Source organism: Phacochoerus africanus, chromosome 6 (genome assembly GCF_016906955.1).
Source record: "Phacochoerus africanus isolate WHEZ1 chromosome 6, ROS_Pafr_v1, whole genome shotgun sequence".
NCBI classification, from domain to species: Eukaryota; Metazoa; Chordata; class Mammalia; order Artiodactyla; family Suidae; genus Phacochoerus; species Phacochoerus africanus.
This window is the reverse complement of record NC_062549.1, coordinates 63,748,331-63,820,419: the sequence shown is the minus strand read 5'-3', so window position 1 is coordinate 63,820,419 and position 72,089 is coordinate 63,748,331. Positions and strand designations below refer to the sequence as shown.

General features: G+C 41.0%; 1 protein-coding gene across 2 annotated transcripts; it reads right to left on the bottom strand.

The window, feature by feature from the left end:
- Nucleotides 1-18,427: 18,427 nt before the first annotated feature.
- On the bottom strand, nt 18,428-69,655 carry TRPA1 (transient receptor potential cation channel subfamily A member 1). Of its 2 annotated transcripts, none has more exons than XM_047783762.1 (27): nt 69,198-69,655; nt 65,114-65,273; nt 64,447-64,622; nt 59,736-59,843; nt 55,645-55,753; nt 55,318-55,463; nt 53,665-53,801; nt 50,494-50,542; nt 48,217-48,316; nt 46,764-46,864; nt 45,627-45,796; nt 45,376-45,540; nt 43,503-43,617; nt 42,420-42,586; nt 39,094-39,187; nt 35,163-35,222; nt 34,288-34,386; nt 32,249-32,319; nt 31,280-31,442; nt 30,371-30,460; nt 28,101-28,270; nt 25,657-25,786; nt 25,058-25,300; nt 23,931-23,999; nt 22,040-22,153; nt 20,168-20,268; nt 18,428-19,264 (listed from the first exon to the last, which is right to left on the bottom strand). In XM_047783762.1, the coding sequence occupies exons 1-27, from the start codon at nt 69,306-69,308 to the stop codon at nt 19,060-19,062; spliced, it is 3,423 nt and encodes a 1,140-aa protein (XP_047639718.1). In that variant the 5' UTR covers nt 69,309-69,655; the 3' UTR covers nt 18,428-19,059. The 2 variants fall into 2 exon arrangements, with proteins under 2 accessions (XP_047639718.1, XP_047639719.1); XM_047783763.1 differs by having other exon boundaries at nt 25,058-25,240; nt 69,198-69,654.
- Nucleotides 69,656-72,089: the final 2,434 nt, after the last annotated feature.

The window sequence follows — 72,089 nt, the reverse complement described above, 5'->3', positions numbered from 1 at the left end:
GATGTCCCCGTCACCTCCCGTTGGCTCAGCCCTGAGCCCGTGTCAGCCTCTCCTTGGGATCACTTCTACCCAAGTGTCAGGGGCCCATGAAGGACAGAGCCATGGCCATTGTCTAATGAGGAGGAGGTCCACAGTTTCCAGGACAAAGGCTTGGAACAGAGGTGCTGGGCAAGGGCATGATAAACCCATTTCTGAATCAAGGCATATTCTTCATGAGGGAAAGAAATGTGAATCTCTGATCAAATCCAGGCACCGAAAGCGCCTCTTTCCTTCAGTTCAGATTGGCCTGCTTGATACGTTAGCAAGCCGGAGCTGGTGGGGAAGGACAGGGCGCGCTTAATTTTTCATCCGTGGAAAGAACATTTTGTTCCATGTGCTATTTTAAAAGTTTGAAATGTAGTTCCCCACATTTTCTAAGGAAAGGAATTTTATATTCTAAACATTGCACTCGGGGCCTTTACTGTAACAGTAGGCTTTTTTTCCCCTTAATTTTCTCTTAATTCCCAAGTACACAATGCACAGATAAACAGATCTAGCCTTTCACCATTTAAAGCTCTGAAGTGTTTATCTCTAAATCCAGGAGCACTGCAATCCAGTGTGCGCAGTGATACAGATCGCGTTACTCCGACCCTGCGTTCTTTGGTTGTAATTTCCTGTTTATTCAAGGTAAAGAAGGAGCTTGCTGCCACAGTCTGGAATCAGACATAGCCCTGTGCACCCAGGAGAGCTGAAGTTAGAGGACCATCTCTTGTTTTCTAAACAAGCTGTGTTTACTCTGACCTCTGCAGTGTTTAGACCTGCCTATTTCCTCATTATGTTTATGCTCCACTGCTCTATTTACATACTTCTCCCAAGAAATATATAAAAAAGGCTCACACATTTGTGATTTTTTTCAAGTACATTGTGACATCTTTTGCTCATATATCACATCCAGCAACTGGTACCTCATGGCGCTGCCAAATCTAGTCTCTTCTGAGGTTCACGCTGCTGGGTATCTGAAATAAACATGAAATTGACAGTGATTCAATGTCTAAAATAAAGAGAACGAGTCTCTGCAGCCCCAACTTTGTGAAATCTCTAAATCCTACCTAAGCTTAGTTAAATTGAAAGAAATGTCGGCCATCTGTCCAATGAGGCTGCACTTTGCCCGTCCTTAGGGTCTTACTCCTTATTAGCCAATCAGGGGCTCCTGCATGCTGACCACCTAGGAGTGCCTCTGTGCCCTTCTTCTTGCTGTAATGCCTGTCAGAATGCAACTGTGACTGGTGATTAAGCCCTTTGCCTTCAAAGCAAGTACCTAAGAAATGCTCGTTTTTGGTTTCTGACTAATTTTCCTATTTTCAGAGGCAATGCTGACTAATCTTCCTATTTTCAGATGTGGTGCTGAGTGGACTTACAGAAATGCAAAGCAAGGGGGTGGTTTAAGAATTAGCAAAAGTCTCTTAATGAGAAATTGACCTAGAAGCAAAGGACATCCATGTGGGTTACTAGAACACGTTTTGAGAACATCTTATAATCTTACAACTAGACCTACGCATGAGTCCATGCACAGTGACAGGAGATAAATAGGCCAGAGCGTCTGGAAATTCTAGAGAACAGTTAGGTGATGACCCTTCTTTGTTTCTGTTTCTGTTCTGATTCGGTTTTAACTCTCGTAGGGTGTTATAGACTTTCACAGTGTCCTGAATATTGCTCCTCTAATCCAGTGTTTGTCAACCTTGGGCTACTGAATTTGGGGTCCAATCTTGTTCGTGGGTGCTGTCCTCTACACTGCAGGACACTCAGCCACGCACTCATTAGAGGCAAGTAGCATTCCTCCACCACAGTTGTGGCAACCAAAATGTCCCTGTTCCCTGTTCTCTGCCCCCCATGGAGTACCACTGCTGTAATCCTCTACTTCTGAAATCACAGAGGGCAGAGCAGAGAGCAGGTTCCATCTCCATCAAGTAGGTAAAGGGATGTGGCCCACTTCCTATGGCCCACATGCAGGCCTTGCAGGTGGTAGCCAGCTATTCCCCATCTTGTAAAGGATCTTTCCCTAGAGGGTTCCAGCCAGCATGAAGCACCTAAGCCAAAAACAGCTGCATGTATGACTTTGTGTAAAAGGTAAGGGGTGGGAAGGCAAAAATAATTAGCAGTGGAGATAGAACCCATCCCAGGGAGCTGCAGTTCGAGGTCCCCAGCAGAAGACTGTCAAGAATTCATAGCAGAGTTCACTGTGGATATCTGTCACACCCAAAGGTACCAATGTTAGGACAGGAGCTGCACTGACCAGTTAAGACTTCTCCTTCTTTTCCGCTTCCTGTAGGAGATAGAGGCTGCCTACTGGATGTGGAAGGAGGGATCAATGAGGAAAGAGAAGAGAAAGAATGGAATGATCGAATCTACACTATTCATCTTTCAATTTATAAAATTAAAAAGGAAAAACTGTGTGCCAACCCAGAAGGCTTGCTAGGGCAGGGGGTAGAGGAAGCAAGTCGAAAGTGAAAATATGGACTATCTGTGACTTTGCCTGTGCTGGTGATTGATGCTCTCAGGAAAATACTTGAAAAGATCTTGAATTGGGCAAAAGAACAATTTTTTAAGAAGTGGATGAAATCATCATTTTTACAGAACATTCGTTTTGTGGGTCCCAGGGGACACTGGGTCTGGTTTGGGGCTGCCCTGGTGTCTCTGTTTATTACCATCCTCACTGCCAACTTCTCCATTCCAGCTCCGAGAAAGGCTAGGCCTGCATTGTCCTCAGACCAGCCCCCTGGACTTTAGCCTTGGCCTGCAGGAGAAACCAGGGCAGGGCCTCTGACTGTAGAGGAGGAATAAACTCTGCCTGCCCAGTGAGTCACTAGCAGATTTGGCCTTTCCTCTCTGCTCTTAGATATTGGACAAGAGGAAAATGGGCTTCTTTTCTTTTTCCTAGCTTTTCTGAGATACACTTGACATATAACATTGTGTGAGTTTAAGGCATATAGCACATGGATTTGACACATTTATAAAATGCAAAAAGATTACCACCTTAGTATTAGCTGTTACCTCCATCCTGTCACATAGTTAGCAGGGCTTCTTTGTCATGAGAACATTTAGCATCTACTCTCAGACATGAGGGAAAGAGGTGGAGAGAGAGATTTTCACTAGGCATATTTGTATGTCTTTTGGTTTTTGAAACATGTAAATGCTCTAGCTATTCGAAAAATAAAATGAAGTGAAATTGAAAATAAAACTGTCCAAGGATGCACATGTGCGCACACACACAAGCACACACACACAAACACACACACACACTGTCTAGTCTTTAGCAACATTCAAATATAAGATACAGTATTATGAACCATAATCACCACACTGTACTTTGTTTTATGTATCTTTCCCTTTTGGAAGTCCAGTCTCTCAATCATGAACTTCACCTTCTGGCCCTCCTGCTCTTAAGCAGACTCCTTTAGATAACAGATGATATTATTTATTGTGTCCACATTCTAGGAGGGACAATGACCTCAGGGCTTTCTTGGCAGCCAGAAAAGCACATCCTCTCTGTCCATGTGCTGCTCCATGTAATGGGTGTCCAACACTTACCTGTTGAATGAATGCATCAGTCAGCCAAGAAAGCATAATTTTTTTTATTTTCATTTGTAGGGAAATAAAATTTTTGTTGTATTTATAGCAGTAATAGCATGAAGATCTGTTTTAAAATCATGTTTATCAGTTCACTAGAAAGACTAATTTTGTGATCATTAGAAGATAATCAGCACAGTAATACACTGTATTTGCCTTCAGGCTCTGTAGAAGTAAAATCATTTGAAACATAATGAGTAGAAAAAGACCAAAGTAGAGTGGCAAAAAAAACTGGCAGAATATGGACAAAGGCAAGCTCTATTAACATACAATGGGTGGGGGGATGGGATAGGGAGTGGGATGGACTGGAAGTTTGGGGTTCATGGATGCAATCTATTACATTTAGAATGGATAAGCAATGAGGTACTGCTGAATAGCACAGGGAACTATATCCAATCACTTGTGACAGAACGTGATAGAAGATAATATGAGAAAAAGGAAATATATATACATATATATATATATAAATAACTGGGTCACTTTGCTATATAGCAGAAATTGACAAAACACTGCAAATCAACCATAATAAAAATTTTTAAGAAAGAAAGAAAAAAATTAAATATTCAATTGCTAGAGAAGACCTGTAGATACTTAGAATGGTGCCTGGTACATGTGAAGTGTCAGTAAATGTCAGCACGATGATGATGGTATCATGATGTCAAGATAATTTAAGTGGTATTCAGAAAGACATTTAAATAGTGTCAAATCACATATTGAGGAAGTTATTTCCTTTTCAATTTGATTTCACTTTTTCTAATGATCTCCAGGAATGTTGCCAAGTGGTACGAGTGCATCTTGTATACCTAGAGATCTTTGAGCAGATCTCAAGCTTAGAGCTTCAATTTAATAGCATTGTTTTGTTTTCATTACATTTATTTTTATTATCACTTTCTATTTATTAAAACTCTATCGATATTTATCAATGATAGTGTTTAAAGTTTCCTTTAACATAATATTTTTTATGTGGATAAAGCAAGCCAATTGAAAATGTGAAGTTTTGGATAGAACAGGAGGTATGTTGACCAGACAAAATCCTGATAGTGGAAGGCTTATGTATATCTAAAGTTTGGAAGTGCATTTTGGGATAGCGACTTGACACCATCAAACCTCCACAATTCAAATGTTTCTGCTCAGAAAATATGCTGTACCACGAGTGGGTGCCCCCACCACCACTACCTGGCCATCTCTTTGGTACAGGTGGCCTAGGAAATAGTCCTTCCTGCATCGGGTTACTAATAGAGAGAAGGAAACAAACACCAGCCATTGGTGGTTACACTACCCTTGTCTAATGCCTTGGCGTGCTTCTCGGCTCTCCTCTCATAGAAACCCGCTTAGCGGCAGGTGGACAGGTGGCACTCTGTCCCAAGAGATAGAACACTTATCTCCAAAAGTGTGCGGGTAAATGGTTAATAAATGTGGTTCTGGGGGAAGGGCTGGTTCATGACTTTTGCCAATTTCAGTGACCTAAGTACTTCACCTTAGCTGCTTTCAAGCAGGGCTGTATTTCACATACAGCTGACAAAATTCCTGAAGATTTGACAGTTGACTGTGGGGAGCCAGTACCAGCAGTCTCCCACCCTCCACTCCAAGTCATCTCCAATGGAAGCATGTCATCGTGGAACTACACCTTTTCTCCCCAGATCTGTCTTTTTTTCTAAACTTTTAGCTCCATGACTGAAGAAACCACATCTGTCTTACTCACCAAGGTCACCTCCCTGCTTAGGGCCATCCTGACACCTACAGATGCCCACAAATACTTCCTGCTTACTAATGATTACTTGTGGACGGTGTGCGATTAAAAGAAATTCCCACAAAGGTCTTAGTTCCTTCAATCTTGCAGATTTCTTAGGCTTAGGAAGCCTTTAACTTAAAAAACAAAAACAAATAAACAAACAAACAAAAAAAACGCTTTTGCTTTGAGCAACAGACCAGCCGTGGCTCCAAAGTTTCTGAGAGCGAGTATATTTATGTAAGACCGAGATGAGCTGGGGCTGGAAGGAAGCAGAGGAGAGCCCATCCACGCAGTTCCTGGTTCCAGGGCTCCAGCCTTCCGCAGCCCTGCCGGCTCGCCAGTAAGAGTGACCCTCAAACCGCCACCGCCACCCTCTCTTAGTGTCCTGCGAACTCTCCGCTCTTACATGTTGTCTCCGAGAGTCAAGGGAGTCCAGGCTGGCAGCCCTGCTCCCTGACAACTGGGGAGCCTGCCTGCCTCTTCCCCCGCAGGGCGGCGGGGACCCGGGAAGGGGAGGGACAAGGAGCCACGGGGCATCCGGCTCCGGAAGGGGCGCTGGGCCGGCGTCACCCGGGACCGGAACGAAGGTGGCTCGCGCGGCTCGCATGCAGCGGAGGCGGGCAGAGAGCGTGGGCACCGCTGGACGCTCGTCCCCCAGCGCTGTCTCCCGGGCCATCTGCGAAGCCACCTGAGCGGCCACGGGTCGCCCCCGGATGTGGGTGGTGACAGGCTTCCGTGGGCGCCGTTTCACAGATGGAGTCCCAGACTTCTTTCCCCCTCTACGTTTAGGATTAGGGACATCCCTTTCCTCCAGAAGGCAGCGACCTTCAGGGACCTGCACTCATTCTTCGCAGTTGGAGGGGAATTGCTTCAGTGGCTTGAAAGGAAACTGTCCTTTGTACCCCACCTGTCTGCCCATCCAGACCCTACCTGCGGTGGGCAGAGCCTGCGCGGGACTTCCGTGCCATCCCCCTGGGCTGGCTTCAAAGCCTTGGAAGGCGACTGAGAGAAGTGACCCTACCTTAGGCAGGAGGTTTCTGCCAGCCCAGGACCACAGCCTGGAGAAAACTTCTTCTTCTTCTTTTTTTTTTTTAACTCTTTTGTGTTTTTAGGACTGCACCCATGGCCTATGGAGGTTCCCAGGCTAGGGGTCTAATCGGAGCTACAGCTGTCGGCCTACACCACAGCAATGCCAGCTCTGGGGCCCCTTCTGCCACCTACACCACAGCTCACCACCACAGCTCACCACCTCAGCTCAAGGTGACACTGGATCCTTAATCCACTGAGCAAGGCGGGGGATCAAACCCGCAACCTCATGGTTCCTAATCTGATTCCTTTCCGCTGCTCCATGATAGGAACTGGTTGTTCAGTACCTCCTGCCTATGAGCTTAAAAAGAAAAAACTCTACAGGCCAGGATACCCAGGTTCTATTTACAACACCTTCACTAAACACGGCTCAGTGACTTGGGGCAAGTTACTAAATTTCTCTGGATCTTAGTTACTTCGCCTGAAAATGGATGGAGTTGGACCATGTGAATATTAAGGTCCCTTTCAGCTCTGATGGTCCAAGATGCTAAAATTCTACTTCCTGGGGATATAAAAACAGAACACAATCTCTTCCTTTAGAAATATTAAGCACTTAACAGGGAACAAGGCTAACCATGAGAAAACAAATGCCACAGACTTGTTCCACATATGGCACTATGGCAAAATGGAAACTAATAACATACCCATTTAAAAGTTTCAGGATTTATTAAGAGCCCTCCAAGTGCAAAGCACTTGAAATATTTGGCTCAGAAAGGAGGACAACAACAATCGAATAAATAAAAGGATGAACTCTGCCCCCTATTTCCAAGGAGCTCTTTACATATATAAGCTCTTTTTGGAATAAATAAATAAGCCTTTACGTTAAGATCTGTAAATGTAAAAGGCAGCACCAAAGTGAAGAAAGAGAAACGGAGTATAACACAGAAGATTGAGATAAGACTATAGTTTTCCTTGAGAGAAGGGAAAAAATAATGCCTTTTATATTTCCTTTGGATTATAGCTTAAACAGGGAAACAAAGTAAGAGTGATCAGGCGATTTTTGTTGTTGTTATTCTTTGTCAAGATGCAGTACAGTCCACATGTGTCCATAATACAATTATTGACACCTGAGTTCCATTTCCTAATAAGCACTATCTTTCACTGCCATCTAGTGTTAATCAGATGAATGAATTTTTTTTCTGTATTGTTTTTCCTAAATTTCTTTCCCAACCCTAAGTATTCAGATTAAAATAGAGCATGCAAACCCTCTCTCCTGAACTTCTAGCCTTGTGCTGTGGTGTCTGCGTCCTGAAAAACTCTTGATATTTACCTAAAAAACTTTTAGTTGATTTTTAGAAAATATTTCAGAGCCTGTGAAACTCAAGTATTTAATATAAAGTTAAGAGGCTTCTTTTGATTTGGGGTTTTATCAAAGTGAAAGTTTCAACTCACTTGCAAAAATGGAGAAGTACTTTCCTTAGTCATCTTCCCAATTTTTTTTGAGTTATAGGCTTTCTCGTTCTGCTACAAACATTCTGCCCAGCAAATAAAGCATATGGTTCTATGAGATTCTGGCATCTGAAAGTCCATGGAAAGAGGGCTGGAACCAATGATTGAGGATCAGGGCAGATGAATAGAAAACAAGCCATGAGCCACAGGATGTGCCTGGTTCTAGCCCTCATCTAAAAGTTTTTTAGGTAAACATCATGTTGCTTTCAATTTCATCTTATAACTATAGTAAATACATCTTTAGGTATAAACAGACAATGAAATGGCCTTTATTTCAGTTGTCTCCAATTTCTTATCTAAAATTCCTATTGTGCTTGTCTTAGTGAACTTGTTAAACAAAAAAAAATCAACGAAATACTAAATTTTGATTATTTAGAGATAGAATAAAAAACGCATAATTCACTCATGATATTCAAATTTAAATCATCTATATTTATAAAACACTCTAAGAATTTGTCAAGCTTTTTTTTGAGTAATTTGCATAATCCTTAAATACTAGTGAAACTAAAGTATAGAAAATTCAAAATCCCATTTTATGAGATAAAAAATTATTGCTGTGTTCCTGAATCTTCAAAAGTAAGCTTATCTGGGAGTTCCGGTTGTGGCTCAGTGATGACGAAACCGACTAGGTTCAATCCCTGGCCCTGCTCAGTGGGTTAAGGATCTGGCAATGCCATGAGCTGTGGTGAAGGTTGCAGACGTCACTTGGATCTGGTGTTGCTGTTGCTGTGACGTAGGCCGGCAGCTACAGCTCTGATTCAGCCCCTAGCCTGGGAACCTCCATATGCCATGAGTCTGGCCCTAAAAAGACAAAAAAAAAAAAAAAAAAAAAAAAAAAAGAAGAAGAAGCAGCAGAAGGAGGAGGAGGAGAAAAAAGCTTATCTGAATGTTGAATTAACTTCTGTGCGGAGAATGTAGGGATAGGAAAACAAACTCAGCATTTGGTGGAGGCATTTTACATTGCTAACAGAAGATGTTTGGGAATGGGAACAGCCCTTGCTCTGTTCACTTAGTTCATTCACTTTCTTCTTCCCTATCTCCATCTCCTGATAAAGCAGGTGTATGCTTTCCTGAAGATGGAGATTTTCACCCAAACCCTCTTTTATGGCTACCTTAAGCTATTTTTCATTGTTCTGATGCATCTGTAAGGCTGTTTGGCTATAGCCACTTGGGACTGGATTTCGATGCAACTTCGCAGTCTGCAATGTCATCCATAAGTTCAAGAGTCAATGATTTGTTAGACCTTCCCATACCAGCTTAAGAGACTAGGGTCAAATTTTCAGGAATTTTTCAGATATCTCTTGCTCTCTCTCTTTTTTCCTTATCGATTCCTGAGGTTATTGGAGCAGAAAGAAAGTTACTAACTAGCCCTCTTTTGGTGAAGCGTATTGGTGGCCATGGACCAGCAGGTACTGAACTCAGGGAATGAATAGAGAGTTAGTGGTCAAAGTATCCCCCAGCAGCTTAGGGAAGAAAAGGAGAGAAAGCACAGGGAGTGAAAGTGGATACACTAGATTGTGGAAGATTTTAACTCAGATGAGGTGCAGTAGCCTTCTTTAAGAAAACACACACACTCCAGCCTTCCAAAGTTAGCTCTAGAAGAAGTTCTGCTGGTAGGGAAGGACAGGGTACTGGACCACGCGGGATCACAGCCATGATCAGAGAAATTACTGCTACCTCTGCCCTCTACCATTTGGCCCTCAGTAGGCTCCGTTTCATCATTTAAACATTCTGGCCTAAGTATGAGCAAAAATCTCTTCATCTAATCATTGGCTCACAGCTGAAAATGGAATGAAATGATCAAAAACAAACTTTAGTCAATTCTTGAGTAGAAAGAAAGAAACACAAAGAGTGTCAAAAAGCAAAATCATTTGGATTGCATAAAAAGTGTTTGCTCTCGGAGTTCTCTTGTGACGCAGCAGATTAAGGATCTGGTGTTGTCACTGCAGCGACTCAGGTCCCTGATGTGGTGTGAGTTTGATCCCTGTCCCAGGAACTTCCTCTAGGGGCTTTCAGCTGTTATCCCATCCCCTCGTAGACTTCCAGAAAGAAGAAGGCGGCTCTTCCTGAAATGTGATATTAACCAGTTTCCCCTGAACTTCCTTAAGATTGCCTTTTGGTTTAACACCTAACCTTTGCACACCCTTGTGCCATTTCAAAGACCAGATTGAGCAAAGTCCTCTCTGTCTTTTAACTAAGACTCAGACTCCCAGAGAATACTTCTGTTCTAAGACTCTAATCTTACCTAGGGGAGGCAACTGGCATTAGAAATGGCTCATCACTTTAGAGCCTGCCCTCTCCTCACTGGTGGTAGAATTTTGTAACTTTCTCTTATGGTCTGTGGTAGAGATTGCTGGTTGACCACCAGCAACTATTGGTCCAGTCTTTCAAATAATAGCAAGTTTCATGGAGCACATGGCTGCATGGAATAAGAACTATATTTCTAAACTTCTACTAAACGTAGTTTTGGAGTTCCCGTCATGGCTCAGTGGTTAAAGAATCCAACTAGGAACCATGAGGTTGCAGGTTTGATCCCTGGCCTTGCTCAGTGGGTTAAGGACCCAGCGTTCCCGTGAGCTGTGGTGTAGGTAACAGAGGCGGCTCGGATCTGGTGTTGCTGTGGCTCTGGCATAGGCTGGTGGCTGCAGCTCCGATTAGACCCTAGCCTGGGAACCTCCATATGCCGCAGGAGCGGCCCTAGAAAAAAGGCAAAAAGACCAAAAAAAAAAAGTAGTTTTAATAAATCTAAATATACACAAAGTAATACGTACAGATTTTAGGACCCTTCTTTAAGAGACAATTACATAGTCCTTTTTCCTGTCCCTTCCTTTAATTCACAGTCCAGAATCATGGGTGCTGACATTTTGGACCTTAAAGACAAGGGTGCATGCTTGGATGGGAAGCCAAGGATTCTGTGAAGCAGGATTGCTGTCTTAGCTCTGCTCACCTCTAGACTTCATCATGTCACAGAGAAATAAACTTCTAGTTTATATCATTTTAACCATAAACTTTTCATTTATGGTCAAGTTATTTTGAGTTTTGCTCTTGGAAACAGCTGTCTGTTATGGGCTGAATTGTATCTCTCCTGAAATCCATGTATTGAAATACCAACCCCTAGTACCTCAGAATGTGACCTTATTTGGCAATAGGGTCATTGCAGTTGTAATGAGTTAAGATGAAGTCATCAAAATGGTCTCTAATTCAATATGACAGGTGTCCTTATAAGAAGGGAAAAAGTTTTATAATCTTGGAAGTTTTGTAATCTTTCTATGCTTCAGTTTCCTCATCTATAAAATGGGGAATATAATAGTTACTTGCTTACAAGGTAGTTATGATTTATTTTATGTGAACTACTTAGAATGGTCCATGTCATTGTGGCCTGAGCTGGTTCGTACAGGCTCACAAGGACTGATAGTATACATCTTTTCTGATCCCGCCAGTTGTCCCATCCCCATATTCAGTAATGTCCTGTGAGTAGCTTGCAATTAATTGGCTCTGGTGAGAGTATTTACACCATGGAAACTGGCATATGCTATATAAACATCAGGGGCTGGCTGGCCGGCACACCCATTGATTATAAAGCACTTATTAATAAGTTCTGCATAAGTGTTAAGATTATTGTTCTAACTCAGTAGGTACTCCTACTCCCTTGTGGGTTTGAGAAGGTATTCTGCTAATTAGATAAATAATTTTGAGTTAAACTAACACTGACAGGATTCCTTTATCAATTGATTACCTTCCGGGAATCCGTGCATACATTTGTGGTCTCTCGATCTTAACCCTTAATTCACTTGAAACTGATTTTTGGGAGTTCCCATCGTGGCTCAGTGGAAGCAAACCTGACTAGTATCCATGAGGATGCAGGTTCGATCCCTGACTTCACTCAGTGGGTCAAGGATCCATTGTTGCTGTGAGGCGTGATGTAGGTCACAGACGTGGTTGGACCTTAAAGACAGGGGTGAATGCTTGCAGTGCAGCACGTGATAACACCAGATCCTTAACCCACTGAGCCACCAGCCACCAATTTTTTAGGTATTTATTTACTTATTTAATTAATTTTAAGGCCCACAAGTCATATGGAAGTTCCCAGGCCAGGGATTGAATCTGAGCCACAGCTGCAACCTATGCCACAGTTTCAGCAATGCCAGATCCTTTAACCCACTGTACCAGTCGGGGGATCGAACCCACACCTCCACAGCTACCCCAGCCACCGCAGTTGGAATCTTAACCCACTGCACAATGGCAGGAACTCCTTAGGTCTTTATTGTTTGAAAGGGGATTTTAATGTCAGAAATTGGAGGGAGGAAAAAGTAGGCTGGGATCAAAAGAGGTTAACCTTGGGTCAGGTAGGGAGGTAATACCAAAAATATAATCAGATATTTAAAGGCTTCCTAAGCCCTCCTATGTTCAAAGACCCATCTCTCTGACCAGGTCCTCTTCTGGTCTGGGAACCTAATTTTGGCCTCTGTGCTACCCCAGCAGCTGCTACTCTCTGCTGGCTGCCATGGCCTGGTAGATACTTCTCTGCTGGTTCCTTGGCAACTATGTTTTAATAACCTTTGTGAGTCACACAATTCATACACGTAGAGCTGGGATTAAGCTAATGGAGGCGTGATAAGATTTTCCCACAATATTTCTACCAATGATTCATCACTACCAGTTATAGCTTGACACATTTTGATAGCTTACTTGAAACAAAAAGATTAGTAACTCATGACCTCCTAATAGATCAAAACCTTTATCAGTGTAAAGCAATATTTTTTCTAATTTTACTGTTTTCTCTTGAGTTCTTTGTGCTAAGTTCATTTTGTTACTCCTGTTGCTTACATTTTTACATTTACCTTTGCTCATCTTTCTGTAATGCTAGTCTTCTCTAGTAATTCAATTTCTTAGCCCAGATGGACAGTATTGTGCCTTTTACTGATGTTTATGTTTATTGTCAGAATCAATAGGTTTTATTTTATTTATGTTGTTTTGTTTATGACTTTGGATTTTGTGGGTCTTGATGTTTTTGTTTTTTAAAAAAGCTTTTTTATAGAATTGTTTTGTTTCTTTTCTCCTTTATTTTAGTGTACTGATAGGTATTTATTCTGTTTAAATTATGTTAGCGATTACTTAATTTTGAAAGAAATAATCTAATCTGAATTATCTGTATTTTTTGTTTTTTTAAGTTACAAGTGTCAGGTATGAAACAGTATCTTTAACTTTGATTAGAATAGAATTGACTCCTTGCTAAAATAATGAGTGACATGGTATGTTTACTATCCTCTCTCGCCACTGTGAAATGTGAAGAGTTTGGCTTTTTTTATGGTTGCCAGAGCTGTCAGTGATCAATACAGAAGATTGTGCCTACAGCTCTTTAGCACGGGTTTGGTCTTTGAAGTGTACACAGTGGAAATTTACAAAGGGCTTAGTCTTTTTCCCATAAACCTCTGTGTCCTGTGTCATGTACATTCAGGCTACAGGGTTCCTGATCTCTTGCAACATTTGTTGACCAGTAAGAATTCATAGGTGTCCCTTGCTCCAAAGTTTGGGCTCAGGCATGGTCTATTGAATGGAAGTTTTAAAATATCATAAAACAGCTATCCAGGGCCTGGTAGGACCTTAGGAACTATTATTTTCTTCCTGTTTCAGACCCATGTTTTATTGTTCCTGTCTTATCTAGTGGAATTGTCACACATGTCAAATGTGTGCCTCATTATGGTGAAAAATGAAACAAAAGGTGCTTTTTTCCCATTACTTTATATCCTGAAATAGCCAAAATATATACACATGGCACCAGAAAGACAGAGAGTTTGCCTCTTTCTGACTTGTTTTTAAAGTTCAGGGCAGACAGGCTAAATCCAGCTGGGAATTCGGTGGGTCACAAGTGTCAGTAGCCATGCAGAGTTGAAGCCCTTGTCTGAGGCTGACTCTTTAGAATATTTACATGGTGAGGTTAAGCTGGAAATGTATTTTTGTTTGTGTGGCCTTAAATTTGCTTCTTTGAAGGTTATGCTAGCTGCTAAATGACTAAGCGTTTATTTTGTTTTTATCAGGGATACATTCTTTGTTTAACTCAAAAGCCTCTGATGCTTCTCCTCTTAATAAAAAGTTTTAAGTTGCACACATAGCATTCTGTTATCTCAACACAAGAGCCCAAAGGTATAGAAAGTTTGCTATTTACCCATTTTTTCTGTAGCATTTGAAATACATTACATAAATCTGATTTTACATTTCAAAAATTATCTTTAGTAGTAACTCAGTGTATCTATTAACGTGTAAATAGTCTTTAGAATGTCATTTTTCAAAATATGAAGGCATGCGTATATATCCATGTGAGCTTTAATTCTGCAGCCAATTACTTTTTCTGATCCTCTGTGTCTATATACATGTAATATTTTCTATGACAATGGTTTCTTAAAATATTTATTTAAAAGAAAATATTAACAATAAATGAAGATGTTTAAAGTTGTACTTACTTTTGCAAGTGCCATTTTAAATGGTGTAATCAATGTACCCTTACTGACATTTTCCCCACTTTTCTCTACTCCTCCTTTTCCATCAGGTAATGAATTGAATCTTAGGAAACATTTAACCCAACCAGAAAGACCTTCCCCCCCTTTTGGGGACCAAACTGGGAAAAAAAATCTGAAATATGATATAATGGCTGTATTTTTAAGATGGTTCATAAATCGTTCTTATATTTCTCAGCTTAGACATTAAGGAAAAATGCTTTAAATAAAAGGTTGTTCTTCCAGGTATTTATAAATGACTTGCTCTTCCATAATGGCCAGTATTTCTTGAGTGCTTATAATGAGAATATTGCCAATTCACTATTGTGAGCATTTTACCTGTATTAACTCATGTGATCCTCAGCACAGCTCTCTGAGGTATGTTCTTTATCACCCTTTAACAGAGGTGAATAGCCAAACAAATCTTGCAGTGTATGCACTACAATAAAAACCTTGCATTTATAGAAGACTGATTAAATATGATAGCACTTTTCCTTATCTTTATTTTTGCCTCAGATTCAAGTTACTAAATCAACAGAGCACCACCTCTCTGCTAGTCAGAATAAATCTGTTGGATTATTATTAGAAGAGATTATTATCCTACATGAAGTAAGTCAGAAAAAGACAAGTATCATTTGATATCATTTATATGTGGCATCTAAAAAAAATTGTTTGGCTCTCCTTCAGGGTCACACACCTGAGTAGTTGGTTGACTTGGAAATGCCTCACGTGGCCTGACCACATAGCCTGCATACTTTCTTTCACGATGTCTCTGGTGCCCCCTATCTTCCAGCCTTTACAGGTACTTACCTGTAATGGTTACAAACCAAAAGTCCACTCAGTAACCTTTCAAGTGTCAAGTCCTTGAGGAAAAAAATCATCTTTTCTCAGGTTTTTATTTAAGAGACAGGATAGCTTCATGATAAGAACACAGCATCAGAAAGCAGATGGGTGAGTTCTCATCTCAGCAGTGTGACTTCTAGGGGTCGAACGGGAGCTGCAGCTGCCAGCCTATGCCAGCAGAGCAATGCAGGATCCAAGCCGTGTCTGCCACCCACACCTAGCTAACGGCAATGCCAGATCCTTAACCTACTGATGAAGGCCAGGGATCAGACCTGCATCCTCATGGATACTGGTCAGATTCATTACCACTGAGGCACAACAGGAACTCCTCAGCAGTGTGACTTTAAACAAGTTACTTGATCTAGAAGTGTCATGATTTCTTTCATAAAACAAGGATAGTGATAATAACAGTCCCTACCACATATGGTTGTTTTGAGAATCAGATGAGATAATGGAGCAGTGCCTGATGCAGAGTAAATACTTTATAAGCCCTTTTTGTTATTCTTATTTCAGCTACTCATATCCAAATGTCTAAAGTGGTTTAAAAATATATAATGATAGTGATTTATTCTTTTTTTTAAAATTGAAGTGTAGTTAATTTATAATGTGTCAGTTTCAGGTGTATAGCAAAGTGATTCAGTTATGTGTGTAGACAGATGTATTCATGTGTACATGTGTACATATATATGTATTCAGTTTCAGATTCTTATCCATTACAGATTATTAGAAGATATTGAATATAGTTCCCTGTGCCATGCAATAGGTCCTTGTTGTTTATCTATTTTATACATAGTAGTGTACCTCTGTTAATCCCAAATTCCTAATGTATCCCCCCCCTTTCTCCTTTGGTAACTGTAAATTTTTTTCTATGTCTGTGAGTCTATTTCTGTTTTGTAAATAAGATCACTCTTATAATTTTTTTTTAGATTCCACATATAAGCGACACCATATGATATTGGTCTTTCCCTGACTTACTTCCTTTAGCATAATAATCTCTAAGTCCATCCAACAGTGATTTATTCTGACTAGCAGGGAGATGGTGTTCTGCCGATGGTTAGTGATATGAATCTGAGGCAAAAATAAGGGTAAGAAAAAGTGTTATCATATTTAATCAGTTTTCTCTAAAGGTGAGGTTTTTATAGTAATACATACATTTCAGGATTTGTTTTGCTAATGAGACCCAGAAAGTTCCTCAGCAAGAATCAGGCTGCCATTAGTAACTTCTAAGTAAATTTCATGGTATGAAACTGGTACAATATGAAAACTGTAGTGTTGATAACCCCCTTAATCTCAGGTAAATCAGTTCTGCATGCCTGACATTGTCCAGCCCTATACCACCACAGGGTTATATGCTCTTATCATTTTAAGAGATGTGGAAATATCCAGTCACTCAACCAGGAGGAGTTAGGGTCAGTGTTAGGGTTCAAGTTGTCTTATTGCTAAGCACACATTCCTTTGCCCACACTAACCCTAGTTAAAAACCATAAAATAAACAGGTCGAAGCAGTGAAAAAAGGAAGACAAGTGGTATTTGAGTATCTCTTCCACCAGTTAGAGGAAAATCATTCAACTCCTCTAGGACAAGGGTCAGTAGAATAGGGACACTAAACTGCTTTTCTGAGGCAGGCTAAACCATTTTCTTGCAGTATCTTTCAGGCTTATAGTATGTATTATTTTCCTGATTTTTTTATTATTGAATTTATGGATATATGTTCATTGAGTAGTAGTTATTATCTACTACTCAAGGCCCTGTGCCAAGAGCTACACAGGATGAAAAAAAAAAGAAACAGAGTGGATTCCATGAGACTGCTGATGACAGTGGATCATGGACCTCAACAGTCTGCCCCCTAGTGGGAGAGAAAGTCATGGTCAGCAAAACAGGCAGAGGCAGCAGAGGAGATATGCAGAATCATCAGTTCAGCTGATGCAGGAATCATCACTTTGGGCATTTGGAAAGACTTTAAGATGGAGATGCCCTTAAACTGAGCTTGTGTCATTTTCAATTAGATCACACATATAAGTGATGTCATACGATATTTGTCCAACTTATGGTTACCATAGGGGAAACCATGTGGGGGAGGGGTGAACTAGGAGGATGGGAATAATGTCTACACACTACTGTATAAAATAGGTAATTAACAAGAACCTACTGCATAGCACAGGAAAATCTATTCAATAGTTTGTAATAACTTACATGGAAAAAGAATGGATACAAGTATATGTATAAGTGATTCACTTTGCTGTACCCCTGAAACTAATACATTGCCAGTCAACCATACTCCAATAAAATTAAAAAATAAAATAAAATTGAGCTTGAAAAGAGTTGAAGAAAGGACATCATGGGTGGAAGAGAGATAGTAAGAGGTGAGGAGATGGGAAACCATGAAGGGTTTTGATGGAATTGTGATCTTTTGATTTGGATGAAGTGTGGAATACTGGGACATAAGACTGAATTAGATTGAGGAGATATGTCAATAGATTAGGTTGATTCTTAAGGAAAAGTCTTTAAAGCTTTTTAGCATGGATATGATGGCTTAGAGCTGTACTTTAAGAAGAGTAATCAACAGGATATGTCCGTATCAAGTCTCTCAAGCCTGAGAGGATAGCGGTGGTCCTATTGATAGAAAAGACGAAATCAGGAGGAACTGGTTTCCCCATTCATATTTGTATGTTTTTAATTTAAAGAACTATGGAAATATAGAACTGGACTTTGGGAGAAGGGGCAGATGATACATCAATTTGTCAGATACAAACCTAAGTGAAGTTGTGCTACGGTGATTGCAAAGGAGTGTGCAAGGCAAGAGATCAAGATCTCAGAGGAGTGAACATCTAGTTCACAGGCAGGAGGGAGAAGCCAGAGGAGAAGCAGAGGAAAAGCACAGGGGGAGCCATCAGAAAAAGAATGGAAGAAGCTGGAGAATGCAGTGTTTGGGGGTAAAAGGAGGAGAGAATTTCAGAGAGTGAAGGATGACTCATCAAATTGTAAACCTTTGAAAGCAGGTGCAATAACCTATTTATTTCAGTACTCCCCACCTAGGTGTGGTACAGTGTGTCACACACATTTTGGCATTTAATAAACATTCAGTGAAGCTCTGTATGGCACAAGCTGCACAAAGTTTGAGGAGCATGGGGACTGTGAAGGGACCATATATGATGGAGGCATTTTTGCAAATCTCAAAATGCTAATGTAATCAAATAATAACAGGCTTACACAGTAATCATGGAGGTGACTATATAGATTTTATTAATTATCATCATTGGGAGACCAAAAAATATGGAAATAACAGACACCACATATAGTAAAATTTATGCATAACATAAGATCTATTCATTTGGGTCTCAACTCAGAGTGACAATCAGCTGTGTTAGGAGCAGCAAGCAGGTGGGGGATGGACTCTGCTAGGAACAGAGCCCACAGGGTTCCAGCCACAGAGTCTTCTAACACAAAAAGTAGATCACAGGATAGGACCAAGTACAATATTTGATTTTCTAATGCTTTCTCTATAGTATAATTATTAAGCAGGAATCCAATATTGACATTTGTATTCTAGCTTAATTATTACATGTATTACTCCTTATCACTGCAAATATATGTTCTAGCAAATTGGTTTTCTACCCATTCAAATAAGGCAAGGTAAAGTCCAACCTGAATTTATTAGCAATGGTATTCCCTGTACAGAGTGATTGGCAGAAAATATGGAGAGAGACAGAAAGAGAGTCTACTTCTTATGTAGAATGCAGGAACCATGCAAATTTCTGCTTTTCCTCACTCTTTCCCAGTTGGAATTTAGACCCTGTAAAACACACAACCCTCCATAGGGAGCTCTGTTGCAGGCTTGGAAAACTCATGCTAAGGGGAGTGTGTTTTTGCCTTCACTGCTCTCAATACAGAATTCCATTTGCTATTCCTTTGTTCTAACTGTTGTTTCTTAAACCTGTCTTGAAAAGAACTCTGGTAATCTTCATCCTCTGTCTCAGAGATGATTTCCATCTTCTGAATGATGAGTTTAATAAGGTCATGCTGCTTTTCCAGAAGAGAACTGAGATCCTTCAGCCTAAAAGGACATATATTTTGTCAGTTTATTTTCAATTATCCTTTCAGCCCCTGAGTGAGAAGCCTGCATACTCCAAGTGTTCTATAGTGTTTTTTCTTTTTCTTTTTTTTTTCTTTTGGCCTTACGTACAGCATGCAGAGTTCGCAGGCCAGGGATTGAATCTGCGCCATAGCAGTGACCTGAGCCATAGCAGTGACGATGGCAAATCCTTAACCCTCTGAGCCACCAGGGAACTCCTTTTTTTTTTTCCCCTTTTTACAGGCATACCTGTGGCATACAGAAGTTCCCCAGGCCAGGGGTCAAATCAGAACTGTACCAACACTGGATCCAAGTGGCATTTGCCACCTACACTGCAACTTGCTGTAACGCTGGATACTTAACCCACTGAGCAAGGCCAGGGATTGAACCTGTATCCTCATGGACACCATATGTCAGATGCTTAACCTGCTGAGCCACAACAGGAACTCCTGATCTCATTTGAAAGATTAAAACACTGTTGCACAGAAAGGTTAAATGGCTTTCCCAGGGTCATGCACTCAAGAAACAGTTGAATAGGTCTTTGAATGCAGGTAAACTAACCCTAAAGCACTCATGCTTGACCACTCTACACTACATAGCTTCTCCAGGGATCCTCAAAGCTTTCCAAGCTTTGATGAATTCAAACAGCTGATGAAGAATGCAGTTCAGGATACTGATCAGCGAATTGATTTGTCAATAGCAGCAAATCAATTGTTGGGTCAAAAGAGTATCTCATGATTCTCAGATACTATCAACATGAGTCAATTAAAGCATGACTTAATATATGAGATAGATAAAGACAAATATACAATATAAACTTCCAATAGGCATTATTTTTAAAGAGTTTTAAGTTTCTTAAATACAGATAAAAGGAAAAATACATACCGGTATTTTTGCTTCATTATTTCTGTTTCCAAAGATGTATCAACATTTGGTATTTCTTGTCTTGTCTCTTGGGGGCAAAAGATATAATGAAGTACACCACGCTATGGGATAAAAGATGAATAGTTATGGAAGTAAGACTCAATTCAGGAGCTATTCCTCGAACATGTGCCATGATTCAGCTCCTGAGACAGACATGCTAACGCAGATATTCAAAGACACAGCCCATGGCCCTCAAGGAGCTCACAGTCTCTTGAGAGAAAGAGACATATGTAAAGAGCTATAAAACAAAGTCACGGGAGTTCCCGTCGTGGCTCAGTGGTTAATGAACCTGACTATTATTCATGAGGATGCAGGTTCGATCCCTGGCTTTGCTCAGTGGGTTAAGGATCTGGCGTTGCCATGAGCTGTGGTAGGTCGCAGATGCAGCTCAGATCCCACATTGCTATGGCTATAGCAGAGGCTGGCAGCTACAGCTCAGATTCAACCCCAGCCTGGGAACCTCCATATGCCTCAGGTGCAGCCCTAAAAAGTCGAAAAAAAGTCACATGTGTTATAATAGAGGAAAGAAATACAGGATGCATAAATAATACAGAAGAAGGAGTAAACTGGAGTGGAGGTTGTTTAGGAAAAGGTATAACCAAACCATTTTATATTTTCTCATGAAAAATGTCCATCATAAGTGGTGGAATTCTATACAGGATTATTTATTTCTCTCAAACTGCTCTGTAGATTATCCAGCACAACTGAATTTCACATGCGGAAATTTCTGAGATGTTATTTTAATATATAATGTTTGAAACTTAGTGACTTTTAAACTATCAGTGGACTGGAGTGGGGCAGGGGCAGGTGTGAAATGACGAGGAATGGGGTAATTCTAGACATCCAGGCGAGAGAAGACGGCCACTTGCACAGGCCACCCAAAGAAGTCAAATGGACCAAATGTGGGCTTGACTGGGTGTCGGGGATGAGGGAAGGGAAAGGAGACGGCCAGAGTGACATCTTGCACAGGCAAATGAACGCTGTTGACATTTATTGAAATAAAGTCTGGAGAAGGATGGAGCTTTCACTCTGTCCCTGTAGGGGTCAGGAGGAAGGGAAACGAGGGAGGAGTGAAGATCCTGAGGGTCCTTTGCTTGAGTCTGCTCTGAACCTGTGGAAGTTGAGGAACCTTGAGACATACCAGGGACAAGGTCAAGTAGACATTTGAACACAGGGGCCTGGAACTCAACGAGCATTAGGCTAAAGGGCCAAATCGCCAAGCTTTCTGTGTTTGGTAGTGATACTGCAACTGTGGAGGTGCGTGACATCAGAGAGGGAGATAGTGTAGAGTAGAATAAAGCCTAGGCTGATACTTAGACTGACCTTATCATTGTCTGGCTACACCATAGGAAACAGACCTACGAGGAACTCAGGATGCTCATAGAGATAGGAGGGAGCCCAGGTGTGGTTAGAATTGGCATCTAGTACTTCTGACTCTTGCTATAGTCCCTGTTCCATTATAATGCAATGGCTTTGCTCAGTCTTTGGCACTTTGTATATTCTCTATAATGTACATTTCCTGCGTGTGTACCTGTATATACATACATGTTTGTTCTACACATGTGCCCACAACTTGCACATTTATGTAAGTGACATATGACTAGGAAAAATAAGTGAAGCCTAACTACGATGATAAGAAAAGGTACTTAAAGGGCATGTCTGGTCCCCCCACCCATCTGCTCTCACATGCTATGGCTTAACTCAGATGCTATGGCTGAGCATTTAGAAGATGGGAACAAATACCCGTAAACAGGCACCCTTAGGGATAACACGGCGAGCGAATGTCGCGCACTTTCTTATTACTTACGTTGATATTTTGTCACATGTACTTACGAATAGCCCTCCACTATATCTGGGTCTGTTGGGATACACGGTGATGGATTTCTGATCGACCTTGTGTAGGAACCAGAGTGGCAGCTTCTTCTCCAAGCTGGTATGAAGTTCCACCTGAAATGCATTCGGAGATTTATTGCAAGGCATCTTTAATAAGCACCTGGAATCCGAACGCTGCCCAGAAGCAGTGTTAGCACAGCACGCCGAAGACTGCCTCTGTGTCCTGGTTTGCACACAGGGAGCCGGGCTGGCCCAGCTTCCTTCACCCTGTGCTCGCAGCCACCTGCCTCTACCTCTCCAGCTCATCCACCCACAAGACAGAGGCAGCGGGCGCCCTCAGGGGGGACGAAGCTGTTTAAAGAAGGAGTTCAGTTTAAGTCAGCAGATGTTCACTGTTGAGGGACGGTGCCTGACACTGGGCGTGTCAAGACAATTAATCCGTAGCCAGGGGGTGCCACACGACAAAGAGAGCACCGCCGGGAGGTGCGGATGATGGGACGGGCAACTTCCACAGGACAGAGGAAGCGGGGCTTAATTGAAGGAACACAATGGAAGCAGGAAAGAAGAAGACTCAGCACATCGAAGAGGACTTCTGAGACCTTCCACACTGTGCAAAAAGACTTGGCCGTGACATATTTTGAGGATAATTTCTATTTTCAGAGATAGTCTTTTATCTTGCTTAATTTTTTTTTCTTTTTTAGGGCCGCAGCTGTGGCATCTGGAAGTTCCCAGGCTAGGGTCGAATTGGGGCTGTAGCTGCCAGCCTACACCACAGCCACAGCAAGGCCAGATCCAAGCCGCATCTGCGACCTACTCCACTGCTCATGGCAACGCCGGGCCCTTAACCCACTGAGTGAGGCCAGGGATCTGAACCCACATTCTCATGGATACTAGTCAGGTTTGTTTACACTGAGCCACATCAGGAACTCCTCTTGCTTAATGTTTTTATGTTGACTTTAATTTAATGCTCCTACTTCCTATTTTCAACTATTCTTTTGGTTTTCATTTGCCAAATTTATCTTTGATTTTTTTTTGGTGGGGGAGCCCTTTGTGTCTGTTGTTGAGCTGCATTTAATCTAGTGACCATATAAATGAGATTCTGTTTTCTAATCTAAGATCATATGCTTTTTAATGTATGGGTATCTCAGTGGTTGATGTTAATAAATTATGTGAAAGTAAGAACCTCCCTGACCACACAATTTAAAACTGTAGCTCTCCCCGCTTCCCACATAACACACACCCGATCCTGCTTCCCTGGTTTTTTACATCACTTCCTGCGACTTCACCTACCCTGTATTAGTCCCAGTTTCAAGAAAACTGTGTCCTCTTATGTCTTATTAACACCAATTAGGAGGTCCCACTGTGGCACAGTAGGTTAAGGGGCCGGTGTTGTCTCTGTGGTGACGCCGTTCTATCCCCAGCCTGGCCCAGTAGGTTAAAGGATCCCACATTGCCATAAGCTGTGGTGTAGGTCACAGATGCAGCTTGGATCCTGCATTGCTATGGCTGTGGTGTAGGCCAGCAGCTGCAGCTCCAATTCAGCCCCTAGCCTGGGAACTTCCATATGCCACATCTGTGGCCCTAAAAAGAAAAAAAAAAAAAAACAACCAACAAAGACCTATAGCACAGGGAACTATATTTTGTAATAACCAGAAGGAAAAAAAATCTAAAAAAGAATATATACATATATACACATACATACATATATATATATAACTGAAGCTCTTTGCTGCACACCTAAAATTAACATTAACACTGTGTCAACTCTAATAATAATAGTAATAAATAAATATATATATGGATATGTTCTCAGAAATCAGCAACGCTTATTATACGTGATTAATTAGGATGGTGCTAGTCGCCATAAGTTATAATTAAATATAACATTTACCTGCATGGCAATCCTCTTCAACAGCGCATGCTTCTGAACCTCAGCAATGTCACCAACTGCCAAACCAATCTGAAGGACAGCACAGAAGTGAATCACTACCAATTTAATGGCTCCCCTGAACATGCCCTTGTAGTCTTTCTGGCTACAGTGCTCCCACTAGCAGTGGCCACTAGCAGCAGCTTCAAAACACTATGTGTACACACCTTATGGCAAACAGCAAAGCTTGTATAACTTTGCAACAGTGGTGGTCACATCAGTGGGTCCAATAATTGTGTTAGCGTGAAAAGTGAAGACACAAATGAATCTGCTATTCATCTTAATTTAAAAATGCGTTATTTTTGGAGAGGACATTGTGGATGCGCTATCAAATGCAATTGGTGCAGCCATGCAACCTTGCAAACTTCTGGAGTTTAGTACCTAAGGTAAACAAAAGTGACTTGACAACATGGAAAGATTAAAACAGTAAACCGAGGGAATGGAAGGAATCTGTATCTTCCATGTGTTTGGGAGGGAAAGGCATACTTTTAAGGGTAGGTGAAGCTGAGGGCATATTTATTTGTTTACTACTTAACTTCGTGACGAGTAATCATGTCAGGACTGGGTATCGGTCTGTTTAGTTCACCATTGTTGTATCTGGATCAGTGTCTGGTATATAGTAGGTTCTTTTTTCTTTCTTTCTTTCTTTTTAGGGCTGCACTTGCAGCATATGGAAATTCCCAGGCTAGGGGTCGCATCGGAGCTGCAGCTGCTGGCCTACATCACAGACACAGCAACACGGGATCCCAGCTGCAATCTACAACCCATGCTGCACCTTTTGGCAACACGGGATCCTTAGAGGCCAGGGATCCAACCCGCATCCTCTTGGATACCACTTGGGTTCTTGACCTGCTGAGCCACAACAGGAACTCCTAGTAGGTTCTTTTTAAGTTTTGCCCAGTGAATGCGTCTTTGCGTCCCCTGACCTCACACAGCCTGGCACACCCCCAGGACCAAATGAATGGTGAGTGAATGAGTGTTATGGGAGTCCTCTTTCCTTCAGGAAGGGAGATCAGCAGGCTACAAATCATTGTTGCCACTGAATATCCCAAGCGATCAACCAACAGCACATACAAGGATAAATCACTTACGAGTAAATTCATGAGGACAATAGGGACGAACATGGTGAACGTAATAAGTAGGGCAAAGGACAGAAATGGATACGCCAATTCATTCCTCAGAAACGGGTCTAGGAAGGCATCGTGATAATTGATATCTCCTAACATCATACTGAAGGTCTGCATTATAGACAGCAACGGCGAGCTGAAAGCATCCTGAGAAAAGTCAGCAAGGTGAGAATGAGATGCAAAACGTATGTAAGGAGTGAATGTTGCCTGGAGAGCAAAATGAGAAAAATCACATTTAAAAAATATTTTTTTAATGTCATAAGACTATATAGCTCCCGAAATACAGTCATAAGCACTACTGATAAACTGGTGGTAAAGTCATCAAAAAGATCTTTTTCTGCAAACATAACAAATCATCATGCACTAGATGGAAACTTTTTGACAGAAAAAGTCATTTAATAAGACTGTACTTTTTCCTGTAATAAAAATCACATGAATGCTCTTGTATCAGCTATAAATACTTGAATATTGTAATGAATTTTCTATACCATGGAGATTTAAGTATAAACATGCATTCTCAATATTCAGAGCAACAAAATCAACAGCTCACGCAAATACCTCACCTGTATGCTCAGGAGGACGTAAAAGCTGAGTCCAAAAGCCACAAGAAGGAAGACAAACACGACTGTCGATTTCAACAGAGTTTTCATGATCACCTCCAACATCACGATAAAAATGCCACAATTTTCAAATCTAGGAACATTTATAGAATTACAGTCTTTATTTACTTTTCTAGCCAAATTGCATTTCACTCAGGGTCAGTATGTACCAGGTACCAGGTACTAAGTTTCCCAGATAAGGTTGCTGAGGCCGGTAACTTTCAAAGGAAGACAGGAGAATTCCTGAAGAGTCAAGTCTTTATTTTCAAACCATTCCTCCATTTTTGTCCCCTTCTTACTAACGCTTACTTTTTTTTTCTTTCTTTTTTTTTTTTTTCCTGAATATGGAACATATGGGAGTTCCTGGGGCCTGTGATAAAATCCAAGCCTTAGCTGCAACCTATGTCACAGCTGTGGCAATGCAGGATCCTAAACCCACTGTGCTGGGCCAGGGATCGAATTCATGCCTCTGCAGCTACCTGAGCCTTGGCAGAGACAATGCTGGATCCTCAACCCATTGTGCCACAGCGAGAAATCCTAATGTTTATCTTTAGTTGTTTCATCACTTTTGGAGAAAAATCATAGCTTCCCCAGGTCAAAGATAATGCTCCCAAACGCTTGATGAAGGAGAGAAGAGAGGAGTCCTGTGCTGCATCCAGTGGAAATGGGGTCACTGAGCTCGTGTCCCCAAAGGCGCTGTGACTTGCATTCCCCATCCCACTGTTTCCTGAGGTGTCCCTTTTCTCCACCAGCAACAGACACAAAGAAACGTTCGGGTACATCACAGGCATGTCACCTGCCCCTAACATGTACTTTTCCTTGGCAAGGATAGCTTGTTAAAAAGGGGAGTCACAGGATTTTAAAGCTGAAAAGGCCTTTCAAGTTCTCAGAAACTCAGTTCCCAGAGATGGCTTAGTAACTCCCTAATGTCACTGATGATGATGAGGCTGAGGGAGTGGCAGTGCCTGAACCTGTCTTGAAGCCTCCTGCCCTCCAGGTCACTGCTGCTCCCTCCATCCCCTGTCCTTCCTGAGGGCTGGGCGCATCCCCACAGTGACGCTCACAATGTGACAATGCAGCCAGCCCCTGTGGTGGGAAAAGCGTGGTCCCAGGGGATGGAAAGATTTTGGTAAAATATGCCTCCATCCTGACTTACTAGCCAAGCTCTTCAGCCAGTTCCTTAACTCAGTGTTTCAGTTTCTTTTAAACAGAGCGAGTAAAAACATTTACCCTGGATATTGTAAAGATGATGTGAAATAACTTTTTTTTTTATGCCACATCTACAGCGACGTTGGATCTGAGCTGCATCCTGAATCTATGCTGCAGTTTGCGGCAACCCTAGATCCCCATTGGGTGAGGCCAGCAATCGAACCCAAATTCTCATGGATGCTACTTGGGTTCTTAACCTGCTGAGCCACAATGGGAACTCACTGAAATAACATATTTAACGCACTTCAATGATTGTGGGAGATAGCGGCTTAGCCACCCCCCCCCCATACTCCAGAATTCAATTTGTTGGGCTTACTTCTTGTTCTTTTTTTCTTCTTTTTAGCTGCACTAATGGCCTCTTACTTCTTCTCTTATATCATTATTATACCCCATGCCTACACTTCCTTTTGATGTTTTAATGTGAAGTAAATGCCTACCAAACTACCGAGTAAAACCCAGGTAGCCAATAATTTTATTCCTATTTGCTCCCCACATTTAATCTAGTTTTGTCTAGACCAGTGGTTCTTGATCCAGGGTGATTTTTCAGCCCAGAGGATATTTGGCAACATGTGTGAAGACATTGTTTTTGTTGTCACATCATAGAGAGGGGATTGCTACTGGTGTCTAGTAGGTACCGCTGGCCACTGCTAAATATCTGACCATGTGCAGGTCAGCCCCGGACAACAAAGAATTATCCAGCTCCAAATTTCAACAGTGCCAAGGTTGAGAAATCCTGGTCTACACTCTGAACTCCAAATCTCCCTCCCCTTTTTCTTAATAATATATAAAAGATACCTTCACAGTCTCAAATAATTGAAAAAGAAATAAGCCAGTTAGTTATACGAGTTCCTGTTAGGGTGCAGTGGAAATGAATCTGACTAGTATCCATGAGGCCACGAGTTTCATCTCTGGCCTCGATCAGTGGATTAAGGATCTGGTGTTGCCGTGAGCTGTGGTGTAGGTTGCACACATAGCTCAGATCCTGCATTGCTGTGGCTGTGGTGTAGGCCAGCAGCTCCAGCTCCAGTTTGACCTCCAGCCTGGGAACTTTCATATGTCACATCTGTGGCCCTAAAAAGAAAAAAAAAATGAAAGAAAGAAAGAAAGAAGCCAGCTATAAATTTATGGTAATTAGAGTAATTCTTGTTTTGATATGAAGCATGTCGAAAGGAGGAAGAAATCACTCAAGCTGGTTTTACCTCTGAAGATACAACAAGAAGTTCATCCAATAGAGGTATATAGCAATCGCTCCACACTGCCACTGCACATAAGCTGGTATGCTGATGAACAAGGGTGACACAAAAATGATGCTTGTTGTGTAGATAATCCATTCAAGTGCATTGCTATTATCAAAAAAGTAATTCCTTTTCTAGGGTTGAAAAGAATGAAGAGTTAGCACATGTAGAGACTGAGACCTGGCATCTTATGGATAGTTTTACATATATGTAACCAGTAACATTTTTCCAGCATTGCAGTTGGCGAGAAGCTTAAGACCAAGGAGCCAGATCCTGCCATCCTGGACTGAACTCAGAGCCATGGGTACAGATCAGTGTTAGAGGTGCCCCAGCCTCTCCTATAGACCTGGCATTTTTGGGAGCCCAAGGAAATGGTACAAGCTTTTGGGCTTTCCTCCAAAGTCCACTCCATCTTAAGAAAACTCCTGGGAGGCTGCAAATTGGTTTAGTAATTCCTCACTGACTGTAAAAGGACAGGCAGGTGGATTTCTCAGGACGCAAATGAACTAAACCTGCTTCTAAGGAAGTTTGGGACCGGTGCTGACATTTAATTACCATAGAGATTTGGCATCATTTCCTATTCTTAAATAATTTCATGTTTTGGACATCACATTTCCTGCAGGTCATTTAAATATCAATAAGAAACTACAAAGATCAAAACTGATAGAGAAATCATGTAACCCACACCCAGCGCAGTGAGTTAAAGACCTGGTGTGGTTGGTGCAGCTGTGGTGTAGGTCGAAGCTGTGGCTCGGATTTGATCCTTGGCGTGGGAACTTCTATATGACACAGTGCAGCCAAAAAATAAAAATAAAGACAAGAGAGATTAAATAATATACCCTAAATCATTTCATACTCTCAGAATTGTGACAACTTACTGAAAGTATACATATATAAGTACTACAGTGCATAATATCAGACAAATAGGAATTCCTGCCATGAATCTAGGAACCATGAGGTTGCAGGTTCGATCCCTGGCCTTGCTCAGTGGATTAAGGATCTGGCATTGCTGTGGCTGTGGTGTAGGGTGGCAGCTGTAGCTCTGATTAGACCCCTAGCCTGGGAACCTCCATATGCCACGGGTGCAGCCCTAAAAAAAAGACAAAAAAATAAAAATCAGACAAATGCAAATCACTGTTATTATCATCATCAACATTCTTTTTTTGGGGGGGAGCTACACCTGAAGCATGTGGAAGTTCCCATGCCAGGGATCGCACCCTCACCACAGCAGTGACAATGCCAGATCCTTAACCATTAGGCCACCAGGGAACTCCATATCATCAATATTCTTTAATGCAAATATTCTTGTGTTCATATTATGTAACAAAGTAAACTCAGAAAATGAGGTGTTATATAAAAGTTATATAACTTATAAGAATTAACACAAAAATACATCAAAAAAGAATAATAGGAGTTCCTATCGTGGCTCAGCACTTAGTGAACCTGACCAGTGGGGACACAGGTTCAATCCCTGGCCTCTCTCAGTGAGTTGAGGATTCTGCGTTGCCATGAGCTGTGGTGTAGGCTGGCAGTTACAGCTCCAACTGGACCCCTAGCCTGGGAACCTCCATATGCTGTGGGTATGGCCCTGGAAAAGACAAAAAAAAAAAAAAGAAATGATCAACACCATTTATCAACCAAATCAAGGAACTACAGTACACATAATTGACTTAAACCTTGGGTCTGATCTGAACTTGGTTCACCTACTTAAAGAAACAGAGTATAAAGTTAAAATTATACTATAGCATGTTCCCCGATGTCATCATAACTTGAAATTTTATCCAATAAAGAAAAGCATTCCTATTAGAAAAGGAATTCAAAGATCCATTTGAAATGGATCCTTGGGCCAAATAAGTTCCTTCTAAACAGTTACACTTAAAATTTTCAAATTCAAAATCTGTATGTTAGCAAAATATTGAACAGATATCAAAGAAAACACAGAAAAGTCTTTCATAAGTTCATCTAGAGCCAGGCAGACCCATATGGACTAGTAAACCTGAAACATCTCTTCTTCAGATAAATTAAGTAGGCACCATCTAGTCCAGAAGCTGTATCTAAAATCATGCAGTTTCCACATTTTGAAGAGTTTATTCTTAGTATTTCCAATATATACATTCATCAAGCTCTATGATTTTATTCTGACAAGTATTATTTCAATAATAGTTTAGGAATTAATGTACATTCTCCATATTAAAATATTCTCAACTTTTAAAGATATAAAATGTATCATGTACCTGCTGGAAAATCTGGGCCACTTCTTTGCAATATCCAAATATACTTGATAACAAAACTAAAATCATACAGACATTTATAGTATATGAATTCTGAAGTAAAAAAAGTGAAAGACAGTTAGTTATGAAGGATATAAAATAAAAACAACAATTTAAACTTCTTCATAGTTTTCACTATTAAATTTTTATCTTTTTTCTTTTGTTTCACTTCTGTGTTCTATCCTTTTTTTTTTTTTTTGCTTTAAGCAGAAAATTAGTATGATGCCAATATACAAACAACACATGTATTTCATAATGTCCTTATTAAGAGAGGTTCAAAAATTGCCAATGGAATTCTAAAGGAATTCGAATCTGGAGACCTGTATAATTTTTTTAAACTAAGGTAAAATACACATAACAAAATTTGCCATTTAAAGATGTTTACACTTTTACACATACATTTACATTTTTAAACGTACAATTCTGCAGCATTAAGTACATTCATAATGTTACGCAATTATCACCACTATCGAGTTCCCTGACTTTTTCATCATCTCCAGATGGAAATTCTGTCCCCCTGCTAATATCACTCTCCTCTCCCCACAATCCCTGACAACCAGAAATCTGCTTCCCTGGATACCTGTTTTAAAGTTTTATACTTCAGCATTCAAGCTAGCCTCTCATACATGTCAGTTCCTCCGAGGTTAATTTATAAGCTTACTTATTGACCTATTTATTTATATTCCCTGTCATTTGACAAAGGATTTTAGGAGGAACTGCTACCATATATGAATTCTGTGGGCTATTGGTATTAATCAAAGTCTTGATACTTCTGATTTATTATCTGGTTAGTATTCTGATGGGAAAAAAAAACCACAATTTTGAAAATCCTTAATATTAAAAAGGCGATATATAAAAACCAATTGAAAATACCTTGGTGTCTAATATTTCTGAATGGTCACTAGTTTCATTGATGATTCCAGTTGAGTTGAAAGCCATACCTGGTCGGATACTGATCACAAGAAAGGTCATAGGCAGGAGGCCAAGACAGTATGATCCCAAGTTCATGACATGGGCTCTAAACCCATAAGCCCACCTACAAAACATAGGCAAGCCACAACTGAGTCATCTCAAGCACAAATATTTACTCAAGATACCTGCAGAAAGAGTAGTGATAATCTCTCTCAAAAAAGGATTTGGTAAATTCACTGAACCTTGAAACCAAGAAGATCTTGGAATTTACCTTTTTCATTTTTAGAAAAGGAATTGCAACTTCCCAGGACATTATGACTCACTTAAAAAAATCTCTCACCAAGTAGTGGAAGAAACTTTAGCTCGTATCTTCTGACTTCAAGTTCAGTGCCCTTCCAGGGATATGCAAGTCACTTCATTGTCTACTAAACTGTGGGACCCAGGACTGCTTCTTCATGTTTTATATAACAATTCCCACACCAAAAAATATTGCATTTAATGCCAAAGATAAATAATATCAACATTTTCATTCTAAAATTTGCCTTTGACTTATTTCACTTTCAAGATGTAAAACATTAAAGTGGGGCAGAGGGAGTGGGATGGACTGGGAGTGTGGAATTAGTGGATGCAAACCATTACATTTAGAATGGATAAGCAATGAGGTCCTGCCGTATAGCACAGGGAACTATATCCAATCTCTTGGGATAGAACATGATGGAAAATAATATAAAGGAATGTGTATGTGTGTGTGTGTGTATATATATATATCACTTTCCTGTACAGCAGAAATTGGCACAACATTGTAAAGCAACTATAATAAAAAAGTAATAAAACATAAAATATTAAGATACCACTAAGCAGAAATATTTAGAAGACATTTAATAAATTTAATAAGGGCACTGTTAAAAAGAAACATCACTTAATACCCACCATTTCATAAGTAAATATTCTTTACACACAGGGTGGTTTAGAAGCTCTATGCGGTTATGCTGTACCATCGCCTGAGAGATAAAGAAAGATCAATAAAAATACAATCACATTAAACTATTATCAACTAAGTTTTTTATTTGCTGGTTTTATAACTTTATTTTGATATGATAAAAACAATGCCTGGTTATTTTAGAAAATTTGAAAAATCAAAAGTTATATCAAGAGTATATTTTAGGAGTTTCCCTTGTGGCTCAGCAGTAACAAACCTGATTAGTATCCATGAGGACGCAGGTTTGATCCCTGGCCTCACTCAGTGGGATCTGGTATTGCTGTGAGCTGTACTGTAGCTAGGATTCCACATTGCTGTGGCTGTGGCAGCTGCAGATCCTATTTGACCTCTAGCCTGGGAACTTCCATATGCCATAGGCTACCCTAAAAAGCAAAATAATAATAATAATAAAATATTTTAAGGAGTTCCCTTTGTGGCTCAGCAGATTAAAAACATAACTAGTATCCATAAGGATGTGGGTTTGATCCCTGGCCTTGCTCAGTGGGTTAAGGATCCAGCATTGTTGCAAGTTGCAGTGTAGGTCACAGATGCAGCTCAGATCCAGTATAGCTGTGGTATAGGCCAGCAGCTGCAGCTCTGATTCGATCCCTAGCCCAGGAGTTTCCATATACCACAGGTGTGGCCCTATAAAGAAAAAAAAAAAAATATATATATATATATATTTTTTTAAACCACAAGCTAGAGAGAAGCATTTTATACAGATGTTAAAATGCTTTGCATAGAGAAGATGTGAACATAAAGCTGGCAGTGACAACCTTATGGGCATAAAATCCACATGACCCTGCTTCCTTCACACTCCAAGTACTCAGGAAGCCTTCTAGACTTCACTTTGGGTGATGATTGATACCACAGTCTACACCAAAGCTTCCATGTAGGAAAATGAAGTCACTTAAAGTGAAAGTTCTTCATTGGTCTAGACCAGTGCTGTCCAATAGAACTTTCGCAGTGTTGGAAATGTTCTATATCTCACCTGTTTAGCCCGAGAGCTAGAAACCACATAGGCTCCCATGTGCTTGAAATGTGGCTACCGCAAATGAAGAAATGGATTTTAACTTCATTGTAATTAATTTTAATTGAAAGAGTCATAGGTGGTTCCATGACTATATTATATTAGAACAGACCTAGGTCCTTGACTATAATGTGCAAGTCCAACCTTCAAATACCTTTTCTTTGGCATGCACAGGAGTTTCTGTACAGCCAACATTTATACAAATGTGGGCTGCCATTCCGCATGGCCAAAAAAAATCTGTAGAAACTAGTAGCTGCTGTCCTTTCAGACAGGAGCCCACCTGTTTGGTACCTGTTTTCTCTGCAGCTACTTGAGTTTGAGACCCCTGGCTTAGACGAAGTAAGCCCTCTGCTTGGCTTTCATTGCCTCATCTGCTAGAAATGGAAAAGCACTCTTTGGAATAAAAGCTGGCTTGGAGCCAGTCTCTTGGGAAACATGTGGGTCCAAACTGGGAGTTTAGAGCCTGCTTTCAGATTGAGTTCCCTCTTCCAGAAGAATCTAAGAGCTTCTGAGAGGTAAGAGTTTACCATGGAGCCCAGTGGTTGGATGAACTTGGAATCTGACTGTAGAATGTCACTGGCTGCCTTTTGCTGTGGTTTCGACTGCTGGAAACTTTTAAATATGTATGTCTGTATTGAGGTGGGTGGAGGTGGGGGCATATGCTGATGGTCAGCCTGTGTTGTCCATGGTTTATTGGATTCTGAGTTGGGCAAATTTAACATGACCGTTGGAACTGAAGTAATCAAGAGTATAGAACTTTAAGAGGACCAAATTAGAGCAATTGTAGGAAATTATTTCTTTAGTAAAAAAAGAAAAAAAAAAAGAGTTAGCCCACATGGCAGACATAGACATAAAATTATAAATCTGCAATTCTCTCTAGGCTCCTTCCTGGAAGTATCAAACCCAAATATTACAGAACCCGTGTAGAAACTACCTGGATAAGGAAAACACTGGACTTACATTGAGGGTTGAAAGAGGCTCATATGTCACATCTTGTACAAGTGCTACTTTTTTGGTGAATTCTAATGGACATTGAAGATATCTGAAATTATACTCAATCTGTAGAAGACACAATTTTTAAAAGTTATAGTCTCGCCAAGACCCCAAAGGTAGTTCTTAAGAGGTCAAATATTCTGCTGAAAATTAAGTGATTCAAAGAAAGTGAAGTCATTTCATCTGAAGAGAAGTAAAACAAGTCATTCTATATTCGTGTCAAAAAATAAATGTCCTGGGCTATTTGATTGCTTTTTAACTCAGAGTTATGGAAAAAGATGAATTTTCAAAAGACCATTTCCATCTTTCAGAATTTCATTCTTTAGGCAATATTACCCAGGAAAATGAAAAGACTAGAAACACCCCTAAATAATGCCAAACAATTAAAATATTGGGAGAGGAGTTCCCATTGTTGTTCAGCAGGTTAAGAACCTGACGTAGTGTCTGTGAGGATGCATGCTGGGTCTCTGGCCTTGCTCAGGGGGTTAAGGATCAGGCATTGTCACAAGCTGCCACGTGTGTCACTGATGTGGCTCGGATCCAGGGTTGCCGTGGCTGTGCCTGTGGTGTAGGCCTGCAGCTGCAGCTCCAATTCAACCCTTAACCTGGGAATTTCCATATGCTGCAGGTACAGCCCTAAAAATAAAAATAAAATAAAATAAACTATTAGGAAGAAACTGAAGAACAAAGGAAAAACTCTCACACGAGTCAATAATACAATAATAGAACAAATGAACATAATTACCATCTTGTGAAATTGCAGAACTCTAGTAACATTTTTAATATTCTTTAAAGAATTTTAATAAAATAAACTTTAAATTGTTATGATAAAAGAATCTTACGTGGTAGTCTGGGGAGGACTTGTCTTCTGTAGAGGGCATCATGCAGAAATCTAAAAGTACCTTTGAGAGAGAAAAAAACAGCTAAAATATTGATCAAGAGACTAGACAAGAAACAGGATTTGATTCCATTTCTAAAATACCACCAAGATAGCCCTTCCCCTCCCTTTGCTCCTGCCCCTCAAAGATAAACTATAATCTATGTCATTCAGGAACAAAGTCTAAAATATAAAGTGTTACAAGTACCACTGCACACCTTGAAATACTAGGTAACTCAGAAACATATCATAGACTTGAGAATGAAATTGAATTTACAGAAATATTCCAATGGTTCTAAGACTCGATGTCTTTCTGGGCTCCTAGAAATATATCGATGATGAATGATTCCTCTGCTCAGCATCTTCCACTGATAACTTCCTGTTCCTTCATCAAGATCTTTCAGCTGAGGAGTTCCCGTCGTGGCGCAGTGGTTAACGAATCCGACTAGGAACCATGAGGTTGCGGGTTCGGTCCCTGGCCTTGCTCAGTGGGTTGACGATCCGGCGTTGTCGTGAGCTGTGGTGTAGGTTGCAGACGCAGCTCAGATCCCGCGTTGCTGTGGCTCTGGCGTAGGCCGGTGGCTACAGCTCTGATTCAACCCCTAGCCTGGGAACCTCCATATGCCGCGGGAGCAGCCCAAAGAAATAGCAAAAAGAAAAAAAAAAAAAGATCTTTCAACTGAGCCCTGAGGTCTTCCCATGGCCTAGGTAGGTCTCCTCTCCTGTATCACTCGGGCCTGGGGTGCTATGTTTGTGGATGTGGACACAAAGCCTCAGGGGACCCCATCTGTGTGCCCCTTGGAGTTCCTGAGGCATCTGGTTGACCTTGCCTACAGGATGCATGGGGCTGGACAGCACCCTGGAGGAGAGAAACAGGGAACTGAGCCCAGCTGGGAGGGCACTTCTATCCTGGCTGGTCTCAAGCACCAGAGGGACTTAAAAATTTCAAGAAAATCTCTGTTGGTAACCAGGTAGCAGTTTTGGGGGATCATAACAGACCTCATGAAAAATAAAGCCAAGACGAGTCAGTAGTGCTGTGCAAGGTAGAAACAGAGGGGCAGGCATGGTTGTTAAAATCAGCACAGGCAAAGTGAAGGCACTGCCACCTGGAGACAGGGATGTAGTGGGAGAGGGATTGTGTAAGTTACTCAAATGTGTGATGTAAGGCTAATGAAAAGACTTAATTCTCCCTACTTAAAAATACATTCACAATACTAAAATAATACTAAGTCCTTAGAACTAACTAGAAAATACAGAGTCACATGAAGGAGAAATGAAAAACCAATCCCATACTTGTGATCATTCTTATTAACATTTTGGTATAATTTCCTTTCTATGTTCCATATGTAAATATTTTTAACATATATTTGATACCATTATGCTGCAGGAAACGGCACTGCATGTAAACCTGTCTATACTTCTGATTATTCATTAGGACAGATTCCAACAACTGGAATTACTGAGTGAGAAAGTCTGAGATCGCTTTCAATCCAGAATACTTATATGCTCTTTAACAAGATTTTTTTTTCTTTTCTTTCTTTCCTTTTTTTTTTAGGGCCTCAGGTGCAGCATATGGAAGTTCCCAGGCTAGGTGATCTAATTGGAGCTAGAGCTGCCGGCCTAAACCACAGCCACAGCAACACTGGATCCAAGCCATGTCTGTGACCATCAGAGCCATGTCTGTGACCTACACCACAGCTCACAGCAACGCCAGATCCTTAACCCACTGAGAGGGGTCAGGGATTGCACCTGCATCCTCATGGATACTAGTTGGGTTTATTTCCACTGAGCCACAATGGGAACTCCCTTTGATAAGATCTATGCACCTAAAATGCTGATCTATTAGAGATCCTTTGTGTTTCCAAACACATTTTAAAATATTTTGTTCTAGTTCTGTGAAAAATGCCATTGGTAATTTGATAGGGATTGCATTGAATCGGTAGATTGCCTTGAGTATCGTAGTCATTTTGACGATCTCAATTCTTACAATCCAAGAGCATGGTATATCTTTCCATCTCTTTGTGTCATCTTTGATTTCTTTCATCAGCGTCTTATAGTTTTCAGAGTACAGGTCTTTTGCCTCTCTAGGTAGGTGTGGGAAAAAAATAAAATAAAATGCTCATCTATGAACTGGCCTGGCTCCAATTTCCATCAGACATCCTAAAGAAAAAATGCACATAAAGCACTTAGCACATACTGAGTGTTCAATGAGTAAATAAAAATATTAGTAGTAGTAGTCGTCATCCTAATAACCACATAAGGAGTATGAAAATAGCAGGATGCAGTAGGATAGTTAAGTAGCCAATCACTATCCCAAAGAGCTTTTACATTTTACCTCTAATTTTTGTAATCACCTTGCAAGATCTGAACAGCATCACTGTTTTAGAAACAGAGAAAATGAGAAATGATGCGCAGAGAGGTGAAATGACCCACCTAAAGCAGCAGAGCAAGAGGCAGACCCAGGACTCAACCTCAGGGCCACCAGGCTGCAAATCTGGCCCCCTAACCTCTGTGTCACTATGTCTCACTGCCTCCTCCAGGATTTGAATATATTTTCCCCTCTACATGACATTTGAATTCATTCCTTTTTTCGATTGTTCTATATCTGTCTCAATCCTCAAATCCCAGCTTTCCCAGGAGGTCTTTTATCTGCATCCTTCAACACCCACGTGCCCAACCGTTCATGCGTATTTGACTTGGACTTGGCATCCAGTCATGTGCTGGGTGTGTGTTTCATCCAGCACAGCCACACATTCAGAGGCCCACAGAAGCCGGGCAAGTAGTGGCAATGAATGAACTGTGGCTAATGAACTAAGAGCTCCTTCCCACTGTTCTTGAAATATTGGCTCTCCTTGTGCTGGTTTTTATCTTCACAGTCTGGGCAGGGGCATAGAGAGAGAACATCTTTCTCTACTGCAAGGAAAGGAATTGCACAGGAAAGAGAAGACATGACAGCCAACACTGGGCATGAGAGCTGAGGATCCAAAAGGAAGAGCTGGGGTCTGTCAAATGAGAGAGCACTTCCCCCAACTAAAGGAGGCAGCTGCCACTCAGCCCCAGGATTCCTGCCTATCACCAGATCTCCTGATTTTTTTTTTTTTTTTGTCTTGTCCTTTTGCCTGTTCTTGAGCTGCTCCTGAGGCATACGGAGGTTCCCAGGCCAGGGGTCTAATTGGAGCTGTAGCCACTGGCCTACGCCAGAGCCACAGCAATGCCAGACCCAAGCCACATCTGCAATCTATACCACAGCTCATGGCAACGCCGGATCATTAACCCACTGAGCAAGGCCAGGGCTCAAACCCGCAACCTCATGGTTCCTAGTCGGATTCATGAACCACTGCGCCACGACGGGAACTCCGTGATCTCCTGATTTTTCTTTTAATTAGAATATAGTTTATTTATAGTGTTGTATCAATTTCTGTTGTACAGCATAATGACCCAGTCATACACACACACATATATATATATTTTTTTCTCATACTCCTGATTTTTATGGGAAGTTAAACATCTGCATCTTTAAGGGAAGCATCTTGCTTTTAAATGTTCACAACTAATAAATGCAAATTGGAAACAATAATATACATGCCACTCCCCTCGCCCAGCCCCCCTCACCCCCATCTAGTGGTTTCTGCTCTAGCTTTGGATTGTTTGAAGAAAAGATCTCTTTGACATATTTTCCTATATTGCACATAAACACTGATAGGATTTTTTAATCAAAGTTAGGTCCTTCTCAAATACTTGTTGGCTAAATTCCCTTAAAATCTATATAAAACTAGAAGCAACTTTATTTAAAGACAAAAAGTACTAGGATTTAGGTTGTGATTACAACACTAAATCCTCACATTTTATTATATGTCAAGCATGTACACAGAAGAAGTTTTGTTTTGAGAGCTTACTTTCATGCATTCAGGCAGATATTCTACCATTTCCATGACTGGACATCTATTGCTTGGAGAATAATGACTAAACGTCATCAGACATTCTTCCCATCTATAAAAAATAATAATAATAAAATACAATTCTTAATCCTCTGATCTGCTCAACAACAAAGCTACTAGTTCAAATTCAAGATTACATCTTTAGGAGAAACTGAATTAATTCCGGTGTAATCAATATGTGAACCAGGATCAATCCAAGAGAGTCTTCGTCCATTCATGGGAATTAGAAATGTAGGAAAATTCCAAGATGACGGCTATAATCACTGTTCTGTCTCTATCCAAGTGCCTTCTCAAGAAGGCAGGTTTTTACCTCATTTTCCTCCTGAAGTCATGAAATGGATTGTATTTTCAGATCTGGTCATGCTAGGTAGAGCTTCTCACGTTCACATAAAAACAACAGCAACACAGTGCTGGGCACATGATACTTAACATGATACTTTCACCCAGGTATACATCATGTATTGAGTTAAACTAATTAAACTATAAAATAGCATGTATCCAATACATTCATATCCATAGGTCATGACAGAATAGTGCAGATTTGCCCCTTTCTTATGGCTGTCCCATTGGACAGGATAAGAAGGTATTTATGATGCCAAGAGTGAAATAAATCTACGACAAGAAGTAAAAAGAGCCCACTTATGGCCAAGATCCTATCTTTGTAACAGGAGGCTCATTCTCAAAACTACCCAAATGTTCTGTTAACCCTTTCAGTAAACTCCATCTAGAGTATATGCACATTCAAAAAAAAAAACTTGGGGCTACACACTTGCGTTGACTAGTGTTTCCAAGGAATGACAGGCAGGGGGTCTGGAGACTGCCCATGCTCCCAGGCACGGGTCTGGTCTGCTCAGATAAGACACTGTTCACCACGGTGTCCACTCCTGGGTGACACTGGGCCCTTGTGCATCTCTATCTGCAATTACATGCACTAGTTTATGTTTGAGACAGTGGCAAACTACCCTCCAACTTCATCATTAAAACTCCTTAGAGTATGGTTTAAAAACCCACTACCGGAGTTCCTGTCGTGGCACAGTGGTTAACGAATCCGACTAGGAACCATGAGGTTGCGGGTTCGATTCCTGGCCTTGCTCAGTGGGTTAAGGATCCAGTGTTGCCATGAGCTGTGGTGTAGACTGCAGACGCAGCTCAGATCCCGCGTTGCTGTGGCTCTGGCATAGGCCAGTGGCTACGGCTCCAATTAGACCCCTAGCCTGAGAACCTCCACATGCTGCGGGAGTGGCCCTAAAAAGACAAAAAAAACAAAAAACAAAAAACCCCACTACCATAAAAGATTACATGTTAAAAGAAATTTCATATGATGGTACTGGTAAAAACACGGATTTGCCCTAAGGAATATTTTCACCAACATCCAGTTTGGGGGGTTTCTGTTGCCAGGGGAGTGTCAGCTAAGTCCAGGTAGTGCAGGGCAGAGTTTGCCTGACAATGGCCATGGTGCCATACACTATCCATGTCTGAACCCTGTGAGCCTCACAAGAGTGCTATGAAGGTGGTCTGTGCTCCCATGATTTAGAAGTGCAAATGCAAGATCAGAGAGGTTAAGCAACATGTCTGTTGTCACCCAAAGAGTTCGTTAAAAATTATATTTAAACAATTAGCATTAAAAAATTGTTTTTAAATTTTATGGCAATACAGTGGCATACAGAAGTTCCCAGGCCAGGGATTGTATCTGGGCCACAGTTTCGACCTATGTCATAGGTATAGCAACACCATGTCCTTTAACCCACTACTCTGGGCTGAGAATCAAACTCACACCTCCACGGCAACCCAAGCCACTGCAGTGGGATTTTTAACCCACTGGGCCACAATGGGAACTCCTAAAATACTGATTGGCTTTTTGGATCTGTCTCCTAAAGCAAAGGGAATAAAAGCAAAAATAAAGAAATGGAACCTAATGAAACAAAAGCATTTGCACAGCCAAGGAAACCAGCAACAAAACAAAAAGATAATCTATTGAATGGGAGAAAACATTTGCAAATGATATGACTGATAAGCACATATAAACATCTCATACAACTCAACATCAAAAAAACAACCTGGACATAAGACCTCTATAGACATTTTCCCAAAGAAGGTGTGCAGATAGCCATCAGGCACTTAAAAAGATGCTCAACATTGGTAATTATCAGAGAAATGCAAATCAAAACCACAATGAGAATATCACCTCATATGTGTCAGAATGGCTATTATCAAAAAGAACACAAATTACGAATGTTATTTTTGTACACTGTTGGTGGGAATGTAAATTGGTGCAGCCAATGTGGAAAACAGCATGGAGGCTCCTCAAAGAGTAAAAATAGATATGACCCAGCAATTCCACTCCTGGAAATATATCCAAAGAAAACAAAAACACTAACATGAAAAGACATGTGTATCCCAATGTTCATAGTAGCATTATTTACAATTACCAAGATATGGAAGCAACCTGAGAGTCCATCAACAGATGAATGGATAAAGAGGATGTGATACACACACACACACACACACACACACACACACACACACACACACACACACACAGGAATACTACTCAGTCATGAAAAAGAATGGAATTTTGTCATTTGCGACAACATGGATAGACTTGGAGGGTGTTATCCTAAGTGAAATAAGTCAGACAGAGAAACATAAGCACTGCATGATAGCACTTAGATGTGGGATCTAAAAAATAAACTAGTGAATATAGCAAAAGTGAAAGAGATTCACAGATATAGAGAACAGACTAGTGGTTACCAGTGGGGAAAAGGGAGGGAGGAGGGGCAAGATAAGGGTAGGGAATTAAAGAGGTACAAGCTACTATGCATCAACTAAATAAACTACAAGGATGTATTGTACAACAAAGGGAATATAGCCTACATCTAAAAAGAAACATATAGGAGTTCCCTTTGTAGCTCAGTGGTAATGAACCTGACTAGTATCCATGAGGACGTGGGTTTGATCCCTTGCTGTGAGCAGTGGTGTAGGTCGCACTGCATTACTTCTGGTTCTTAACCCGCTGAGCCACAATGGGAACTCCACAAATATTTTATAATGACAATAACTGGAATATAAACTTCACAAATTATGAATTACTATGTTGCACACCTGAAATTTATATAATATAGTACAGCCACTATGCCTCCATTTAAAAGAAAGAGAAAGGGAAAAATAAAATGTTGATTGACAGCTGACACCTTTATTCTTTTTCTCTTTCTGCCTCCTTTTGGGTTTGAATAACCTCTGATGCCAGAGGACACCAAAGGATGGTGGGAGGGCTGGCCACGTACCTTTTGTTCCGGATGGTGGTGAGAACCACCTCCTTTCGCTTATTGTGAATTGCCACGTGCAGGAAGGAGGCCCGCTGCTTGTTCAGGATGATGTTGGCGTCGTAGCTCAGGAGCAAGGCGACAGCTTTGGCATGGCCCTCCCTTGCCGCAAAGTGAAGTGCAGTGTTCTTTTGGGGAAAAGAGAACACGGAACATTTGGTGACAATGGCTACCCATCCTTTGGCTATTTTACTGTTTTGTTTCACTGTTGAACGGCTTAAAAGAGATTATTGACGAAACTAACCATCTAAGACCAAATACATACAATGTAAAACTGGTGTTTGGAATCAAGCTTCAAGATAACAAGTTTATGGTACAAGTTGTGTATGGGTGGGGGTGAGGAGAGGGCAGTGTCTGTGTGTGCATATATGAATTCCAAGTGGTTTGTTTTGCTTATTTCTTGAAGTGGGGCTATTCCATCAGGACAAAATACAAGCTTTCTGGGTAAGGATGCTGGGATGAAAAAAAGAGGAAAAGACTTCTGGGAGATTAATCATCTAGTAGAGAAGTGGTTTCCAGAGTCTAAGTTTTCACAGGCTTGTCATGTCTTTTTTTTTAAATCACAGATTTCTGTAAGGTTGTTACTCTTTAGTTTGGTCACATAAAGACAGTTTGAAAAGCAATGACAATCTATCTCCATCACTTTATGGAAGAATGTGCATTTCAATACTCTCTCCAAAAAGGGAGAAAGAACATCATAGCAGAATAAAGGAAATCTTTTTGAGTCAAATACACTTCGTTTTAGGGAAAACTTAACCCCCACCTTTTTCATTTCCCTCAGTTCACCAAAGAATGGTCAAAGTTTTATCCCCCATCCCCATGGGGCTGTGGACAGGCCTCCGCGAGACTGAACCCACCCACCCCTTGGTATCGTCTCCTTATTCTGTTCCCCTTCAACTCATTAAGTGTCTGTGTAGTAAGAACCCAGTGAAAGGCTATGAATGGGGCAAGGAAAGGAAGAGGGTGGCCAAGGAGGTTTCTTGCAATATTGGGAGTTTCTTCTATGCCAAGATTTGGGGTGGGTGTGAGGAACACAGTACGTACCCCTTCGTCATCTAGCCGATCTGTGCACTTCATATTAGTGTCAAGAATGACCTTCATGGTCTGAGTGTACCCTCCCAAGGAGGCATGATGCAGAGCAGTCCAGCCATTGTGGTCACTGGTCAAGAGTTAAGAAAAAACGTGTACATTCACTGAACAGATGCAAGTGGGAGGGGTGCCACCCATTTGAAAGGTGGGTCTGGAGACCAAGAACAAATGCAAATCTGAGATGGCTGAGTTCCAGCCACTAAATAATGTCCTATATATTTATAAAAGATGAGCTAATTTCAAGCCTATTTGGATAAAGCCAGTTAAAAGGTACAAGCTCCCGGTTATTAGATAAATAAAGGATGTAAATTACATGATATATGTAAGTACCATGGCTGTAATGTTTTAAATGAAAGTTAACAGAGTAAATCCTGGAGTTCCCATCGTGGCTCAGTGGAAATGAATCTGACGACGCAGGTTCTATCCCTGGCCTCTCTCAGTGTGTTAAGGATCCGGCATTGCCATGAGCTGTAGTATAGGTCACAGACACAGCTCGGATCTGGCATTGCTATGGCTGTGGTGTAGGCCAGTGACTACAGCTCTGATTTGACCCCTAGGCTTGGATCCTCCATATGCCTCAGGTGCAGCCCTAAAAAGACAAAACAAACAAACAAACAAACAAACCAGAATAAATCCTGAGTTCTCATCACAAGGAAAGAATTTTTTTCCTTTTTTTTTGTATCTGTATGAAAGTAGATATTCATTAAACTTACAGTGGTAATCTTTCCATGATGCATGAAAGTTGAATAACTATGCTGTACATGTTACAGTGTCAATTATATCTCAGTAAAATCAAAGGGAAATTAATAAATAAAAGCATATAAACACATTAAGAGTTCAGGTCTGAAGAGTTCTTTCCTCTTGTGCTTTCGATGATGCTTTAGAAAATGTTTGTCCTTTGTCACAGCAGTTCAAGCTGTAAGTACAGTGAAGGTTTGACTTTTTTCCAAGCTAGAAAAAAGGTGTGGTATCCCATCACAAATTAATTTCAGGGCCAGTGAGCAACTGTTTTAGGGTGTAAAAGCCACCTCGCTATTTTGGTTATGATGTAATTAGGCAACACCGATCAGGCCTGGGTCCACTCGTTCACTTCTCAGCTGCATCACTGCTTGGCTGGGATCAGTACTCTGATAGAGAAATGTGTTTTTAAATGTTAGCCTAATGAGTTTTTTGCTACCACCTTGCTGAAATTAGAAATTAGCTCTGCTTGAAATTAGAAATTAACTCTGTAAAACTTTTCTGGGTTTTCTTTTTCTTTCTTTTTTCTTTTTTCTTTTTTTTTTACAAAGATGTCATTTAAGGTGCCACCTTTTATTATACTTAATTATTTCAATCTGGTTTTGTTCCTTGTGCCAGATTTCCTATAAGTATAATGAAGTTCAGGAAGTTTTTGTCTCATGTTGTAATTTAAAGGGAGCATTTTATGTCCATCATTCATCAGATTGACTGAAAAAGTAGAGTCTTCAATGTGTGTGGTGTGTCTGGGCACAGCTTTATATCTGCATAGGCAGATGACAACATGACGAAAGAAAATAAGAGGAGTTCTATTTTGAAGGTTCTAGAAACACCTCCACACAAAGCCATTTAATCTGTGACCTTGAATAAGGGCATCAACCCTATAAACCTCAATGTTTTCATTTGTCATCGGGAATAACACTGACTTCCCTTTCAAAATTTGAGAAGTCATACCTGTTTTCAGTATTAAGTAAGATGGGTAAAAATACTTAATGAGATAGAAAGTTAAATATCATAATTAAAAATAAAATAGAAAAACAGCCTAAAAATGGCTAATAACAAAGGATATATAAATATATATGTATAACCTCACCTGAGAAATAATGCACCTTTCTTCAGAAGAAGTTGAACCACTTTATCATGCCCGTTTTTTGCAGCCAGGTGCAGAGGAGTCATTCCGTGAAGGTCACCTTCATTCAAAAGTCTCGTGTCACTCATGTCTTGCAAGAGCCTCTGACAAGTATTGATACGCCCATAGCTTGAAAAAAAATACGTTTCCTATTTTCAAAGCAAATATTAAACGGAAAGGAGACATGCTGGTATGTCACTGAAACTGACCCTTACCTGGCTGCAAAATGCAGGGGTGATTTCTTATCTTTGTTTTTGGAATGAATGGACACATTGAAGTCAAGTAAGTTATTTACAGAGACGGGGACCCCTTGTCTACACGCGTAGTGTAGAGGTGTGGACCCGTCATTGTCTTCATCCATCACCAGCTCTTTAATATGTTGCATCTAGGGGAAAAAATTCGTATTCTAAATGGAACTCTGCTACAATGCTAATACAATGTTTCTCAAACATATTTTCCAAGGGCCAATATGTACACCTTGAGGGTAGAAATGTAAACACCCTAAAGGGTATCTGAATAAAATAAATATGGGTGATGGTGCAGGCCCTGTCTGTCTCTAATGCACATTACCATATTAAGATTCTGAGAAACTAAGAGTAGGAAGTGCATTGAACACTTTTAACCCAGTGCTTTCCAAATGTCTTTGACCTTGAGACAACCCCCTCATCCCTCCCTTCACTTAACACTTTAGCCCTTAACTTAACCTTAAACTTAACCCCTAACACTTAATAGCTTCATGCTAATGTATTCTGTTAGGCAAAAGGGATGAGGTGTTAGAATTAGGGTCACTTTATCTTTTATATGTATATTAAATAAAAAGCAACAGCAAATGAGCAGCTTAATCTAGAAACATTTTATTTTTTAAACATTCAAATATATATTTTTGATTCTTTATCTAAGACACTGACTACATTAAAACTGTTTATTACAAAAATAAGATGCACTTCAGATACACCTAATAATCATTCAATAAGCATTAGCAAATATAAATATGGAAATAATGTTTTCAGCCTGTCAACAAGCATGTTGAGTAGTTTTTCTTAATGATGATGGAGTGTGGCTAATTCACTCATGTAGTTGGCTTTTCCATTGATATGCAATTTGTAATAGGTCAGAGTGAAGGAAAGTCAATTTATTATAAAGGAGGATATATGGCAACCATGTATAACTTGGAAAACTTATCCCAATGTAATTTATTATCAATTGTAAATAAATATTCAAATATAGCATCTTCACTTAAAAACAAATTTTAAATTCCAGAATCAGCCTTCAAAATAATAAAAATCATAATAAACAAAATCACTTTACTCTCAATCTAACTCAGTTTATGGAAATCTACATATATGTATTACCTGCAAAAACTCAGGTCGCAAATTTTTTAATCCATACGGTTGTTGTACAGTCAAATGCAAAAAATTACGTCCAAGATGATCTTTTATGCCTACACGGGCACCTAAAAAAGAACAACATAAATATAACATCTATTTATTTATTTAAAGCATGGCCTAAGGTGGATTTTTTTTTGTCTTTTTGTCTTTTTTGTTGTTGTTGTTGTTGTTGCTATTTCTTGGGCCGCTCCCGCAGCATATGGAGGTTCCCAGGCTAGGGGTCGAATCGGAGCTGTAGCCACCAGCCTACGCCAGAGCCACAGCAACACGGGATCCGAGCCGCGTCTGCAACCTACACCACAGCTCACTGGCAACGCCGGATCGTTAACCCACTGAGCAAGGGCAGGGACCGAACCCGCAACCTCATGGTTCCTAGTCAGATTCGTTAACCACTGCGCCACGACGGGAACTCCTAAGGTGGATTTTTGATTTAAGGAAAAAAAAAGATTTTTGACTTAAAACTTGGAGTTCCCATCGTGGCTCAGCAGAAATGAATCTGACTAGCGTCCATGAGGATGCAGGTTAGATCCCTGGCTTCGCTCAGTGGGTTCAGGAACCAGCGTTACCAAGAGCTGTGGTGTAGGTCACAGATGCAGCTCAGATCCTATATTGCTGTGGCTGTGGTATAGGCTCGTCATGGCAGCTCTGATTTTACCCCTAGCCTGGGAACTTCCATATGCTGCATGTGTGGCCCTAAAAAGACAAAAAAAAAGAAAAAGAAAAAGAAAAACCCTGCCAATCCTTAAATTACAAAAATCTTTATTTAGGTAAGAAAACTAAACATATTTTTAATGTATTTACCTTATGGTGTGCGTAGGTGTGTAAGGGGATGGAGAATGTGTGATTTATAACAATAATTAATATATGAGGTCTCACATTTTAAACAGGCAATATAAATATAAAGAGATAGATCAAAAGAGAAGAGGAATGGGTAACTTTTCTTTGTTATCATAGTGGGTTAGTATCTAAAATGGGATGTTACAGTACCTACATCATGTAGGATTGATTGACTGAGAGAATGTAGATAAAATGTCCAGCAAAATGCCTGGAGTATAATTCCCTTAAAAATGTTATCTATTAATGCTCCTTTTTTTTTTTTTTTTTTTTGGCCGCACCTGCAGCATGGGGATATTCCCGGACCAAGGATCAAACTCGTACCACAGAAGCAACCCAAGCCACTATGACAATGCCAGATCCTTACCCCTCGTGCCACAGAAGAACTCCCTATTATTGTTCTTACATGATCTTTTCAAGTACTGCTCCCTACTTGCTGAAAATCACCCAAGACCTGGGAAGTATTCCATTTATCTTTGTATTCACAGCACCTGGCCCAAAGCCTGGCTCACAATAAATGGATACTAAATGTTTGACCACACTAAGTAGTAGTCTAAAGGCCTGGCTCAGCCCATCTTCGTACCTTTAGAGAGAAGCAAATTGACAATATTCCAGGAAGCGGAAGCGGTGGCTAAGATAAGTGGAGAACGTCCTTCAGAATCTGTGCTATCAATATCTGCTCCCTAAAATAAAACAAGTCATTTAATAAAGAGCTTATGAACAGGCAAATCAGCTTCCATTACAATCTATAAGTTGTGTATTCATTAGGATACAGTGTCCAAAATATGGTCAGCACTCAAGCATATAATTTCTTGAATTTCCCTATAAGGCATACAATATATGAATCAAAGGGGAAAAAAATCAAGGCATTCTTTTATAACTTCAACAACAAAAATTCTTCTACATGTTATCTGTTGACTGAGATCTGGCAATAGATCTATCTTATTGCTGAAATCATAAAAATAAAAATTTTGATCTCTAGTACTAGTTTAGTTCCCACTAAAAAGATTTTTAAATATGGATGATAAAAAAAATCTTAGTTTATTGTGCTTGTAATTCTAATGCATTCACAAGAAATTGTTCACTTCCATCGCCAAGACAGTGGGTCCTGGGAGCTCTCATCACAGGAAAAAAAAATTTTCGTAAGCTTGAATGGTGACAGATGGTAGCTAGATTTGCTGTGGTGATCATTTTTCAATGTACACAAATATTGAATCACTATGCTGTACACTTGAAACAAACATAAGGATGTATGTCAACTATAACTTAATAAAAAGAGAAACTACCTACTTTTAAAAAACTACTTCATCTGAAATTGATGAGCTGAAATCATTGAATTGAAATCATTCTAATTCTAAAGTAACATTTTCACCAAATATTTAAGAGAATTTTCATTTAACAACTCACATCTCATAGATATATATTTTAATGACTAAGTCAATATTTACTGTTACATGCTATAGTTATAATATTTGCTGGGACAAGAAACAAAAGCTTTTTAAGAGTTCATGCAAAGAATTCTATCTTTTGGACAGTGTGATAAACGTAGCTTAAACCCCAATTATAGACATGACCCTGCTCTTTTGGGATCCACTGAATACAGATGACCATGGCAGCAGTATCCCTTTCAGAGCATGGTGGTGGTCAGTGAGGTCCTGCCACAGTCTTCTTGCCAGGTGAAGAGATGGCTGCATTTGCAGGAAACCGTGCATGACAAAACTATGGTATATAATGAGTCTTCCCAGGATTCTTCTATGTAAATATGACAATTTCAATAGTTGCTATTGACAACAAATACATGTGAAATACTATAAGTGGGACAACATTCGTTACTGATATGGTGGGGCTCGAATAAATACATAGACTTTATAGACTCATCTGGGCAAAGGGCTTACTAAAATTTAATTCAGAAGCCAATTGATGCCACTTCTAAGGGTGAAAAAGATCTTATGCTTTCACTTGTAACAAACCTTGGACAATATTTTTAATTCTTCATTTTTCTTTCTTTTTTTTTCCTTTCTTTTTGCCATTTCTTGGGCTGCTCCCGTGGCATATGGAGGTTCCCAGGCTAGGGGTCTAATTGGAGCTGTAGCCGCTGGTCTACGCTACAGCTACAGCAATGTGGGATCCAAGCCGCGTCTGCAACCTACACCACAGCTCATGGCAACACTGGATCCTTAACCCACTGAGCAAGGCCCGCGACCTCATGGTTCCTAGTTGGATTCATTAACCACTGCGCCACAACAGGAACTCTAATTCTTCATTTTTCATTGTTTGAGAACTGGCACCTGAGGCAGCTGGGATAGAGGATTATAATGGGAGGTGAAGGTCACGTGTGCTTCCTGTCCTGCTTCCACCTCAAAGCCACTTGTGCTGAAGAAGGGTCAGCAGAGCGCCAAGCCTGACGGTCTCTTGAGACCAGTTCATGGAAGAGCTTTCCTTGCCATGGAGCTACCCACTCCCCACACTAAAAGTACACTCTGGTACTTCCCGCTTCCTGGAAATGAGGTTTGGCCAATATATACAGTCAAACAAAATGCACTCTATTTGTGAATATTGTGAAGGTAGCAATCATCTTTTTCCCCCTCTGATTCTATTGAGGTATAACTGACATACAGGACTATGCAAGCTTAAAGTGTATGGCATAATAATTTGACATATCACATAATGATTATCACAGTAAGGTTACTGAACATTCGTCACCTCAGATACAATTTTTTGCAAATGTATTAAGCACCTTTTCGTAGGCTTTTTGCAAGAAATTAAAATTTGGCTTTTTTAAAAAATTCATAGTTTGTAATTATGTGATTTTTCAGCTGTAAATGGTAATAAAAAATCAATATGTCAATGGAATAGTTACCATTGAAATTAAGTAGTCTGCTAGTTCATGGTGATCAAATAATGAGGCTCTGCAAAAAGAGAATTATAAGCATATAAGGAACAACTAATATAAATATATAAAATAAAGTTACTATGTTCAGAATGTGGACTTAAAAATCACTTAATAACATGATAAGGGGGAGGGAGTGGGATGGACTGGGAGTTTGGGGTTAGCAGATGCAAACAATTACATTTAGAATGGATGAGCAGGAGTTCCCGTCGTGGAGCAGTGGTTAACGAATCCGACTAGGAACCATGAGGTGGTAGGTTCGGTCCTGCCCTTGCTCAGTGGGTTAACGATCCGGCGTTGCCATGACCTGTGGTGTAGGTTGCAGAGGCGGCTCGGATCTTGCGTTGCTGTGGCTCTGGCATAGGCTGGTGGCTACAGCTCTGATTAGACCCCTAGCCTCCATGTGCTGCAGGAGCGGCCCAAGAAATGGCAAAAAGACAAAAAAAAAAAAAAAAAGAATGGATGAGCAATGAGGTCCTACTGTACAGCACAGGTAATTATTATCCAGTCTCTTGGGACAGAACATGATGGAAGATAATATGAGGAAAAGAATGTATACATATGTATCACTGGGTCACTTTGCTGTACAGCAGAAATCAGGCGCAACATTATAAATCAACTCTAGTAAAAAAAAAACGTGAAAATGAAAAGTAACATGATAAAATACTATTTTTTTTTTGCGATTTCTTGGGCCGCTCCCGCTGCATATGGAGGTTCCCAGGCTAGGGGTCGAATCAGAGCTATAGCCACAGGCCTACACCAGAGCCACAGCAACGCAGGATCTGAGCCGAGTCTGCAACCTACACCACAGCTCATGGCAATGCCAGATCCTTAACCCACTGAGCAAGGGCAGGGACCGAACCCGCAACCTCATGGTTCCTAGTCGGATTCGTTAACCACTGAGCAATGATGGGAACTCCGCCACGACGGAAACTCCCCATGATAAAATACTAAAGAATTAATAACCTTTCAAAATCTATAACTGATTCTGATTAGGGTAACTTTTCAAAGAATAATAGAGAAAGATCAAATACATCAAAAGATTTTCATCTTTTTTTTTTTTTGGTCTTTTTTTTTTGCCATTTCTAGGGCCGCTCCTGAGGCATATGGAAGTTCCCAGGCTAGGGGTCAAATCAGAGCTGTAGCTGCCAGCCTACACCAGAGCCACAGCAACGCGGGATCCGAGCAGCATCTGCAACCTACACCACAGCTCACGGCAACTCCGGATCCTTAACCCACTGAGCAAGGCCAGGGATCGAACCCGAAACCTCATGGTTCCTAGTCGGCTTTGTTAACCACTGAGCCATAATGGGAACTCCTCTTCTTCATCTTTCCTACTTTCTCTATGTAAAATCATCATGAAGTTCTGAAGTGAAGAGTGAAATCTGTTCTGAGAGCTTAAAATAAAAGACTAAGGAACTGACTGTTACCCTTGTAACTATGAAGAATAACAACAGTTGCATGCAAGGTGCGCATAAAATTCATCTGCAGGGTTCAACATGCCCCCTTTTTGGCAAAAGTTAACAAGCAGTGTTGGTTTTCCTAAAGTTTTATGAAGCCAAAAAAATGATGGGGAGAATTGAAGTCAGTTGGTACCATCTCATAACCAGCCATAAGGCTGTATAAAAGCATCACCATAACAAATGCAACACTAATGATTTAAAAATTTATGTTTCCTACTGGAAATCTTGTTTCTTCATTCCTATTCATGATTATCTGAGCTTTTCTTAACCTTCTGTGTATGAATCTCAGACTCAGCTTGCCAGTTTTCATCCCCAATTCACAAGAGGTTGCATTATAAATTATATTAAATGTATTTGGTAATTTTAGGAAATAAATAATAATATTTATTTGATTCACTCATTCTATATCTTTTCAGTCGAGAGCTTTGCTACTCGTGGGCTGCAGACCGCTGAGATCTTTGCACTACTGTATTCAAAGCAATGGTAGCCTAAAGAATAAACTTTCCTTTGAAGCTAAAGATAAACTCAAGATAAATTCACTGGCTATTAGAAGGGTATTCCAGGATATTCACAGATCAGTATCAGGTTCATCAGAATTGGACCGAAATGGCTCCAGAAATCTTCGGCCAAACCAAGTTGAATATGTCCAGCTGATCTCTCAGCTAAGGATAGATTCTTTGGTCAGGTAGTTGGGTCTGTAATCCTAAAATCATTCCTTCTTATGCACATTTGTATATTAAAGCCCTAATTTTGTTTTGCTAATGTGCACATTCATACCTCATCTTCCCAGTAGAGCCAGATCTTGTGTCAGGTGCTAGAATTTCTTTTTCTTCAAGGGATATGGTGGGTTTCTTGGTCCAGTTATCTAGTGAGACTATCTCAGCTCTTTTCTGTCATTTGAGGATTGCAGGTGTGTGTGTGTGTGTGTGTGTGTGTGAGAGAGAGAGAGAGAGAGACAGACAGACAGACAGACAGAAAGACAGAGAGAGACAGAGAAGGCTTGTCTGAGCCACCTCTTTCACTCATACAGGTAGGGAACATTCAGTCTTGTCTTCCCCAAGAACTGAACTCAGTCTACACTGCCTGTTTCCTGTCCTAGAAGCTAGTAAAGCCTACAGTTTCAGAGGCTTTTCTCTGATGTGTCTTTCTGTTAAATTCAACAAAAGTATTTATTTTCTTTGGAGCTTGGCTCTCAATCCCTAAAGATACACATGTGTCCTGAGAACATTTATGTGTAATTGTGGGTCTAAGTGGAAATGGACATAGAGTAGGACAAGTGGACCTTCCGTGTTTATCTGCCTCATTACCTTCACTGAAAATGAGGATAGGACACACAAGAGGAACCAGAACAGATTAGAAAGGGCTTAAAAAGCCATGTATGTTGACCTCCTGAGCATGTAGGAAATGTATCTTGAGCCTAGAAGCCCTAGTCTAAGAGTTGATCCAGAATATTCCACTGGAGGTGTTATCCTATGAACATCTACTTAACATTCTACTCTATTCCAGGGGAACATAGAGATTCCAGTTGAACCATAGGATCTTGGTTATCTCTGCTCTTTTCTTTTGAACCACAAAAGAAACCTACTTGCTACTGTAAGTGCTAACTTTTCCTTGCAGGGTATAATTAAGGACATGAAGACTAAAAATCTGTCTGCAGAAGGATAGATAGGAGACTTGCCTGTGAAGCAGCGTTTCCTGATTTCCATCCATGGCGTTAATAATATCCTGGCTGCCCGAATAGGATGATACCATCAGTTTAACAATCTCGGTGGCTCCCTGGGTGGCCGCAAAATGAAGGGCAGTGCACTTCCCTTTCTGTAAAGAGTTTTGATATCAGCATCAATCAATACTGAAGCCCCAATTTCAGGATCACACCTAAACAGTTGTTTTTCTCCCCAGGCCAATGAAATCAAGGAATATGCAATTTTTAAATTTTACTTATTTATTTTTATTTTGTTTTTTTTTTTTGAGGGCCGCACCCTCGGAATATGGAGGTTCCCAGGCTAGGGGTCCAATTGGAGCTGTAGCTGCCGGCCAATGCCAGAGCCACAGCAACGCCAGATCCGAGCTGTGTCTGTGACCTACACCACTGCTCACGGCAACACTGGATCCTTAACCCACTGAGCGAGGCCAGGGATCAAACCCACAACCTCATGGTTCCTAGTCAGATTCGTTTCCACTGCGCCATGATGGGAACTCCTTGATTTATTTATTTTTTTTGGGGGGGTGTACCTGTAGCATATGGAAATTCCCAGGCTAAGGGTCAAGTCCCTTAATCTAGGCACTTCATGAGTTACCTGGCATTTCTCCACTTGAGGTTTCTGACCCAAAACAGAGAGACAAGTCACACACTAGGTCTGAGCTTCAATTTCACTGATGCCAGTGATGTCATTCATTGAAATTTCTGTATCTCTGATTGGCCCTTTCTCCCTCCCTTCCTTCCTTTCTTCCTTTCTTTTTAGCTTTTTAGGGCCACACTCATGGCATATGGAAGTTTCCAGGCTGGGGTCAAATTGGAGCTGCAGCTGCTGGCCTACCTCACAGCCACAGCAACACCAGATCTGAGCCTCATCTATGACCCACACCACAGCTGATGGCAATGCCAGATCCTTAACTCACTGAGCGAGGCCAGGGATCGAACCCATATCCTCATGGATACTAGTTGGGTTCCTTACCACTGAGCCACAATGGGAACTCCTAAGGAATATGGAATTTAAGATGGTGAACAGTAATCAGATTCAGCTATCAAAAGGCAGCAGTATGAAAACCATAACTAGCAATTTTCCTTCCTTGCCACCTGACAGCTCTTGACAGCCCTGTCAGTGCTTTTGACAACAGTGTCATTATCTTTACTATATCTGTATTTGTGTTTACAATTGTCTTCATAGCTCTCGAAATTCTTTAGATAGATTAAAATTTGGGAGAACCTCTTGTTCTGCTTCTGCATGAACAGCAGGAAATAATATTATTTCAATCTAAATTAAATGTCAAAGAGCTGTCAAGCATTTTGGCAAACAACGTATGACAACTCTACAGTCAAAGTATTGAGGAGGGAGTGCCCGTCATGGCGCAGCGGAAATGAATCCAACTGGGAACCACAAGGTTGCAAGTTCGATCCCTGGCCTCACACAGTAGGTTAAGGATCTGGCATTGCTGTGAGCTGTGGTGTAGGTCACAGATGTGACTCGGATCCCGAGTTGCTGTGGCTGTGGTGTAGGCAGCAGCTATAGCTCCAATTTGACCCCTATAGACTGGGAACTTCCATATGCCAGAGGTGTGGCCCTAAAAAGCCAAAAAAAAAAAGGGTATTGGGGAGAATATGAACCGTTACCTCCATCAGATCCAACTGGGCACCATTGTCCAGGCACATTTTAATCATTTCCAAGTCACCGCTTTGAACAGCCATGTGGAGAGGGCTGACTTTCCTGTTGTTCACAAAGTTGATGTGAGCTACTCTGCTGTACCCATTCTCTTCACCTGTAGGAGAAAATAAAATTCAACATCATACATATCATAAAGAAATAAAAGGAATTTTTTAAAGAAAAGGTTTTTAGACTTAGATGCCCACATATGACTTCTATTAACTATTTTTCAAATTAGTAGCATCCACCAGAATAGGCATCTTTATATTATATAATGGAGGAAAGCCTCTACTCACCAAACTTTAATATTATTTCCATGCATTTTTTGGCACCTGAGAATGCAGCCTGGTGAATCGGGAAGCATCCCCACTTATTTGATTTACATGGCTTGGCTCCTTTATTTAACTGGAAGAAAAGAAAGGACAAAACAAGTCAAATGACACACATTAAGCCTCAGATGACAAGAATGGGCAAGAATTTATATGCCTCTCCTAGACCTTTTCACTACTCTGTGCCTTTGAAAAACTATGTGGAAAAGCTTCTTGTGATATAAAATCTAGGCAAGAAGGTAATTTTGGAACTAGGCTAAGATTCTGAAATAGAGACACTTTACATTTTCTTTCTTTAAAAATTTTTATTATAGTTGATTTAGTTGTCAATTTCTGCTGTACAACAAAGTGACCCAATTATACACATATATACATTCTTTCTCCCAAATTTTCTATCATGTTCTATCACAAGTGGTTGGATATAGTGCCCTGGTCTCTTTATATTTTCTAACGATGAAGTAACAACATAGACATCAAAATATCAAACTGCTTCCCCCAGCAAACTAAAGTCAGCCTATTTTTCTGTGGAACTAAAGAGTTTTTTGGGTTTTTTTTTTTTTTGTCTTTTTGCTATTTCTCGGGCCGCTTCTGTGGCATATGGAGGTTCCCAGGCTAGGGGTCTAATCGGAGCCGTAGCCACTGGCCTACACCAGGGCCACAGCAACGCAGGATCCCAGCCGCGTCTTCAACCTACACCACAGCTCAAAGGCAACGCCGGGTCCTTAACCCACTGAGCAAGGCCAGAGATCGAACCCACAACCTCATGGTTCCTAGTCGGATTCGTTAACCACTGCGCCACAAAGGGAACTCCAAGAGATTTTTTAAAAAACATTATCATGACTCCTCCTATATCCATTCTCAATTCCTTATACAAATAAAGTCATATTTCCCAGATTATTTTCCTTTCAATTCTGCAATGAACAAATGATTTGACCAGCACTTATGTTAAACTATGAAAATCAGACATTTTCATTAATGAAAGTTCTCTATTTAGAAGTTGTTAAAAAAACTGAATGGTATATTACCTCTGAGTCAATCACTTTCAACTATCATTTTCTATAGATCACTGGATCTCAGTTTTAAGTACATTTTATCACAAGAGATTTTCAAAAGAGCAGAAAAGTGTGAAGAAGAAAATACCACCTATAATTTCACTTTCTAGAAAAAGAGAAATTACATTGGTTTTACATTTTAGAAAGTAATATGTTTTGTCTTATTTCTTTGCATTTATGGTAGTTCCCATCATGGTGCAGCAGAAACGAATCTGACTAGTATCCATTAGGGTGCAGGTTCCATCCCTGCCCTTGCTTAGTGGGTTAAGGATCTGGCATTGCCGTGAACTGTGGTGTAGGTCACAGACGCGGCTTGGATCCAGCATTGCTGTGGCTGTGGATGTGTCCAGCAGCTGTAGCTCTGATTCAACACCCAGCCTGGGAACCTCCATAAGTCAGGGGTGCAGCTCTTAAAAAAAAATTACTTTCAGCTATTTATCCATTAATGTATATATTATGTGATTACATTTCAAAAAGTATTTTACCTAACAATATTCTTAAATTATATGATTTTATCAAGTACCTATTCCATTTGGGGGTATACCAAATTTTATGTAATGAATCCAATATTGAGTTTCAATTTTCTCAGTTTTCTCTGCTATATATAATGTTGATGTTGATACCAGTGATAGCTTTAATTATCTTCTTGAGATGTATTCCAAGAATGAGAATTAGTGAGTCAAAAAGTATTCACACCAACAGTGTATGAAGTCCCTGACTCATTAAAATTTCTCCATCACTGTAAACAATAAGGATTTTTTCATTCATTGAAGTTAAGCGATGAAAAACAATATTACCTCATTGTTTTAGCATGTGTCTTTTTGATTATTAGAGACATTACAAAAATTTTATGTGTCCCTTGCCATTTTTTTATGGAGCAATGCCTTTTTCTTATAGATCTGTAAGAATACTTTATAGATAATTTTACATCCATTTAAAGATAAATTAGATTGCTATAATATGCTTTGTCAGCTCAGGTCAATTGATGGGTTATAATCTAATTTAATACTGAACTGTCTGTACATTCCCTGGATAAGGCCAACCTGGTATTAAGTGTTACTTTTTATTTAATTGAAGTACAGTTGATTTACAATGTTGTGTTGGTTTCAAGTGTATAGCAAAATGACTCGGTTACATATGTGTGTGTGTACATATATATTTTTTCTTTTTCAGGTTCTTCCCCTTATAGGTTATTACAAAATATTGAGTGTAGTTCCCTCTAGGTCCTTGTTGTTTATATATAGTAGTGTATGTGTATTAATCCCAACCTACTAAAGTCTCCTTCTCTCTGTCCACTTACCCCTGTGGTGACCACAAATGTGTTTTCTGTCTCTGGGTCTATTCCTCTTTTGTAATTAAGTTCATTTGTGTCATATTTCTTTTAGCTATTCTGATGAATTAAGTGCTAGTATTTTTGAGACTTTCATCTATATTTATTTATATGCGAAATCAATTTACATTTTTCTTTGGAGGGGGCTCTCAGATTTTAGAATTATTATGCCCGCTTCATAAAATTAATCTACAAGCTTTCTTGTGCCATAGGAAGGTTATTACCTGAAATGGAAACTTTTCCCTTGAAAGTTTGAAAGAACTTATAGTTCTCTGGTGGGGCAGCGGGTTAAGGATCCCTCGTTGTCACTGCAGTGGCTAGGGTCACTGCTGTGGCATGGGTTTGATCCCTGGCCTGGGAATTTCTACGTGTGAAGGGGTGAGGGGGAATGTAGCCAAAATAAATAAATGAATAAATGAAAGAATTTGTAAAATTTATAAAAGCATATACCATTAGCTGGATACATTTTTTACTTGTTATGGTTCCCTACAGATCATTAAGTCAATTTTGACATTTTAATTACTTTCAGAGATTTATCCATTAAAAAAGCATTTTCAATTTTTTTCGGTTAGGACTGTGCATAATGACCTATTGTCATTTTAAAATTCCCCACCTAATATTGTTGATTTGGGCTTTATCTTTTTCCCTTGTGGTTAGACTTGCTGTCACTATGTCTGTTTTATTATCTTTTCCAAAGGAAGTAACTCGCTTTATCAACTAATTCTAAAAGCATTATTTTCTGTTTTCCATTTCAGTGTTTCTTTACTCCAATTTTCTTTTGGTTCATTTGGGGTGCTTTTTCTAAATTCTTGGTTTGAGTTTTAGTTAACTTATTTATTCTCTTTTTGGTCCAATCATGATAGCTTATAAGGAAGATATCCTTTCATCCAAGTATACAGTAAGTACATTAGAACATATTTGTAAATGGAAATATCCCGCAGATATTCTGAAATTCTTTTATTTCATTTTCTTTCTGGGATGGTGGAGAGGGAAATTCAGGTGTGAAAAATATAGAACCTGGCCTGAATACTGTACATGTGATGAAGAAATATTTAAAAGACAGCTATTTGCTGGGGCTCTGGTACCACACGCAGAAAGGGTACTTCTTGGAGCAGGACTCAGCCATTCTGGTGGGCATCTCCAGGGTTTTATGGACCACCCCAGTAAGTCTCACAGGAGAGAAGTCTGGCTTTGCTTTTAGGGCTGTGGCTTACAAGGCCCTTAGTCATTATATCATACAGAGCTTTCTTTCTGAGAACCCATGGCAGCAATTTCTTCTTGCCTTGGGAACAGGTCTGGCTGTGTTTCTCTTGGCTTTTATTTTAAATTTGCATATGGCTATAGTCATCTTTCCATTGACTCTTCAGAAGCTCAGAGCCATAAATGGTCTCCCTTTATGAACATACAGGCCCTTATGCTCTGTATTTTGTGTTCTAGACTGCCCACCAGCTTCACCTTAATTTTTCCTCTCTTTTATTTTCTTTTCACTTTGACTTTTTCATATTTTCCCTAATGCTTTCCTCTTAGTCTTCGATAAGCCATCTCAGACCCATTTAAGACAGAAGGGGGTGTACATATACCCAAACACAGAGAACTGACAGATGTTGTAAATAAAGAAAATTCATGTTGAATTAAAAGATAAAGAAAATAGAAAAACATATGAATAAAATGCAAACCAAAAGCTCCACTGCTTCACTATTATCCGTGAAACACGCGATTATCAGAGCTGTATTGCCATTTTCTCCTTCCAGATTAATATCCGTACTGCTGTGCTCAATCAAGACCTACAGAAAGAGGGGATAATGATCAAAAAGTTAATTTATAGGTTTCCAAATAGGACATTTGTCTTCCCCTAGACTGAAACCTCTCAGAGGCCAGGTACCATGTCCTTATTCATTGTTTTCATTGCTCTCCCACAGAATCTGGCACGAAACCATCTACAGAGTGGGTACTATATGAATTTCTTAAATAGATGAAATAGTGGTGATTTCTATATCACATCTTCCAAGGCAACATGGAGTTGCAGAACTGGAAAAAGACTAAGAAATGTAGATACTAACCATTGCTCACTGAACACTCTTCACTTGTACTGAGTTATATTAACCAACATCTACCAAAAGTAAATGGTGGAGCCATTTGGAACATATGGGTGGTAGAGGAGGAAGGGATGTAAAGAAAGAAGAGAGGGAGAGGAGTTCCCGTCGTGGTGCAGCAGAAACGAATCCAACTAGGAACCATGAGGTTGCAGGTTCAATCCCTGGCCTCGCTCAGTGGGTTAAGGATCCAGCGTTGCTGTGAGCTGTGGTGCATGTAGGTCACAAATGCAGCTCGGATCTGGCGTTGCTGGTGCTGTGGTGCAGCTGTAGCTCCAATTAGACCTCTAGCCTGGGAACCTCCATATGCTGCAGGTGCGGCCCTAAAAAGCAAAAAAAAAAAAAAAAAAAAAACATATAAAAGGGAGGGAAGAGAGGGGGATGGCTTCCTTTTTCCATCTAGTTATTTTTCTTTTACCTAGATTGCAAGTATCCTGGGAAATGTCAATTAAAACTCCCTTCTCTCCAGAAGAGAAAAGAGAGTCTAATGTAACACAAGTATAGCTTAACTTAATCAATTCAAACTAAGTCTGGAACAGAAAGTTTTTCTATGATGTAAGAAATAAGCATTCCTGATAAAAATGATTCAATCATTTTTCTGATGGAATTTAACCAAAGACCTGCTACCCCCTCACTTGGTTGATTTCCAGCTGGTTATTGGTCTAGGATCTAGGCTAGGGTCGAATCTGAGTTGTAGCTGCTGGCCTACACCGCGGCTCATGGCAACACCAGATCCTTAACCCACTGAGTGAGTCCAAGGATTAAACCCATATCCTGGATTCTTAAGCCACTGAGCCACAATGGGAATTCTCCCAAAGAAAAAAATCTTTGAGCCGGCCTACTAGAGGCCTTTTCTCTTGTAGCAAGGCTGATAAAATTACAGCATGTGCTTGCAATTAAATTGTTTTAAGAGAATTTATTAAACAAGCTGTTTCTTGAAAACCTTGGCTTAAAAAAAAGACACGCAGAACCCCTTGTTAAGAGAATGTGTCCTGAAGTGAGTGTCAGCAAACGAATTAGGCTTCCTAATTTGCTCTGCTCAGAAAGGAAAATGACACTGAAATTTTAGTCCATAAGAAGATACAGAGAAATTATCGATGATGGAAAATGAGAATGCATGGTTTGGTCTGTGGACTGAAGGCTTTGTGTTCAGTTCTTAACAAACTCTGGATTCACATGTGAAGTCATCTCCCCAAGCCTTTAAGGAGAGGTTTTGTAATCTCTTCCCCCTCTTGACTCATGGGTCATGGTTTGGAGCATCCATTAGGGTGTTGGTGCTCACTACCATTAGCATAATCTTTCCTAAATCTGGATTCATTTATAAGTGGCAGAGGGCCCAGAGAGAGCAACTAAACTGTGCATGCACTTCCAGCTCAGGCATGCCCAGGCAAGGCTGGAGGCCCACAGGCGAGGGCTCCGGAGGTCCCTGTGATGAGAATCCAGGAAGCCTCAAGAGAGAGTCGGACTGGATGCTTGGAGGTAAAGCCCCAAGGACTAGGGCCAGCTGGCTATTGAGATGCAAGGCCAGCTGGTCCCGTGTGCCCCAGGGAACACTATGCATAAAACTGGTATCCTACAAGAACTTGAGGTGGCACATGGGTGACAATTTTTTACTTTACAACCACAAGGCAGCTGGGGAAGGTCTAGGGAAGGCTGAACAATGGAGAAGCATTAGAAATTATCAAGAGGAGTTTCTGTCATGGCACAACAGAAAAGAATCCCACTAGGAACCATGAGGTTGTGGGTTCGATCCCTGGCCTCGCTCAGTGGGTTAAGGATCTGGCGTTGCCGTGAGCCGCGGTGTAGGTCACAGACATGGCTTGGATCCTTCGTTGCTGTGGCTGTGGTGTAGGCCAGCAGCTGTAGGTCTGATTTGACCCCTAGCCTGGGAACCTCCATATGCCACGGGAGCGGCCCTAAAAAGACAAAAAAAAAAAAAAAAAGAAAGAAAGAAAGAAAGAAAGAAAGAAAGAAAGAAAGAAAGAAAGAAAGAAAGAAAGAAAGAAAGAAAAAGAAAAGAAAAAAGAAATTGGCAAGAGCTAGTGGGGAACAGCCTAACTCCTGGCCATAAATGGGAGAGGCGGGCCTGCAGTTTGTAAGCACACAGAGACATGTCAAAATTCCTCCTCTTCCTTCCTCTGCTCTTTCCATCTCTGAAAGCAGGAGGGTTTGACAGTATTTTCTGATGAGGTTTTATGGCTGGTTAAGACCAAGCAAAGGAGAGACAACTAATTTTGATCCCTTATCACCCTATTTTTTTTCTTTTTTTCTTCTTTTTTTCACCCAGGAAAAATCTTCATTCTATCCACTGCCCAGGTTATAAATCAGTTATGAGATTATTTCTAGACTTTCTTTTCTATGTGATACCTACCTTTCTTTGTTAGTCTGATGATGTCTGATTTATCATTAACAACAGTCTTTTTTAACTGTTACCCGCCTTTGAATTCCCAAACCAAGCTTTCAGAGCCAAGAGTCATTAAGTCAATGGGCTTAATGAGGAAAAGAGGCTTCAGAGGAAGCACAGGAGTTCATTGGGGAAATATGTGGCATCACGGGGGCGGGGGGTGGGGGGGGCCCGCTGGAGGTGGGGTGTCCCTAGGAGCCTGACCCAGATGATACAGAAGTAGCATGTGACTAGTGTAGACCATGGAAAAGACAAGCAGCCTGTCATCAAAGGCCTTTGTGTCCTAACCGCCCCAAGAGCTGCTCGGACTCATCTTCTTAGGCACTAACACCTAAGCTCTCCCCTTCTCCTTCGACCCTAATGCCTAGTAACACATTTTTGTCATTCAAGAGTCATCATTTACCAGCTGAGTGTTGATGACTGGAGATATTTAGGTTGGTCACACCCAGCTCCTCCTTCAAGGATAACCAGTCAGAGGAGGAGAATAGCACGTGAACATTTGAATTACAATAGCCTATGCTGAGAATTATGGCAAAGCTACACATGAGGCATAAGGGGACAGTGGGAAGGGGGCTCCTCTCATACCCTCTATGCCTGCCTTAAAGGAGCCAAGGACTCAGGGGGCTGAGAGGAAGGCATTTGGGCTAAAGGGAGCATGGAGCTCGTGGACACCCTGGAAATCTCGTTGGCGATTTGTAAGCAAAGCAGGTTTGGGGTGTGCGATGATAAACTGGATGCTTTTGTCCCTCAAAATTCTATACCCTGAAATCCCAATCCTCAGTGGGGTGGTACTAGCATGTGGGACGTTGAGAAGGTGATTAGGTCAGGAGAGCTGAGCTCTCCTGGATGGGATCAGTGCCTTTGTAAAAGAGACCTCAGAAAGCTCTCTCGACCCTTCTGCTACATGAGGACACAGAGAAACAAAGGCCAACTACAAACCAGGAACCAGGCCCTCATCAGACACCAAATCTGCCAAGGGCCTTGATCGTGGGCAACCCCATCTCCACAATGTTGTGTAAGCTACCTGGTCCATGGCATCGTGTGACAGCAGCCAGAACTGACTGAAACAGGTGGCTCGGAGCTACAGCCAAGTCATCTTTCACAACATTGTTTCTGCAGGAAAACTTACTAGAAGTTCCAAATGCCTACCTTAGAAATGAATTTCTAGAACATGCTGTTTGCAAACTGCTTTTCTCTTTAAGTCAATGTGCGTGTTTTCTAGTGAGTCCATGAGACTCTGAGATGTAGTGTAAAAGCCATGACCTAAAGACCTTTAGGCATTTACCAAGGCTTCCTGTTTGACCAAACTCATGCTCTTGAAAAAATGAGAAATTTCCCAATAGTATTATGTCTTCCGTTAAGACATGCCATCCACCAAGGCATGTCATCCACTCTAACCAAAACAATTAATCATAATTATGTCTCCTGTCTTCACTGAAGCACTCAACACCTTTTTCCTTTGGAGCATTAAATCAGCCAGATAAAAGCAGTAAAGTCTTGACCTGCAAAACATAAAAATGAGAACAAAATTCCTAATTCTTGCTTTTACCACCTAGCTCTTATGTGATAATTAGGCGAGTTAGTTAATTCTCTCAGTTTTCTCAGCTACGAAATAGGGAAAATAATAGTCTTAGCTTTTAGATGTTTTTGAAATGAGGATTTTAAAAACAAAAGCACAGAACGCTCTTTGAGAGAACTAGTCCATGAAGATAAGACTGTTGTTATCATGATTCCCATTGTCATCATCATCTTCACTTGCATTATCAACTGGACAGAAGAAAAGCCCACGTTGAAATCACTGTATTTCGTTGGTCCAGCAGACACAGCTGGATGTGGGCCCGGCTCACCCGTGATGGTCGCTGGTGCTGCAGAAGCCGCCAGCAGCCTTACCTTCATCACCTCGTTGTGCAAGCGCTGCACAGCCACGTGCAGGGGCGCCATCATGTTGCAGTTTCGGAGGTTTGGATTAGCTCCTTTGCAAAGGAGAAACTTAATGCTTTCAACTTGGTTTTTCTCTGCAGCCCAGTGCAGAGGGGTATTTCCATAATCATCCATTGCATTCAGTACTAGGAAAAGACAGCAAAATGTGGATTAGATTTTGCTTGGACCATATTCAACACCTACTGCACACACCTATTCACTTGTGGCATATGGAAGTTCCCAGGCTAGGGGCTGAATTGGAGCTGCAGCTGCCGACCTACACTAGAGCCATAGCCAACACCAGAGATGAGCCGCCTCTGTGACTTACACCACAGCTCACGGCAACGCTGGATCCTTAACCCTCTGAGCAAGGTAAGGGATCAAACCTCAGTCCTCATGGACACTAGTTGGATTCATTACCACTGAGCTGCAATGGGAACTCCCTCCTCTCTAGCATTTCAGTGGAAAAAAAAATTGAGGAGCATGAGACTCGAGGGAAAACCACATTCCTAAGTGAGATACTCAGGTCCTTGATAACTGGGAGCTAATCTACCATCCAGCATCACTTCATTCCTCACTTGCCAATGAGTCTAATGGATGATGGGTTTATGGAGCACTCGCTGCAGCATCCCGTTACCTTCACAGGAGGAGTCACTGACAATCATCTCCATCAGCCCCACTTGACCTTCTTCTGCAGCGTGATGCAAAGGGGAGGCGTTCGTATCATCATATTTTTTAAGTCTCTTTCGTTTCTTCAAAAAGTTTTGTAAACCACATGCACTTTCCTCAAAAACCACCTAGAAATATAAAAAAAAACCTGTTACCTTAAATAAGGATACATAAAACTTAATATACATTTATTGTTAAGAGATTATCAGGGTTCCTGCTGTGGTGCAACAGGATTGGGAGCATCTGTGGAGTGCTGGGATGCAGGTTCAATTCCCAGACTGGCACAGGAGGTTAATGATCCAGTAGTGTAGGTCAGATCGGATCCCTGGCCCAGGAACCCCATATGCCATGGGGTGGCCAAAAAGAAAGAAAGAAACAAACAAACAAAAAAACTAGTTATCATTCTTATGATGAAGTAAGTGTTTTTTTGGATTCAACCTGTGCCCAGGAACTTCCATACGCCTGCCACAGGTGCAGCCTTAAAACAAATGAAACAGACTATCATGGAGTTCCTTGGCAGTGCAGCAGGCTAAAGATCCAGTGCTATCACCGCAGCAGCTCAAGTTGCTGCTGTGGCATGGGTTCGATCCCTGACCAGGGATCTTCCGCATGCTGTGGGCACAGCCAAAAAAAAGCTATCATTAAATAAAATGAAGTGGGAGTTCCCGTCATGGCTCAGTGGAAACAATCTGACTAGTATCCATGAGGACGCAGGTTCGATCCCTGGCCTTGATCAGTGGGTTAAGGATCTGTGGTAAGCTGTGGTGTAGGTCACAGATGTGGCTCGGATCTGGCGTTGCTGTGGCTGTGGTATAGGCCAATGGCTACAGCTCCAATTAGACCCCTAGCCTGGGAACCTCCATATGCCGTGGGTGCGGCCCTATAAAGACAAAAAAAAAAAAAGAAGTATTAAAGTACTGAATGTATTTTAATATAGTTAATGAAGAATTGAGCATATAGGAATTCACTCAGTAAATATCAGGTTGAAATAAAGAAAAATCTCTTAAAATTTTGAACTTTGGTTCTTGCTGGGTAATCACAGAATAGTACCTAAGAAATCACTCTTCTGTGATAGTCCCTTAAACTAAGATGTGTCACTTTTCATCTATAAAATTCTATGTAAGGTACATAGAGCCTTAGTGAATGTAGGATGTAACAATGGGTATCCCATCCATTTCCAAATTTACACATATTCAGCAATAAATTAAAAATGAGCTTCTTACAGAAATAGGTTCCTTCTCAATGTCTTACCCCATCAAAGAAAATGTTTACCTAAATTGATTTAGGAGTATTTTTGCACTTGAATTTGATAAGTTCTTCCAGTGATGATAAAGGGATTCTACTGTCCGCCCCCACCGTACAAGGAAGAGCAATTTTCAGGCTCAGTGCCAGGCTGTCAACACAAACGTAATTACACACTCTTGAGATCAAGGACTAGGTTCAGAGGCTTATGAGGCACTGCTGAGTCCACAGTGACAAGAGAGCCTCTAAGTACTTTATGCAAGCTCATCAGATGTGTGAAGCAGTCTGAATATAGTGCATAACATGTTAAACCAGGCTTTGAAGATACTTCTTTGAAGAAAGTTCCAAAAGTCAGTCAAGGATGTCATTTAGCCAAATTATTATACATTCAGTCAATACAGTTTTCTAGTGTTGTAGGGTCACTTCAGATTCTTTCGAATTCTGAACTATATGACTACATTCAGAACATGATAGACTAGATCACTTTTAAAGAAGCTAATTCTAACTGAGCCCTTTAAAATGGAAATATCAAATACAACCATTGGAGGTTGCTTTAATGAAATACATATAATCAGTAATTGAGCAAAAAGGAGGGAAACTATATAATCCAAGGAGAGATTATAACAAATGAGAGATCAAATGCTAAAGTCTTAACTCCCTTGAAGGAAAGTCATTGGACAAGGTTAAAGGCATCAGTCAGATGGTTCCTTTTCCATGTTTCTAATCTTGTAAGGTTTCTGCCATCCTTCAATTTTGTTGGTTACTCCTGAGATAGTGAGTGTGTGCTGGAGAAAATGCTATATAGCATATCTTCCTACGAAGGGCATCCCTAGAGTTCAGAACTCTCCAGAGTCTTCTATGTATTGATTTGTAATTAGTCTCACTGCTGAGACTCCCACAGGATTGTCTGGAGCTATTGCAGGTAATAAAATAAAATATATAAATCCCTCAATCTACAAGCTCTTCTGTAGCTACTAAAAGCCACATAACATAAAGCCCTCCTGCTGGACTTGAGCAATAAAATCAAATAAAGACAATTAAACAAAAACATGAGGAAAACTAAGTTTGAGACTTCGTGCTATAGAATTCCTTCACTAACATCTCTAGCAAATAAACAACCACATCAGTAAACAAAAGAAGTATTTCTGGTGTGATTTTCAGAATTTAAATTTTTTCCTGGCCCTTTCTGTTAATTCCAAAGACATTATCCTAGTGTTTGATATCCACTCATAACCTCCATTCTTTTTATTAAGCCAAAGACCATGGTCAATATACTGATATTAAGAAGGAGGAAAAAAGTCATTGTTTAATCCGGATGTGCAAATAGATTCGACTTGGGAGGCCTGGTATGTTGCTTTATGGGATTTACTGTGCATGCCTGACTCACACGCATGCTTGGAAACAGTGTCAATTCATGCAACTAGTTAGCAGTTTGGCTATATCTACCAAAATCAACGCTGTACTGAACTCTTGATCCCGCTAGGACTCCAATATGCTCACCAAGGCTCCGTGGATAGACGGAGGAAGCCACATCTAACTCACACTCCATCACGTGTAATAACAAAACAAAACTACCACCACTGAAGTGTCCACGCTGCAGGACCCATCAAATAAAGCAGGACACAGTCATACGAGGGAATATCATAAAGCTGCTAAAGAGTGAGCTACATCTCCAGGTGCTGATTTGAAAAGTATTCTAAAATACAGTTCATGAGTAAATCCAAGTGCAAATCTGTGACTTCATACCTTGTACATTAAAATTTAAAATTAAAGTAATTTTTATTAATTATTTAATAAAATTTTTGATTAATTAAAAATTAAATTTAAAAATATATTTCAAATATATATGTATACATATATACATATATATGTATATGTATATATATATATAAACGTGTGTGTATTTGTATAAGCATTTTTCCCTTCTGGAGAATACAAGAGGAAACGTTAACACGGTTCCACTGTAGAAAGAGATCTGTGGTGGGATTGGAGAAACACTTTTAATTCTACTTTAACGTTTAAAAAGAGATCCTCCCTTCTGTTGACAACGTGAGGAAATCCGGTTTTCTGAGCAGCCAACAGCTTTCACCTTCAGACCTCGCTATCTGGCAGCGATGAGGAGGAGGGGTGGCTGATGCTGCCTTTAGGTCAGAGTGACCCAGGGACCACGAAGGAAATAGACTCTTCATCTTTGCCCTTGGAGCTCCCAGAAGACCACTTACCCAGCTTCGAAGGGTCTCCTCCCCCAAAGTCCGACTCTCCCACCCCCTGGAGAAATCTCTGCCCCGCAAAACACTTCTTTGGTCGGTTTCACTGTTTCACTCAAAGAGACAAGCATGCTTCTAAATCCTCAAACACCTCTTAAACAACCATCCAGATATAGCCACCTAGCTGTTTGGTTCCAAGTAAAATCTAGAAAAGGGTCAAGCGGGAAGGTACACGCTCCCAAATTGTCCTCTTTTAGGCAGTCTGCTGATTCTGCCAAACGCCAAGGATACTTTGGGGGTAGATCTCCAAACTGCCACCTCCCATCACCCTCAAGAGCAAGCCGAAAAAGAAGGCACAGGGAAATGATAAAGCAGACACCGCACCGCGTGGGCGCCTGAATAGCGCAGTCTCCGGGCTCCCCACATCCTGAGAAGGTCCGGTCTTGGACTGCACTCACACCCCGAAGCAAGCAGCCCTCACCCCGCCGCGTCCTCCCACCCGAGTGCTGCCCACTTGGAAACCTGGAGTGAAGGAGGGCAAAGTTAAGTAAAGCCGACCCCCCCGCACATCGAGCGCCTCCCGATCGCCGAAGCCTCGGGTACCTTAAAGGAGTCCTTGGAGTCTTCCATGTCGTCCTCCACGCCCTGGTAGACAACGCCAGGGGGTTCTTTCTTCTCCCCCGGGCGCAGCATCTTCCTCAGGCTACTCCTCATTGACCACACCCCGGACGCCACCTGCTGCAGCTGCTCTCCACGGGCGCAGGCACCTGGTGCGACAGAGCGCAGGGCAGGTTGAGCGGGCGCGGGGCGCGGCGGGACCGTGTGGTTGCGCGCGCCGCGGGTGTCAGGGTCCCGATCGCGCTGCACTCCGCGCCTGGCGGTTCCTGGGAGGAGAAAAGCTTGCTGTGCGTGAAGCCCGAAGAACTTCTGCCTGGAGTTGTCCCGCCCAGGCTACTTGTAGCTCAGGAAGCAGGAGGGGCGCGGGCAAGGGTGGGGACGCGAACGCGGTGTACTCGCGCGTCCAGGGGACGGCCCCGCGTCCGTCCCAGGCTCGGGAATTGCATGTTCTGGCTGCAGCTGCCACAGCGCCCTGAGTCGCCTGCTCCAAGGGGGTCAGGTCACCACCGTGAGTCCAGCCAATCTGGAATCTTTAATAATAAAAACGTTAAGTGCCTCCCCCACCCCTGCCGGGTAATCCGAGAGAGAAGACGGGAGCGAAAGGAAAGGGGCGAGGGAGAGAATGACAGAGAATAACTGGGTACCCTGGAAAGATTTCTGTTTAATTTTTTTTCCAGCTGAAAGCCACTAGGCCTGTTTCCCATGTCTACATCATTGTATAAGGGTTTTTTTGGTTTGTTTGGTTTTGTTTTTTGCCTAGTCTGCGCATGCGAAAATTCGCGGGCAAGAGACCCAACCCAGCTACAGCAGTGACAACCCTGGGATCTTCAACCTGCTCTGCCACCAGGGAACTCTGTAGAAGGCTCTGATTTGAAAATAAGGTTTTTAGAAAAACGTCTTTTTCCAAAAGAAAAGGAAGAATGATTAAATCCTGGTACTGGTTTGAGTGATTACATGAAGTTCCTTTGAACTTCTGGTCCCATTTCCAGTGCCTAACAATAGTAATTTCTTCAGAGATTGGTGTTTCAGAATGCCTAATGAAATGATTGTTGGATTAGACAGAAAGTCATAATGACTGTTATCTGCTTTTTTACCCTCAGCTCTGTTTGAAAGTCTTATCTTCCTGGGCCTGTGCTGCGTTTATTAATCAACAGCATAGGTGTAGTTGTGGAGTAGAAGATGTCTACTCTCTATGACAGAGGCTAATCCTACCTTTACCTATAGAAGGTAGAGCCTCAGAAACTGTTGCCATTATGTTTCTGATACAAGGTTAGAAAGCAACAAGCTTCCTTACAAAGCTGATTACTCTTTGCACAGGCTAGAGTTTAGCTTTTGACAGTCTTTTGTTTGCATAATCTGTGTGCTCCTTTAAAGCGATTGTTATAATCACCTGCAATCTCCACCATCTGATACAAGAACCACAAGGATCCAGGACCTTGTAGAGCCACTAAATAAAAGGTTGCAGATTGCCTGCCCTGCGGGCTTCATTGAGCTGAACTTCAGAGCCAGGGAAGTAGCTGGATGAGTCTGTGAAACACTGAAGAGCTTCCCCTTAAATCTTCCAGGAGTGATGGCAGGTTGTCATTTGTTCCACCCTTTGAATGGAATTCCTTGGAAGGATAATATTGAAGAAGTTATCACTGGTCAATGACCCCTGAGAGTGAACTTTTGAAAGACCGGGAAAGGATATGGTGTTCAACTTGATCATCTGCAGTTTTCCCATCAGCCTCTGTGTTCAGGGAGTACAGAACAAAGATCCGTTGCCCACTGGCAGCTGAAGTCTGGCACTTGCCATCAGACGCTACATGGATTAAATCATGAGCCACTGCAGCTGCCGACCTGCAGCCCCCCCTGAGCAGAGTTCGGGGTGAAAATCAGGAGTGAGGCACTCTGTGCTCTGGGAAAACCGGAAGCATAGGTCTTCAGATAGTCAGATATTCTTAGGAGAAGATTTTATGTGCCCAAATCTTGCATCTCCTCATATCTAGAAAAACACTAAAATCCTTCATGGTGATGTCTGCTCCTGGTGACTGGTGGTGACCTTCAGATCAGCCACAAACTTTTGTAAAATGCCTGCATGGCTGCATACACCTCCCCCTCACATTTATCAATCCTGATATCTCCCCTTTCCCCTTTGGGTGGTATTTCAGAGCTATCTGAAATACTGCCTCTGTAGTTAAGGCTGAAACAAAGAATGTCAGTTGTCATGGTCATAGGCGAATGCAGTCACCTCCAAGGGTGAGAGCTGGTGAGTCCAGCAGGCTGTGAAAACTCAGGATACTGGCCCTGATGGTGGAGGTGCACATCAAAGGAATGTAAAGTGAGCCCAGGCCTCTTTTGTTCCTGCTCCCTGCCCTTGGTTGCAAAAACTCCTACACATTCTAGCTCCTCCCTCACCTCCTCCAGCAGGTTCTCAGTGCTACCCAAGATGTTGTCTCCTGGGCTTAAGTCCTACTTTTGCCCCAAATAAAACTTAACTCTCAACTTTCAGGTTGTGCATTTTTTTAAGTCAACACGACCTTACTATTACTTAGTTGAAGCAGGTAATGTATAGGGGAGAACCAAGAAAGAAGAGAATTTAGAAACAACAGGGAAAGAAAATAACCTCCAGTCACTGCTGTCTGCCCGGCATTGTACTGCCTGAGAGCCTGTGGATGCAGGCTCTCATTTAAAAAAGGAAATGCCTCAGAGGACTATGAAGACTTTTTATTTGTGATGGTCAATTACGTTGATCAATTGCTTTCCTTCTGTTTAGCTGAAAGGGGTCACTAACACAAAAAGAGAATAAAGAGGAGTCTGTTTCAGGGGTCAAAAATACAATTCAAAAAATTTCCTTGGGCCCAAATGCAGTTATTCACATCCCACCCCAGCCCTAAA

Bases quoted from the DNA above. Each gene is read 5' to 3' on its own strand.
- TRPA1 (XM_047783762.1), bottom strand. From the start codon at position 69,308: ATGAGGAGTAGCCTGAGGAAGATGCTGCGCCCGGGGGAGAAGAAAGAA. The intron at 30,461-31,279 runs GTATTTTCAATT...TTTTTACTTCAG, and splicing joins CAGAAATATTAGACACCAAG to AATTCATATACTATAAATGT. The intron at 28,271-30,370 runs GTACATGATACA...TTTCAACCCTAG, and splicing joins TGGCCCAGATTTTCCAGCAG to AAAAGGAATTACTTTTTTGA.